The sequence below is a fragment of the Vipera ursinii genome, assembly GCF_947247035.1.
Source record: "Vipera ursinii genome assembly, chromosome: 5".
Lineage (NCBI taxonomy): Eukaryota > Metazoa > Chordata > Lepidosauria > Squamata > Viperidae > Vipera > Vipera ursinii.
In genome coordinates this window covers 59,940,018-60,011,723 of record NC_139518.1, presented here as the reverse complement: position 1 = coordinate 60,011,723, position 71,706 = coordinate 59,940,018, and the positions used below count along the sequence as shown (strand labels likewise).

Sequence of the window (71,706 nt, the reverse complement as noted above, 5' to 3'; positions counted from 1 at the left end):
CTCCTTTTTGAAGCTACACGCCATCTTTGAGACTCCTTTATTGTTAAACGACAAGGAAGAGGGTTGCTGGGGGCAGCCAAAATAAGGAAGCGTGGAGTATTTTTTGCCTTTGAAAAATAAGAATAAAAGTTGTGATTTTAATTGACTACTTTTAAAATAAGCTGTAGCCCTGTATTGTGTTGTGCTGGTGGCTGAAATTTTCCAATTTTCATGAACTCTCATTGGCTAGAAAAAGGGAAAAAAAACAAAAAAAATAAAGCAATAAATAACATTTTTGACCACTAGAGGGAACCACGAAGATGTTTACCTCTGAGCTGGAGTCTGTCATCAAAGAAATCCTTGAAACAGCCATACAGAAAATTAGTTATACCATAACCACATAAGTTTCAAAGATGCAATTTGTACAACCTATTGTAGAAAATTATCAACCCACTGTGTTAATTCTACAAATGCTGGACAACACATTATATACCTTTGGAATCTGACACCAGTATTTATTATTATGATGGTTTCAACATAACCCAGTGCAACTGAAACAAGAGTGTCAAGTAAACTCACAACTCTTAAGGGATCAAGTTTGGGATTTCCTCATGGATACCAACAAGGTCAAGAACTCTTTGGGAAAAAAAGATATGCTAGACACAGAGATGGAAACTTCATTCTACAAGGATTTGCTCCAGGTTAATCTACAATAGAGCAATCTTGGGACATTTTTTGTTTGATAAACACCCTGGAGAAGAAAAAGATTTCATTTCCAGACAAGCTGGAGGGAGTGACTTAAATTTAATGATTTAATTAGTTAGGATGGATTTTTATAAGTTTGATATATGTATTGAAAGAAAGCATTAAGATAGCTTATAACAACAACAACAACAACAACAACAATAATAATAGTAAAGTTGGGACCTTGGAGGTCATCTAGTTCAACACTTGCTCAGGCAGGAAACCCTATACCATTTCAGACAAATGGCTGTCCAGTGCCTTCTTAAAAACTTCCAGTGTTGGTGCATTCACAGCTTCTGGAGGGAGGTTGTTCCACCGATTAATTGTTCTGTCAGGAAACTAGGTCAGACATTTCAAATTTGTGACATCACATGATGTCGCGCAACATATCGGGACAGTTTTGCTATTGCCGGCAATGGGGTGGGCACGGCTTCTACGAGACACATCCAGCTCGTGAGCCGGCAGTTTGACACTCCTTTTCTAGGTTGCTTCTCTCTTTGGTTATTTTTCATCCGTTGCTTCTTGTCTTGCCTTCAGGTGCTTTGGAAAATAGCTTGTGACTCCCTCTTCTTTGTTGCAACCCCTGAGATATTGGAACACTGCTTATCATGTCACCCCTAGTCCTTCTTTTCATTAAACTAGACACACCCAATTCCAGCAACCATTGCTTATATGTTTTAGCCTCCAGTCCCCCAATCATCTTTGTTGCTCTTCTCTGTACTCTTTCTAGAGTCTCAACATCTTTTCTACATCGTGGTGACCAAAACTGGATGCAGTATTCCAAGTGTGGCCTTACCAAGGCATTGTAAAGTGGTATTAGTACTTCACGTGATCTTGATTCTATCCCTCTGTTAATGCAGCCTAGCACTGTGTTGGCTTTTTTGGCAGCTGCAGCACACTGCTGGCTCATATTTAAGTGATTGTCTACTAGGACTCCGAGATCCCTCCCACAGTTCCTACTATTGAGCAAGGTACCACCTATATGTATAAAATGAGTCCTCTTTTTTATGTAATGCTGGTGAAAGCTCTAATGTAGTTTTGTGTTTTGGGTTCTGAGTTTAAAATGAAGAAGCTTTTTCCCCCCTTCCCCTGCATATATAATAGTTGAGTATTGTTTAAAGTTAGTAAAATATTCAAATTAGAAAAAGTGCTTTCTCCCTTTAAGGTTAAAAAAACCCCTGAAATTATACAGAGGATTCCCTTAATATGAATTATGATAAAGATCAATGAGTCAATAGAGGTATATATTATTCCCCATAGCAAAGAGAAGCAGAGATGGTCAAACTGATTCTTTTATCCAAAGGAGAGAATATATCTAACCTCGTTTCTATTTTGAAATTGCTTCCAGATTTTGTGCTTGCAATAAAAAAAATGAAATCTTAATTATTATTTTTTGCTAATGGCTTTATTGTTATAGAAATGGTTTGTACATACTGTTGTGCAAAAGTAAAAAGTTGCAATTGTAATGTTATCTTCCACTGTGCTAAAGAGAGTTGGAAGTTGGTGCCGTTTTTTCCCTCTTTACACTTTTCTCTCTCTCCCCCCCTCCTAGTTTTCCATTACTTTTCTGTATTTCCCTTTGTATTTTATATTTTGATAAACCAATAAAACTATTTTAAAAAATAGTTTTTAGCTTTTTATTGATTCCAGTGAATAGTTACTGAGCATCTCATTATGCCCCTTGGAGGTACATCTAGCTGTTTAATTTATTACATAGTGGTATAATGTTTCATAGGGACGTGGTGGCTCAGTGGGTTAGGACGCTGAGCTTGTCGGTCAGAAGGTCGGCAGTTTCGCAGGTCGAAGGTTCAAGGTTTTGGTGATGGTTTTCAAGTCCTTACATGGCATGGGTCCGGAATACCTCGGGGACCACCTGCTGCCGGCGTCGACTCCCCTCCGCCCTGTGCGTTCCCACAGAGAGGGCCTCCTCAGGGTTCCTCCGGTCAGAGAATGTCGGCTGGTGGCCCCCAGGGGGAGGGCCTTCTCTGTGGGCGCCCCGGAGCTATGGAACCAACTGCCGGTGGAGCTCCGGATGGCACCAGATCTCCGCTCCTTCCGGCGCGGGTTAAAGACCCATCTGTTCAAACAAGCTGGCCTGGCCTGATGGGGGAATGTCAGGGTTTTTATGGGTTTTTATATTTGATTGTTTTAACTGGGCAATTTATTTAATCTTTTTTAACTTTTGTAATTCTATTTATATGCCCTGTTCACTGCCCTGAGTCCTTCAGGAGAAGGGCGGTATAAAAATCCAATAAATGAAATGAATCCTGAGTGCCGTGTAACAGAACGAGCGCCTGTTACTCGTCCCAGCTTCTGCCAACCTAGCAGTTCGAAAGCACGTAAAAATGCAAGTAGAAAAATAGGGACCACTACGGTGGGAAGGTAACAGCGTTCCGTGCGCCTTTGGCGTCTAGTCATGCCGGCCACATGACCACAGAGACATCCTCGGACAAGCGCTGGCTCTTCGGCTTTGAAACGGAGATGAGCACCGGCCCCTAGAGTTGGAAACGACTAGCACGCATGTGTGGGGGAACCTTTACCTTTGCCTTTATAATGTTTCATATTCTCTCTCAATTTGTATGTCTCTCTCTGTGTGTGTTTCTGTTCTACTATAAAGATAATGTGCAATGTTAGGAAAATCATACTACCACCCCACTCTTCATGTAATAAGTAGAAATAATTGATGAATGTTTTAAAGACCAAGTAAGGAAAAAAAATTTTTTAAAAAAATCATGGTTTAAAGAAAGAGCAAAATTAATTTGGACAATGTAACAGGGGAATGTTATTGCTAGTTGCTCTGACTTTGCTACATTATTTATTTGATTTCTTTTCTATTGCTATAAAACTAAAACTATTGCAGACCTTAGTCTTAACTAGGCAATGTTTCTTAAACTATATTATCATGAACAATGCTTTCCACTGGCTACATTGCATTAAAAGAGTTTTGATTTAAAAATTAGATGCTATAGAGTGAAATACAGATTTAGAGCTAGCAAAGATGCTCCTTGGCTTCTGATTTCTATGGAGAAGTCAGTTTTTCTTTGTTCCCTATTCCTGAAAAGCTTGTAGTGCCTATTTACATATGAAAAGAGAAGTTTATCAAAAGAGCTTTCCTCTTTAAATTATTAACTATTAGACCAAAATCTGCAGCCATTATCATCCTATAGATGAGCACAAGCGGCATATGGATCATTCTGGAGCTGAGGGTTCAGTTTCTATTTTAAAAGAGAATTGTTTTAGTTTTTGCAGGAAATTAATCAGGGGAATGGGCATTGTGCCTCTTGGAGCACATCTAATCTGTCCTTTGTTCAAATTTGCCTTGCTCCAATTCCTAGCAATTGTAGACAACATGGTCTTTTGTTCGGGAGCCACTTGTTACATGCATAATTAGAGACCTCAGTAGCAGTGTTTAAAGAAAAAAACTGTTTTCCAATGTAATGTGTGATCTTGATAATAGTATTTTCATCAAAGGTAGCAATTATATTCATTAAGTAAGGACTGGCACGGCAGCAAGGAAATTAAGTGGAAGGTGAATAAAAAGCTCTCCCATTTCTTTTTCTTTCTTACTTACTTTTTCTTTTCTTTTAAATCTCTCTTAATAAGTTGAAATACACCACGTTGAGCTGCTACTGCCAAATACATACTGAATATGTTTTTTTAAAAAAAAGAAATACAAAATACAAAAAAAATAAAGTCCCCTTAACCTTTCTGAATAATGATCCTACAGATATCCCAGGGACAGCCACCACTGCTGCACTTTTCAAATGAAAGGGCTTGAGTCTACATTAATTTCTTATGCAAGTTTTAAACGAGCTCAACATACGATGCAGGTCTCAAAAGCCTCCAGGGCTCACTAGGATTAATTCACTGTTCTTTTCACACATAAATTAATTGTTTTGTGTTCTCAAAAACAGCAAACAGCGCATAAATCAGCCAGTTTTAGAAGACAGGCATGGCTTTCATTATCTGTGTAGAAATTACTATGGGCGTACTTTTAACAGGTGACACAAGCCAGTTCAAAACTAGGCCTCATTCTCCCCTAATTAAAAATATCCTGAACATGTAGTTCAAAGTGTTGAGAAGTTTTACTTGTAAAGGAAATGTTCTAGATCAATTAATTTCTTTAGAGAATAAAGAAAGAAAAAGGAATTATTTGTTTAGAACTGAAGAGGTTCTAAGGTTGACTAAAGAATCTCAACTTTGTAGCTACTTGCAAAAACATAACATAACAAAGAATCGCAATAGCAATAGCACTTAGATTTATACACCATTTCATAGTGAGCTTGTCGATCGGAAGGTCGGCAGTTTGGCGGGTCGAATCCCGAGTGCCGCGTAGCAGAGTGAGCGCCTGTTACTCGTCCCAGCTTCTGCCCACCTAGCAATTCGAAAGCACGTAAAAATGCAAGTAGAAAACTAGGGACCACTACGGTGGGAAGGTAACAGCGTTCCGTGCGCCTTTGGCGTCTAGTCATGCCGGCCACATGACCACGGAGACGTCCTCGGACAAGCGCTGGCTCTTCGGCTATGAAACGGAGATGAGCACCGGCCCCTAGAGTTGGAAACGACTAGCACGCATGTGCGGGGGAACCTTTACCTTTACCTTACAGCCCTTTCTAAGTAGTCTACATCAGCATATTGCCCCCAATCTGGGTCCTCATTTTACTGACCTCAGAAGGATGAAAGGCTGAGTCAACCTTAAGCCAGTCAGGATCGAACTGCTGACAGTCAGCAGTTGGCAGAGTTAGCCTGCAATACTGCATTCTAAGTACTGCGTCTCCACATCCCAAAACTATTAAAAGGGGAAATGCAGATGATGGAGAGGAGTAGAGTTTTGAACACAAAAATGACAAAGGAATGTCTTTTCACCTTTAACTATTGTTCTACACCAAACTGCTTTGCGGGGACAGTTTTCCACTCCGTCTTTCAACATTTGCATTCTCTCATGATTTGGACTCTTGGAGGAGAAAAAGTAGGATGTCAGAGAAATAAATGCAAAACTTAAATATTACAGCAGGTGTGGAAGCCATTTGTTTCATTACATAATTGTATGGTGCTACAATTTTCTGCAATCTGAGGTAGGAAATAAATCCAAAGCGTGGTGTTATACATACCCTATAATAATTGTTGTTCAGTTAAAAAGAAAGACACTCCCAAACTTTTCCTTATCACATATCTGCTCAGTGAAGATATGACCACCTTCACTTAGCAGCCATCAGTTCTTTCATCATGTGTTAGGAGTTACCGGTGGTCATCAGGAGCAGGTCCATATCTATATTATTGGATAACATCTCCAAGGTCATTTCTGAATTCCTCTACAGCAGGGGTGTCAAACTTGCAATGTCACGTGATGTATCACGATGTATCTCGACTTTTTTTGCCATTGCCAGCAATTGGGCCTGCAGGGCAGCAGTTTGACACCCCTGCTCTACACACACACACACACACACACACACACACACACACACACACACACACTTTTTAGACGAGTTGTGTTTTCAAATGAACATGATGGTCCCCCTACAGAGCTGAGGACTTAACTTCAAAATCTAATCCATGAAGACCTTTTTTCTTAAAGAAAAGCAAATGGGAAACTATAACAAGTATGCCCTAAAGTAGAGTTAGCATACTTTATGATAAGGGGGATTGGGGGGAGAGAGAATAGTGCAGCTGTCAGCTAGCACAATTCATTACATAAAAGTAAAGATTCCCCCGCACATGCGTGCTAGTCATTTCCAACTCTAGGGCCCGATGCTCATCTCCGTTTCAAAGCCAAAGAGTCAGTGCTTGTCCGAGGACGTCTCTGTGGTCATGTGGCCGGCATGACTAGATACCAAAGGTGCACGGAATGCTGTTACCTTCCCACCGTAGTGGTCCCTATTTTTCTACTTGCATTTTTACGTGCTTTCGAACTGCTAGATTGGCAGAAGCTGGGACAAGTAACAGGCACTCACTCTGTTATGCGGCACTCGGGATTCAACCCACCAAACTGCCGACCTTCTGATCGACAAGCTCAGCATCCTAACCCACTGAGCCACCGCGTCCCTATAGGATATTATTTGTTGTTGTTGTTAGCTGCGAAGTCATGTCCGACCCATCGCGACTCTATGGACAATGTTCCTCCAGGCCTTCCTGTCCTCTACCATCTTCTGGAGTCCATTTAAGCTCACGCCTACTGCTTCAGTGACTCCAACCAGCCACCTCATTCTCTGTCATCCCCTTCTTCTATTGCCCTCAATCTTTCCCAGCATTACGCTCTTCTCCAGTGAGTCCTTCCTTCTCATTAGGTGGCCAAAGTATTTGAGTTTTAGCTTCAGGATCTGGCCTTCTAAAGAGCAGTCAGGGTTGATCTCCTCTAGGACTGACCGGTTTGATCGCCTGGCAGTCCAAGGGACTCGCAGGAGTCTTCTCCAGCACTACAGTTCAAAGGCCACAATTCTTTGGCGCTCAGCCTTTTTTATGCTCCAACTTTCACTGCCATACATTGCAACTGGGAAGACCATAGCCTTGACTATACGCACCTTTGTTGACAGGGTGATATCTCTGCTTTTTAGTGTGCTGTCTAGATTTGCCATGGCTTTCCTCCCAAGGAGCAAGCGTCTTTTAATTTCTTGGCTACAGTCCCCATCTGCAGTGATCTTGGAGCCCAGGAAAATTAAATCTGTCACTACCTCCATTTCTTCCCCATCTATTTGCCAGGAATTGAGAGGGCCGGATGCCATGATCTTGGTTTTCTTAATGTTAAGTTTCAACCCAGGTTTTGCACTCTCCTTTTTCACCCGCAACAAGAGGCTCTTTAGTTCTTCTTTACTTTCTGCCATTAGAGTGGTATCATCTGCATATCTTAGGTTGTTGATATTTCTTCTGGCAATCTTAATTCCAACTTTTGATTCATCAAGCCCTGCCTTTCTCATGATGTGCTCTGCATATAAGTTAAATAGGCAGGGCGACAGTATACAGCCTTGCCAGACTCCTTTCCCAATTTGGAACCAATCAGTGGTTCCGTGTCCAGTTCTCACTGTTGCTTCTTGGCCCACATATAGGTTTCTCAAGAGACAAATAAGATGATCTGGTACACCCATCTCTTTAAGAACTTGCCACAGTTTGTTATGATCCACACAATCAAAGGCTTTAGCATAGTCAATGAAGAAGTAGATGTTAGCAATTTGATCTCTAGTTCCTCTGCCTCTTGGAAATCCTGCCTGTACTTCTGGTAGTTCTCGATCCACATACTGCTGGAGTCTAGCTTGTAGGATTTTAAGCATAACTTTACTAGCATGAGAAATGAGTGCAATGGTGCGATAGTTTAAACATTCTTTGGCACTGCCTTTCTTTGGAATTAGAATGTAAACTGATATTTTCCAATCCTGTGGCCACTGTTGAGTTTTCCAAATTTGCTGGCAAATTGAGTGTAGCACTTTTACTGCATCGTCTTTTAAGATTTTGAATAGCTCAGCTGGAATACTGTCACCTCCACTAGCTTTGTTGTTTTTCAGATTTTCTAAGGCCCACTTCACATTCTAGGATGTCTGGCTTGAGGTCAGTGACCACCTCATTGTGATTATCAGGGACGTTAAGCTCATTCTTGTATAGTTCTTCTGTGTAATTTTGCCACCTCTTCTTAATCTCTTCTGCCTCTGTTAGGTCCCTGCCATTTTGGTCCTTTATCATGCCCATTTTTGCATTAAACGTTCCCTTCATTTCTCCAATTTTCTTGAAAAGATCTCTGGTCCTCCCTATTCTATTGTTTTCTTATATTTCTTTGCACTGTTCATTTAAGAAGGCATTCTTATCTCTTCTAGCTATTCTCTGGAATTCTGCATTCAATTGGGCGTATCTTTCTTTTTCTCCCTTGCCTTTCGCTTCCCTCCTTTCCTCAGCTATTTGCAAAGCTTCCTCAGACAGCCATTTTGCTTTCTTGCATTTCTTTTTCTTTGGGATGGTTTTGGTTGCTACCTGTTGTACAATGTTGTGAACCTCTGTCCATAGTTCTTCAGGCACTCTGTCTATCAGATCTAATTCCTTAAATCTATTTGTCACCTCTACTGTATATTCAACAGGGATATGATTTAATTCATACCTGAGTGGCCTAGTGCTTTTCCCTACTTTCTTCAGTTTAAGCCTAAATTTTGCAACGAGAAGCTCATGGTCTGAGCCACAGTCAGCTCCTGGTCTTGTTTTTATTGACTGTATAGAGCTTCTCCATCTTTGGCTGCAGAGCATATAGTCAATCTGATTTCTGTGTTGACCGTCTGGTGATGTCCATGTGTAGAGCCGTCTCTTGGGTTGTTGGAAAAGAGTGTTTGCTATGACCATCGTATTCTCTTGACAAAATTCTATCAGCCTGTGCCCTGCTTCATTTTGTACTCCAAGGCCAAACTTGCCTGTTATTCCAGTTATCTTTTGGCTTCCTACTTTAGCATTCCAATCCCCCATGATGATAAGGACATCATTTTTTGGTGTTAGTTCTATAAGGTGCTGTAGGGCTTCATAGAACCGGTCAATTTCATCCTCTTCAGCACTGGTGGTTGGGGCATAGACTTGGACTACTGTGATATTGAATGGTTTGCCTTGGATTTGAACTGAGATCATTCTGTCATTTTGAGGATTGTATCCCAGTATTGCTTTTCCTATTCTTTTATTGACTATGAAGGCTACTCCATTTCTTCTGAGGGATTCTTGCCCGCAGTAGTATACCTGATGGTCATCTGAATTAAATTCACCCATTCCTGTCCATTTTAGTTCGCTGATACCTAAGATGTTGATGTTCAGTCTTGTCATCTCTTGTTTGACCATGTCCAGCTTTCCTTGATTCATGGATCTTACATTCCAGGTTCCTATGGAAAAAAAATCTTTACAGCATCGGACTTTCCTTTCACCACCAGATACATCCACAGCTGAGCATCCTTTCGGCTTTGGCCCAGTCGCTTCATTCTTTCTGGCGCTACTAGTACTAGCCCTCTGCTCTTCCTCAGTAGCATATTGGATGCCTTCCAACCTGAGGGGCTCATCTTCCAGCGTCATATTGTTTTGCCTTTTGGTACTGTCCATAGGGTTTTCATGGCAAAGATACTGGAGTGGGTTGCCATTTCCTTCTCCAGTGGATCACGTTTTGTCAGAACTCTCTGCTATGACCTTTCCGTCTTGGGTGGCCCTGCATGGCATAGCTCATAGCTTCATTGAATTACGCAAGCCCCTTCGCCACGACAAGGCAGTAATCCATATAGGATCATATAATTGTAGTGTTCCAATCAGATTATTGAACCAAACTTTCCAGTCAGTAATGGACTCTAGAGACTGAAAGCATCTCCAGGAGTTGGCAGTCCTCTGAAAGGGATCCCACCACATATTATTATATGGACCTGTTTCTTTATATTTTTTACATATCCTAAAATTTATCCCAGAGTTTTCCATAATTTTGTCCAAAATTGATTTCAGTGGTTTTCTATGTCAGCCAGATAATCATAAAGTTAAAAAAGGCTTTTATATCTGATTCCCATAATGTTTTAATCAATTTCAAAAGTTTATCTTCTTCTCTAACAGAACATTGTACATTTTAAAAATTCTTCCTTTCTTCCAAGTAGGAAATTATTTCAGCTGAATTTTAAATTTGGCATGGCTCTAGTTGCATGTAGTTTAACTCCTGGGATTGTAGTGAAATATAGAAGCTGATTATTTAAAACTATGAATGAATAAAATTTCATAAAATTATTTGTATTTTTTTTCTTCCATTATAAGAATTTCCTTATTAAGTAACCTTTTAAATGTTCTTGTCCTTTCATTTCCCAGCCTTGATACTGTTTAATTTTATCTTTGTAATAAAAGGCATAATTAAATATAAAAGGTTGAAGTTAATGGTCTAGAGTTAATTTAGTGGGCCACGTTTTCCAAATTTTGAACATGTTCAGAAGAAATGTTTTAATACTTTGTACATATTTTTGGCAAAAGGAAGTGCCCAAATTTTTGCTAGTGATATATTTATGCATTCCATCTTTAACTAGGGTGTTAATTCTCCTGACTTTATCAAGCCAAATAGGTTACTGATAAGATTAGTATTATAATAAGATTTAATCTTAGAATTTGAAGGCCACCTTCATTGGCGGTTTTGTAGAAAATCCTTGAATATATTCTTGCTTTTTTATCACTATGTATAAATGTAGCAAGAATTTTATTTTTAATAAAAATAGAATGCGTTTGCTGTCATTTCACTGCCTACTATACAGTACATTTTAAGCAGTAATAATATTTGGACAGTTTAGAAAATAAGCAAGTGTTCAGATCAATGGAATTATATACTTTCCCACCATGTTTCCCCAAAAATAAGACATAGATTTATATTTATATTTGCTCCAAAAGACGCATTAGGGCAGGGGTGTCAAACTCAATTTCATTGAGGGCCGCATCAGCATTGCAGTTGCCCTCAGGGGGCCGGGTGGGTATGGCCTGGGTGGGCATGGCCTACTGGGTGGGCATGGCTAGAGTGTGTATGGCCTACTGGGTGGGCATGACCAGCTCTACATCGTTCACATCAAGGGTGACCATGGGGGACTGGGCAGGAGTGGGACAGATCTGAGAGTCTCTGGCAGAAGGAGGATCTCTGGGCCAGGGCCAAGGCAGTGGGGGCCATTCCCTCACTGTTTCCAGGATGGCTTCGTGGGCCACATGAAACCACTTTGCGGTCCGGATCTGGCCCCCGGGCTTTGTGTTTGACATGTCTGCATTAGGGCTTGTTTTCCGGTTAGGTCTTATTTTCAGGGAGATATGGTACTAAATGCATTCGTTTGGCTGATAATCTTCACTGGGGCTTATTTTTGGAGTGGGGCTTATATTACGAGCGTCCTGAAAAATCATGCTAGGGCTTATTTTCCAGCTGGGTCTTATTTTCAGGGAAACATGGTATATAGAGAGCCAGTTTGGTCTAGTGATTAAGGTATCATTCAAGAAACCAGGAAGCTGTGAGTTCTAGTCTCACCTTAGCCATGAAAGCCAGACCTTGGGCCAATCACTCTCTCTTAGTCCAACTCACCTCACAGGGTTGTTGTAGTAGGGAGAATAGGAGGAGGAAGATGTGTTTGATATGTTTGCCACCTTGAGTTATTTGGAAAAATAATAAAGCCAGGATATAAATAAAAATAATAAAAATAGAAACCCTTAAATCATATCAAAAGAACTGAAGTTAGATTGTAAGAGAACTTGGAATCAAGATTTGCACAGGCCTAGGTTATCTGAGTAATATATCTTCCATTTCTTCTGTTGGATTGATTGATCAAATTTATTTTAGATTTAATATTTTATATATTCTTACCACATATTTTAAATAAGATAAAAAGAATATAAATTAAAGGATAAGGCATTTTCATTTTCATTTCTTTGCAGAGCAACTCTTAAGACTTCAACCTTAACACATCCAGAGGAGAAATAGAGAACTAGAAAATGTGTAAGCTGTATGAACTTTTTTCCAACAGTTTTTTTTCACATGTTACTATTACCAAGCAGTTACCCTTCAGTCTAGACCTCATCATTTTCAAGGGAACCATCATTAACAATCATTATTGGAAGTATAAACCCTGGAGCAGAACTCTTGGCATCGCACTCAATTTCTCAAGATGATTAGGAATCTCAGCTGAGCGCTCTCTGAATAAGGGCTTCAACTCAAATGCATCCACAAATGTACCATCCAGTCCACACTTCACTAGCTTGTAAACCAGAATGCTATGGGATACTTTGTCAAGTCAAATACTTTTTGTCCCAGCTGAAATTGTCTTTTAATAGTTCCCTTTTTTGGAAACCTATACTGAACTCTTTTTCCCATTAATTTCTGCCATGGAATCCTACTTGCCTTTCCATAGGATTCTTTGAACTCTCCTTTTTTGAAGTTGCACATACACAGTACCTGATTACAGATTTAGTTATTCTTAGAATGAACAACCCCAACATTACATAGTCATCTTCTCTAACTTTCCTGCCACTTGCAAATCCTTGACTGTGTTTCTTCCTCATTAGTTAGCATCGAATCGATGGTAATTGATTCTATTATCCACTCCTCCACCCTCAGAAGGAAAAAGTTGTCAGCAAGACAAATCAAGAAGGTCTAGATTTGTCTCTCAGTTGATACTGGAGTAATTAAAAGCTGCCATTTATCATTGCTACTTTACATATTTTTATAGGTAAAGGTAAAGTTTCCCCCGCACATGTGTGCTAGTCGTTTCTGACTCTAGGGGCCGGTGCTCATCTCCGTTTCAAAGCCAAAGAGCCAGCGCTTGTCCGAGGACGTCTCCATGGTCATGTGGCCGGCATGACTAGACGCCAAAGGCGTCTTTTTTCTACTTGCATTTTTACGTGCTTTCGAACTGCTAGGTTGGCAGAAGCTGGGACGAGTAACAGCCGCTCACTCTGTTATGCAGCACTCGAGATTCGACCCGCCAAACTGCCTACCTTCTGATTGGCAAGCTCAGCGTCCTAACCCACTGAGCCACCGCGTCTCTTTACATATTTTTATAGGATCTGCTACTTGTTTTTGGAAAGCATCATCCATATTCTTTTCTTGGATGGAAAATGCCAGAAAGCAATACTGAATTCCAATAGTACAGAGCATCTTCTATAGATCTTATTTCTGGCTGCTCCCTTTTTTCTGCTTGTTTCTTTGATTCTCTGTCTTGCAAAACACTGATTACTCTATCAGTTCATGTTAGCGGGCTTCGTTTGTTGGATCTAATACAGCTTCATCCTCATATGCTTTATCCAATCTTATAGTTTTTGAAACATTGTCAGAAGTTTTCCCTTGGTGGTTTGTTTTTCCCCCCAGAAATGAACACAAACAAGCCTTTAAATGGCTAGCTATGACTGCCTGTTCATTTTTCTTTCTTAAAATGCTACAAATAGAATTATCTCAGGCTATCAGATTATCTAAATATATATTATTGTTTCAGAAGGTAACTTGTCAGAGACTCTCAAATTTCACTGATGAATTCTGGCAAATGCATCCTGTTTGCTCACTTCATGCTGATGGTTATCGTATTTTATCTAATAAACCGGCCTGTGGAACATAAATGTTAAACAAATAATCAAGCTAAAAGGAAATGCTTTATAAAGCACAGTTGGACCAAATAAAATGTTTCTATGGAACTAGAAACTCTTCTAGGGCAAGAAGAGTCACACTACTTCACAACTGATCTGAATCTGTCATACCTATCCTCAATCTGGTTCTTAAACTACAAAATCCATTGGTATCAGTCAATATGGCCGTCAGGAAATATGGGATCTATAATCCCAAGTACTTCAAATCTGTGGAATTTGAGAAAGGCTGTTCTACAACATGCTTGCAAAACCAAATATGTAAGTACTTTGTAAATATGTGAAGTTCTTTTGGATCAAATGAAGACATTGATTGGGGGAAAAGCTCTAAATGTGATTCTTGCTTCTTTAAAAGTCAGATTATTATTGAAACGTTTTCCTCTCAAAATATGTACAATCATGGAAAAAAATCTGTGAATTGCACATAGGCTAAAAGTTTAAAAGATAATTTGTGAGCAAATCTTCTGATCACCCTAGGTAATTAAATTTTTCACATGATTCCAAGAGGCAGATTCAGGCTGAAGGCTGTCACCCACTCCTCCCAATTACACTCCAATTTCTTTACCATTCTTTTGACCAACAAGCCGATGGATTTACATGAGAAAGCTTTTCAATAGAAATTATCACAACCAAGTCTTATGCAAGTGAACTGTAAGTTACAAAAAGATAGTTAAATGTCTATAGGAAACAAGCTTTTCTGAATATTTGGTACAAGAACAATTGCACCAAATGGCAAAGAGAAGAAACCAGAAGAAACCATATCAAAGTTGTTGCCAGTTAATATAGAGACCAAGAGAAAGGAAATCTTTTGTGGCTTGGAGAAAAAATAAAAAAATAAAAAAATTAGATGGCCAAGACTGATAATGGTGGCATGGTGGTAACGTGCCACTGGAAACCACAATGTTTTACTTTTCATCCCTTTTCTCCCATGTTGTTGGTTTGTAACTATGAAAAATGTGCAGCAGCACAATACTAGAGAATGGGGCCCCAGGGCCACACATACATACACACACACACACACACACACACACACACACAAAAGATGGACAAATGGCCTGACTTCCACTGTGAAAAACGGAGGAGGGAAACATACTTAATTTTCTATTCATGGGGAGAAAAAGCAGCTGCATTTTTAGAATTAATGAAAATTTGGCACCAAACAGTAAGAAGAAGAAAAACCATAATGAATGAACACTGTACTCTTTGAAAAGTCATCTCACTTCAGTGCCAAAGAGAACTTATTATCAACCTTCAAAAATGTTAACTCGGGAAACAAATACATTTAATTATTCCCAGAATGGCAGGCTTTCTTGGCACTTTTCCCCATGCTTTTCTCCCCTTCAGTGCCTTCGATGCAACACAGATTTAATAATTTTGGGATTGAATGGAAGCGCTCCTGTGCCCTCTGCTGTATAGATTCCAATATGTTCCGTTTATTTACAATACTGAGAAATGCACAGCCCTCTAGTGGCCGGCTTAAGTGCAAGAAAATGCTAAACAACACGGTTGGTTGTTTTCTGTGCAACATTTCATGCTTATGTAATAAGTTTTAGAAATTGTCCCATGAGGAAGAACACGGCCATGTTAAACTTGAATAACTTATCAGTGCATTTTTTTCCTGCTGAAATGGACTCCAGGACTGGGAGAGTCTCTTGGAAAGCTTAGGGCAACTTCTTAAATCACTCTTGACAACAACAGAAACCTTAGCAAGTCATCAAGATAAAATTAAAGCAAGAACAGTCCTAACAACCCCACTTCTAGCCAGTTTCATAGGTGATCCTGGAAAAAGGTGGCATTAGGTACAACACCAAGCAGTTTGGAAGAAACTGTATCCATCGAAGGACCTAAAAAATTCAAAATAATTTGATCCTTTGAGATTGTGAGTAAATAACTCCAGCAAAAGATACATAGTGATGAGTAATGTATTCTTATCTAATTGTACCACCTAGGATATTGGATATTAAGGCTGCTGTTTACTATTTATTAGGATTGGGTCTCTTTTCAATCAATTTACAAGGCAGGCTACAAGATCATTGAAAACACAATATAACTGAAGAAGTTTTTTTTAAAAATCCTGTAACTAGTTCACCCTATACATTTCTTTCAAACAAGGCTCACAGATGACAAATAACGTTTTGGAAATAACAGCTGTTGGTGAGCGTAAGGAAAGGCACAAAAGAATTCTGATTCATTTGTTTTCCCAGCCATGCTTCAGAGCTACAACCTTCCCGACAGAAAGTTTACATATATTATGTTATCCTACAGTAACTGCTAACCTGGTTTTTGGTCTGCAAACATCCTGATCCTGATAGACACTTTGTTCAAGACTGTATTTCACTCTCTGTATTCCTCTAAGAACTGACCCAGCTCTTCCAACCTTTAGTTATCAAGCTTAACAGGATCTTCTTTTCCTGTCTGCCCTGATCATGTGATATCCTAATATTTTACATCAAGTGTAAGTTAGAGGAACAGTAGCCCAACACCAACTGACATCAGTAGGTTGGGAAAGACATTCTTATCCTAGGGTTTGTTCAGAGAATCAGAACCTTTTTAGGGGTCCAAGTAAATAGTGTCAGTGAATCACATACATGTTGATGTGGTCAAATTTAAAAAGTTAGTAATGCAAGATTTATTTTTATTTTTTTAAGAAGCAAGTTTTCTTCAGCAAGCTTTCTCCTTCTATAGAGTTAATATTTCACAGCCCATTTCATGAAAAGGGTCAGCAATTTTATGCATCACCCCAGTTCTTTGTAAAAAAAATATTATTATAACTACATTTTAGAGTTTTGGTACAAAAGCCAATCTTAAGAACACATTATATAAATATAAACCATTTTATATTTTATCTCAATATTTTGGTTTGATTATTAATTTTAATCTATTTGCCACCTATCTTGCTACTCTAGGCTGCTCAAACCCATAAAAAATGAAGAAATAAAAAGAAAGTTGAAACAAAGCAAAATAGAACAATAAATAGATAGCACAAGAAAATAAACAAGAAAAAGAAAACAAAGAAAATGCATCAATATGACTAGTTAAAAAACATAGCAACTGGATGGATTTAACTGGTCGAAATAATTCAAAACCTAATGCTCAATATGATGATGATGATGATGATGATGCTTTGCATGTACACTGAGAGCTTCTGCACCTGAGACAAATTCCTTGTATGTCTAATCACATGTGGCCAAATAAAAATATTCAATTCCTGGGAAAATTTCAGTTGAAGAATCTAGTTTGCAATTTCAATGGGCAGTACAATGGAAGTAAGATTTGTAATTCAACCATCTCCCTGATGGTTTCCTAGTTGTGATGCATTTGAAGTTTTTCCAATTGTTTTGTTATGTACCGTACTCTTCAAAAACCTCTTTTTGGCCTCTCTTTTCTACTTGCATCTCTTTGGTGGATATGTTGCTTTTATTTTGTGAGGGGAAAAATTTCCTTCTCTAATAGCTTCCTTGGCACTATTGCCACTGCTTATTAACTGCATTGATGAGCTGGTGGACTTGTTGAGACCTTTTCTGACCTGCAATATTTATCCTAGCAGAGTTTCTATTCGTGCAGTTTGAGTAACCCCAGATGCAGTGGAGACATTTGACCTTTTTGGCTTTAATTTCATTTTTGAGAAGTTTCCTTTTCTGAAGTCAAAAGGAACTATTTTGGATTTACTTGGCAATTTTCCACATAAATATACATTACATTTGATGATGTTGTACTCATTCTTTCCAATTGATTCAACAACATTTCCATCTTACATAAGGTCAGAGGTGGGCAACCAGCAGCCCTCAAGGGCCTTTGATGTAGCCTTTGCTCTCTGTCATTTGCCAGCCCTTTCCTGCCTTACTGATACTGCAAATGCAGCTGATTTTCTGGAAAGCTGTTTTTGCAAGACCCAGTTTCCAGAGCCTTATCCATACTGATACAAACAATGCTTTACTTCTGTAATGGTCAATAGTCAGCATGTCTTGTTAAGGAAAACTGGCATTATAGCAATGGCTGCAGCGACGTTAAATCAGAAGATGACAGAGAAGTGCAAAGGAACAGAAAACCTTTAAATTTTCCTCCTAGCAATCTAAACTGTATCGAGCTCAAGAGAGGACAGACTTCAAATAACTTCAAACATACAAACATTAAAAACCTTAATATGGTATTTTTGCTTTTCTGTCAACCTCACTCAATAAACCATGAGAAAGACACACAATAACCAACTCAGATATAGCCACTCCGCTGGAATCAATCTTTTTTTCGTCCACGATACTAGTTATCACCTGCTCTTTGGAAAAGTTCCTAAAAGTTAGTTTTAAAATATTTACTGTATCTTTATTTACATTATTTTTATGGGTTTGTTTTTTTAGTATTCCATTAAAAATACATACATAAACCAGCAGAATTTGAAAAGAAAAATGCTGTCTACCTTCTTAGCTGCAACTACGTGACTGAATATATGGATGTCTGAGGCTGCCAGCATGGATTTGGGAATGGGATTGTAGCTTGAATGGCCATGTTGTGCAAAACTAGTTAGCCTGCAAACCACTTCACTCTGTGTGTGCATGTGTCTGGACATGCTTATGCTTAAGAATGAATGCAACCTTTGTCCTACCATAATAGTGTTGAAAGAAAAGTCTTCATCATGGTTCAGTCCAAGCTGGGAATAAACATGGCAACTGCTTTAGAAAGAAGGTTGCAGTTTATTGAAGAGGAGAGCCAGACAGAAAGATGGCTCTGGCAGAAAAGAGAAAAAGGGCTGAGCACATGTAGGGAATGGGTTTTTATACCCTCTAGAGCCTTTTGTTTGGAGTTGTTTCCTGTTCCTGTTTGAGGCTATTTCCTGTGTCATGTATTCTGACCTGAGTCTGAGTGTGCCTTTCTGGTATTCTGATGGTAATGGGTTAATCTCGTTATGTCCCAAAGGTCATATCCTGCTTCCCTGGGGCTGATGGGTTTGGGTGAGGTATGTAGATTTTAGGGGTCTTTGTCTTCTTAATCTTCTGGCTTCAACCTTCCTGGATTTACATTTGCATTTCTACAGAGCTGGCCTCTGCCTGGGGGAGGGAGACCTGGGACCATTAAGAAAACTGGGCATGCTTTTCTGTCTCTGATCCTTTGAGGAAATATATTTTTCTGACCTTTTAATATTTCCTTCTCTGGGATGCTAACTTCCCACAATAGCAATAGCATTTGACTTACATACCCACTTCACAGTCCTTTACAGCCCTCTCTAAATGGTTTCCAGAGTCAGCCTATTGCCCCCAACAATCTGGGTCCTCATTTTACCAACCTCAGAAGGATGGAAGGCTGAGTCAACCTTGAGCCATTCAGAATCGAACTCCTGGAGCCTGCAGTACTGCATTCTAACCACTGCACCACCACGGCTCTAAGTACCATATGTTGGTCTTAAAATAAGCAAGTTTCCCATCCTGCACTAGGATGTTATGTCCAATGTCACTTTCTCTATGGCTAGTTGTGTGTCAGCTGTTTCAGGATACAATAAACTAGATGAGACATCTGACATGTATTTGATTTCTTATGAATAGCTGGTAAGAAGAATAGAAGAGGCAAATGAGGTCTACGAGGGGTAAGCAATCTTGGCTCTTTTATGACTCTTGGACTTCAACTCCCAGAATTCATGAGCCAGCATGGCTGAGTATGGAAACCTCTCCATTTCTCCTCAGCATTGCTGACTCAGGAATTCTGGAAGTTGAATTCCACGAGTCATAAAAGAGCCAAGGTTGCCTACCCCTGCTATAGGAAGAAGGTAAAGAAGCATGAAACTCAAACACTTTGTGCTGTTTGTGATCCTTGTGTGTGAGAGACCACATGCCTTATATGATTTCATTACTCATTTACTTAACTTTTGCATTTAATTACCTTTTCAGACTCACAGCATTATTTTGCAGATTAAGCTTACAATCAGTGTGAAAATTACAAAATACATTTCGAAGAATCAAGTTTGCATCACCAATACAAGCAATACAAACATATGCCCGTATTAGATGTTCTGTTTGCAAGATGTACCTCTAAGTTGGAAAAAAATGAATACAGTTCATTACATGTAGCCCAAAGAAAACAGGATAATATTTATCCAAGCAAGGAATGCTTGATACAAAACCATTTCAAATACAAAGTTAATATGTTGGGTTTAGTTAGCTGTCTAGGCTAGAGGAGATTGCCTGTCAGCAGTACAAACTGGGTACGGCAAGAAATTTTGTTAATAACTTTTCAATTGCCAACCACCTTCAGCTACTCTCCCACACAGCCTAGAGTTGCTCAAACTTGTGTGTACTATCAGTACATGTATGTATGTATCTTTCCCAGTCAAGAGTAGGATGTTACTCATCCCCGAAGACAATTTAAAAATGAGACAAAGCGGTGTAGCACTTGACATTTAAAAGATATAACCAATAGGCCTGCATTTGTTCTGAAGACTTTGCATTCTTATCCTTAGAACTGTGGGACCTCAAGATACATGACTATACTGTCTGACCATAGTGCACCACTTCTTCCTAGCAAATCATCTCTCATTTTCACTCCCTTCTCGAAGAGGCTTGGGCCAATAAGCTTTTAGGAATGTTGGAACGGCAATAGCAATAGCACTTAGAGGTTAAATACAGCCCCATAGTGCTTTATAGCTATCTCTGGACAGTTTACAATGTCAGTATATTGCCCAATGTTCTACGGTTCCTTCTTTTCTCATGTCCTTTTTGTCTTCATTGTTCCTCTGTGCAAATGCGATGAATAATCCCCTTTTCAAGGGATCAGTCTTACTTACCATGTTTCCCCGAAAATGAGACCTGATCTTATTATTTTTTGCCTCCAAAAGAGGCACCAGATCTTATTTTTGGGGGGGGAGGGTATCTTTTCCACTCACCTCTGGCACCAACAGCCCCGCCCAGCCGGCCCACTCCTTCTGCGACCGAAGGAGCAGCTTCATTCTGCAGCTAAGAATGGAGCTCCAGCCTGCATTTTGCAGTCAAAGGCCTTTCCGGAAGGCTACTGCAGCTGAGAACCGAGCTATGGATTCAATCTTGCAGACCCCCTGCATAACCGAGCTATGGATTGAATCCATAGCTCGGTTCTCGGCTGCAGTGTCCTTCTGGAAATGCAGGCCTTGGGATGCCACAGAAGAAGTAGACCAGCCTGGCTGCAAGGTAAGTGGGTACAGGGCACATGGGGCAGCTCCACACCCCCACCCCAGCTTGATTTTTAGGTGTGTGCCTCACCCCAAAATTAGGGCTTATTTTTGGGGTAGGGCTTATATTAGGCCAACCCCCCCCCAAAAAATCAAGCTAGGGCTTATTTTCGAGGTAGGTCTTACTTTTGGGGAAACACGGGTACTAGTAAGGCTTCATACATAGGTGATTTACATATGTAAGACACATCTATATTTCAAATATGGCACTAAGTAAAGCAGGCACTTTCATCTGATAAGTCTGTTGCCACAATTCCTCCCAATGAGGTAGAATACATTCTATAATCCAATAAAGGCAAAGATTGTGATGACAGCTAAGGCAAGCTCACTGATTTAACTAGGACTTGGATCTTTTCTTATCTGCACTTTCAAGAAGCCAACGTTTCCACAGACTGTTCAACGTAAAACACAAGTTCTTGTTGTCTTTATATATCATTTATGCCTTCTAACACAGGGGTCCCCAACCCCTGGTCATGAACCGGCACTGGGCCTCAGCATGCCAGAAACCGGTCCGCGCAAACAAGCAAAGCGCCATCCACAGGATGCAGGAAGCATGCAAAACCACGCCCCCTCTGGTCCGTAGAAAAAAAACCTCTCCATGGAACCAGTCCCTGGTGCCCCAAAGGTTGGGGGCCTCTGTTCTAACACATTATTCTAGAACACATTGCAACAGTTCATATGTCAAAATAAATAGAATTCTTCAGAAACTAAAGTTCTGTTAATTGGGAATACTGGTACTTATGTTTAATTTATACAGAATGCTGAGGATCAAACACAGAGTGTTACATAGGGATAAAAGGGCTGGACTGTAGTAAAGACTGGGAATCCCGCTTTGAGATTTAAGAGAGAGTTCTGAATTGAAAGTAGTACCTCCACTCCCTGCCTTCATAGAAAGATCTCTGACATAAGGAAAGGAGAAACAGGATAAAATTGGCAGGCTTTCGTATACTGTATATAAGAACCAAAACGTTCCCTGTCCTCAACTATGACCCTGATGGAGAAAATTTAGAACTCTGAAGCTCCTAGGAAAAAAAAAACACCGCAAACCCTATAATATTGGTTCTACTGGGTGGGATTAAGAAACCTGGAACAAAGCGATAAAACTGCTGCTTCTGAATGACCTTCATCTTGTCATTAAACACTGGACACTTCAAACAATGGTAACAGGATTCCTGTTAGGAAATCTACCATACTACTAACAAATATATATGCGTGCATACATACATACATACATACAGTATCACTAACTGAACAGCAAAGGATAAAAATCTGCTTCATCTCCCCAGTTACCCAGTCACTGAGTAGCTAGCACCAGCACGTAGATTTATATACTGCTTCACAGGGCTCTAAGCGGTTTAAACAGTCAGCCTATTGTCTCCAACAATCTGGGTCCTCATTTTACCGACCTCAGAAGGATGGAAGGCTGAGTCAACCTTAAGCCGGTGAGAATCAAACCGCCAAACTGCTGGCAGCCGGCAGTCAACAGAATTAGCCTGCAATATTGCATTCTAACCATTGCACCACCATGGCTCTTTAGTATTTACTTTGTCATTTTCTAAGTAGTGAGATAATCTTTTCAAGGACTGATTTGTTACTATTAGCACTAACATGCAAGTGTTGCAGAGTAGTGGAACATTCTTGAATATGCTCAGGCTTATCACTTTGATAAACAGAATTAAAAAGACCTCCTAAATATCTGACAGGCTAATACAGTGGTTCTCAACCTGTGGTCTGCGGACCTGAGAGGCCTCGATGTCGTCAAAGGGAGTCCGCGAAGGCTTAAAGAAATGTTATGATTTAAATCTTAAGTTAAGTTTGGGGGGTGGAGGTCCATGGCCATGGTCACAAAAGATATTTAAAGGGGTATCCATGGTGAAGAAAAGGTGAGAACCACTGGACTAATACAAAGGCAGATGAGATTGTTTGTTTGTTTAAAAGGAAGTGTGGAAGTGCATAATCTCTTATTTCACAGTAATTGGAAAAACAAGTAAGAATACTTATGGTGTATTACTGATTCCAAATAGTCCCGCCATTTACATTGTACTCTTGTAAGAAAGTTGCCCAATGATTAAAAATTACTGTAATTTGGTTCCTTGTTCTAAAACCCGCAATCTGCAACCCACAAGCAAGTGAAACCATATTTAATTTTCTGAGAAGTAATCAGGTTGGCAACAAGTCATTCAATTCCTGGAATTTCAATACTCTTGGGCGATGCATTTTGCAATAGTGTTTAACTGGATATTTGAAGTTCCTTCGTATATGGTACCTGAAAAAAACCATCAGGGGAAAAAATGAATCAAGGAGTCATACAAAAACTGATTAAAGCACTTTCAGCAAACACCCTCCTGTAAAGATTCAATATGTAATCAAGGTCGAGCTAAACATTCTATAACGTATTTTAACAGGAATGTTTGCAACCTGCAGTTTGTTAGCCTTTCAGTAGATACATAAAACTTTATCACAAGGTAGACGTAAGGGAGGCGATCAACTGCTGCTAGTCCTTTGTATAGTCCAGGCACGAAGCTCAACCACGAGTAAAAGCTTTTATCTTTATTATAAGCTTACATTAACATAATTTTGCAAGACTGAAAATATTTCTCCTCTGTGTTCTTTTTACTCCCTGAAAAACTAGGGAGTAGTTTCTGATTTTCCATGTTCCCTCCTGGTTCTGAGAAATCTTCTACATGCTGTTTGTCTAGTCTGCAGCTCCTCCTCCAATCTCTCAACGTTACGCTCACAGGCTATTAGATTGATATGGATGAAATTGTTATATTTATTTCAATGACAACCTGTATAAATGACAGTTCAGTGGAGTGAGGGATATATGAATCACTAAGTCGTTTACTGATGAAACAATGATTGGATTTATATATTGTTCTACAGTGTAACATGATTTATTTTATTTTGCTTGATCATGTATCAGCTCAGCCATAAGCCATGATTTAAGGCATTATGTGTGAACAAAACCATCATGGCTTATTTAACAAGGATATGAATTAATTAATTAATTAAATGAAAGGAAGAAAAACAAATACATTGTGTGTGAAATTAAGAGAAAGGATGTAATTGTTTCATGCTAAGCTTGTAAGCTTGTAAGCCGCCCTGAGTCTTCGGAGAAGGGCGGGATATAAATGGAATTAAAATTAAAAAAAAATAAAAAATAAAAATTGAACTGAATGAAGGTGGTGTAAATTTATACACAGAACTGATGAGGATATTCAGGGAAGTGAGATGAATGAAAAGGCTAAAATGGATGTAATAAGAATATTTGGTATGTTCACCACATCGAGTTATTTATAAAGTAATAAAGGTAGGATAAAAATCTAATAACTAAACTAATGAATAATATATACACATAAACATGTCCACAAAGGAAAATTACTGTGAACTTTAACTACTCTTCCTCTAAGAAAATTAGATAGAAGAAATGTATCAGCTTTCGTTACGATATTTTCAACTCATCTAAGCCAACCATTCCATTTTAAAGGAAAATTACTAAGGAAAAAGAGAAGAAAAATTCTTCTTTTCAGATAAATGAAGAATTTGCCACTGAATATATATCAGAAAACTCTGAAAATTGATGCTTAACAGCTTTACAATAATTAAATTCTGCATTCAATATAATGCAACATAGAAATGCATCATATATAACTTACCAATCTTGCAGTCCCTGTAAAATTTTTCAACCGGATAATCTTTCGTAAAGCCAACTCCACCCATCCACTCAATACATTTACTTGTTGTTAGAGTTGCAACCTTTAAGATATACAGTAAGACTGTTGTGAGGGTTTATGAACTCTTTGGTTTCTACTATTAACCACCCCTCTAATAAATATATTACAAAAATACAAAACATTAATCAAATAATGCCATGTTCAGCTAATGATGCTAATTAAAGAGCTCTAAAGCTTATGGATTTTGGCTGGGAAACTACAATTCTTTTGATCATAGCAGTTTATTATGAAATATAATTTGCCATACAACCTGGGAAGAATCTGACAAAGAACTTTGATATTCATATGACAAAAAAAATAAATGGGGATGCTTAAACCAAACGTTTAAGCTCATGGCAACCTGCACTTGAATTTTATTTCAGAGATAACAAATCTGTATATGATTCAATTTACAGTCTTCAATAAGATAAAATTTGCAGTGATACCACACTCTAATTTGTTTGTATTTAATTTCTTACTTTAAGAGGGTCTATTAGCCATTGAAAGCCAGTTTGGTGTAATAGCTAAGTCATCAAGCTAAAAATTAGGTTTTGAGTTCTAATCTTGCCTTTTACACAAAGCTAGTGGGGTGATCTTGAGCTAGTCACTTTCTTTCAGCCCTAAGAAGGAAGCAATGCAAACCACTTCCAAAAAAACCTTGGCAGGGAGTGGTCCAAGGAAGCAAAAATATCTCCAAAAACCAAAACTCTACTCAAAAGTCATTTGGGACCAGAGCAGCATATAAGTCCTATCTAGTTTGCAAATAAACACACAGACAATTGAAATTTATAATATAATTTCTGTCTTTTAAAGTAGGAATTAATTTATTCTTTCTTTTTAAAATAATCCTATAAAATATATTTAAGGTGTCATTTTTCTCCTCTACATAGCTGGCCAAAACAAAGAGAGTTAAGACCTGAAAGAAACAACAATTCCCCTTCATTTCTGCTTAAAATTGAAACAGAAAAAAAATAGAGAGCTTACCTCTGCTGCATAATATTTAGCCATGCTTGCTTGTTTTATAAATGGTTTCCCAGTTTCTGCAAATCGGGCAGCATTATAGACCAGCAATCTTGCAGCTTCAATTTGAATGGCCACTTGAGCAATCTGATGTTGCAGTCCCTTAGAAATAAAACTTATATTGAAACATTAGCTTCAGGAAAAATTAAATCTCCTTTCATGACCATCAACTATACATGGAGTTCTCAATCTTATGGTAGCATCTTTGCAATTCTTAAGCAATCCTTTACTCAGTTATAAATCTAATTGCGCTTGAAAGTGCTTAGTTATGAGTGAGTGTGTAAAGGTCAGTGGCTAGAATGGCCAAAATTGAATTAAAAACTAGACAAAGAAGGGGAAATCACTGTTGTCACCGTCATTCATCAAAATGTGTTACATACAGTACTATATATAATATGTATTACAATTGCTATCTGTATTGACAATGCTGATGAATTCTGTAACAATTTTGTCATGATATATGAAATAATAAAAGGTAAAGAATTTTCATCTGGAACGGTAGTCACATTTTAGATATGTTGTTCAATTTAATACTTTGTGGTTATTATTTATTTAGCGTATGGCATATCGTACATGGACTAGCAATATTTTACTTTGTGGTAAATACTTAGCACTAGCTGCTGTAGAATAGTAACATTACAGTATGGTTTATAATGTTTGCCTCTACCAGTCATAATTATTTATATTTTATGTTTATATCTCTTTCACAGAACACATCAATCAATACCTGAAAATCAAAAATGCTTTTTCCAAACTGGGTTCTTTCCTTTGTGTATGGGATAGTATGATCAAAACACCCCTGTGCTAATCCCAGCATCTGTGTGCAGATAAACAAACATTAAAATTATTGCAAAGCACCTTACTTCACACATAGCGACTTAATTTCATAGAAACTATTGAAATAGGTTTATAACTAAACAGCGGTTCCAGAAGGCCTGGTAACTTTAATCCTAGATTTGTTCATTCTAAAATAGGGCTGGCATGCTGTCCTAACATAGTCAGCTAATATGACCCAGGGCCATGAAACAAAGAAACTGTAATCCAGAAACATCTGGAAGCCATAAAATGTCTTCCGTTAAAAAAGAATTACTGAGGAGTAAGAAAAGTATGGCAGCAAAGAATAGATTACAGAGTTATCTGCTTTACTCCAAAGGTTTGGATTAGTATTTTTGAAATAAAGTCCTTCTGCACAACAAAAGACCTCTAATCTGCCAACTATGGGACTTCACAAGGAACCCAAATGTAGCGCAAGAATGATAAACTGTCTTTCACAAGAATTAAATCCAGGAAAAAATTAAGAGACTTCAAATGGACTATTCAGAGCAGCTACAGATACATACTGGAATTTCTAGGATTGTCTTAGCAGAATAACTATTCTATCAATGTAATTTTGATGGATCTCTTATAATCATTTATCATCCATACAAAGAGTAACTGTAATATTTAATATTAAGATTAGACAGCAGCTGTGATTCAACAATTTATGCAGCTAATTCCATGCCCCCAAAGAAGCTAGGATTTCATTTGATTGAAAAATAGTTCCCTTCTCTTTTGATGATTATATAGTATATACGAAGAACAGAGTCACGACATAACTTTATGGAAAGAGGTAAATGTACAATTGTATTTGTGACCACCATAAAGAAGATCAGAAGTCACATCTTTATATCATTTTATTTCTTTTCTAATTTTCATATACTTTTTCTTTTCTTTTTCTACCTTGGCTTTTTCTTTTTTCCCCATTTCCCCTTCTTATTCTATTTTAGTCTGAACTCGTTTTTCTCGTTTCTAAAACTTTCAATAAAATTACATTAAAAATTAAAAGTTCCTTTTTTCATACTAAGCGATTTCTGAAACAGATGGCATTTTCAAAGGTAGATTGTAGAATGTGACAGTTGCCTGTAGTTCAAAAAGGCAAAAATCCAAAGTCAGGTTTTTGAGCATGCATAAAATTATTCTTTGTTCTATTGTGTATGGACGACACTTTTATCCCTAAGGATGCATTTCTTTTTAATCAACTGTCAGGATTGTCTCCATACTTATTGTTGTCATTCCTACTTAACTGACTCTCTCGTGCATCTAAACCAGACATGTCAAACACAAGGCCCGGGGCCCAGATCTGGCCCTCAAAGTGGTTTCATGTGGCCCGCGAAGCCATCCTGGAAACAGTGAGGGAACGGCCCCCGCTGCCTTGGCCCTGGCCCAGAGACCCTCCTTCTGCCAGAAACCCTCAGATCTGTCCCACTCCTGCCCAGGCCCCCATAGGCACCCTTGATACGAACGATGTAGAGCTGGCCGCGCCCACCCAGTAGGCCATATGCACTCTAGCCACGCCCACGCAGTAGGCCATGCCCACCCTGGCCATACTCACCCGGCCCCCTGAGGGCAACCACAATGCTGATGCGGCCCTCAATGAAATTGAGTTTGACACCCCTGATCTAAACTCTCTGCGTGTTACTACTGAGCTTCTTTTTCAGCTTACTATTGCAAGGGCAATTATTTTCAAAATCAAAGGGGAACTCAGGAGTTAAAGTTCCTCTTTTATTGTGATTTGCCCATTGAGGGCAACTATTTTCCAGTTTACTCACCTGCGCAGCTATGCCAATTCTTCCTACATTCAGCATTCCAATAGCATACTTATAGCCCTGACCAACTTGTCCCATTATATTGCTTTCAGGAACCTACAAAAACAAAATAAAAACAAAACAAAACATAATCAGTATTGACTCCTTTTTTGTTGTTTCTAAAAATCAAAAGGCCATTATTATGATACGGCATTCAAAAACTGATAAAATCTAGTTTTAAACGGCGACATCCAAATTTTAGAAATAAATAAAAAACAAAGCAGAAAATCAAGATGGTGCAATTTTTGATATTCAGAAATTGGCTTTAAGCTTGGTTAATTATAAATTATGGCCATGTACCTTCCAACTGATAATATATTTAATATTTAAGGCTATCACCCATCTATAAAAAAAATGCAAACCTGAAATACATCATTCTCTTTCCAAATTCATGGGCTCCTATAACTTTAGCCTACTGACTTACTTCATAGAATTACAAACTCAGAACACTGCTTTACAAGTTTTATTCTACCTTCACATTTTCAAATGTCACAGGACATGTAGATGTTGCTCTGATTCCCAGTTTATCTTCTTTCTTTCCTACATGCAGGCCATCTGTATTACGGTCTACTATGAAACATGTAATTCCTTTATAGCCCTGGGAAAAAAAGGTAGATACAATAATACATGAACTATGTGGCGAGTATATGCCAGATAAATATATTCCAACCCCTGCAAAATAATTCATACTCAAAGTTCTATTCAAAAAAGGGGATCATTCTTTGAGCATCTATAATTGGGGATTACTTTTTCCCACAGTGGTGATCCACCTGCAGTTCCTACCATAGCATTGTATTTTATATCAAGACTCACGTGGATTCTCTAAGCAAAAGCACTGTGGTTAATATAATAAATAGTGTTTGGGTTGGCCACACAATGCCCGTACCATTCCACACCACTTCTGGATCATCTGTACAGATATACGTACAAAGCTCAAATGAATAAAAAACTACAATATTTTGTGAGACTTCAGTGTAAATTGCTCATGGGTGATTTCAGGCAAGGAAACTACATAAGATTTTGTTTCATTAAATGAGATTCAAGGAGTTATCTCTCATCAGGTTTGGCATTTTTATGAAACTTCAGCTGCATTAAAAATGTGCGTTTGTCACTTTACAGCAGGGATGTCAAACTGCCGGCCCGCGAGCCAATGAATCATAGCAAAACAGTGCCCACCCCATTGCCGGCAATGGCAAAAAAGTCACGATTGGTCGCAACACATCACGTGACGAGTTTGATACCCCTGCTTTACAGCATAAGATCTGCAACGTTCTCCTGGATAGGTGAAGAGATTATCAGCCTCTGATTAGAAGCGAACTGTTTGAGACCAAGATAGCTTGAAAACATTGAAGCAAAGCAAAGAAAAGGAGGCTATTTATTGTTTGCATTGCAATTGGGTCAACTCTGCCTTCAAAGACAGTCCCTTCTTGAATAATCCTTTAGGCCACCTGCAAGTGGTCAAAACTTCAATCTTCAGTGTGGTCACAAAGTACCAACACCTTATTCTTCAAGCATAGTAGGCTTTCCTGTTTACCATTGGTCTGAACGAGCAGGTCTACTCAGATTAAGGTGGGGGGGAACCCTGGAAAAGAGGCAAAGACCACGATTTCTGCCCCTATGTCTGTTGAAGTTTCCAAGCAGATGAAGATAAGCTGAAGATTTATGTGAAAATGGCAACTGGAAAAAGCAAGATGAAACGTTGGCATTATCCTATATTTTTCACCTTAGTGTAGCAATACATGTACAATCACATTACAGTGATTTTAACTACTTACTGCTGAAGGGTTTGTATTTGCCATCACCAAAAACAGTCCTGCTTGTTCTGCAAAGCTAATCCACATCTTTGATCCATTGATGATGTAGTAATCCCCTTGCTTTTCAGCCCGAGTCCTCATAGAGAAAGCATCACTGCCAGCTCCTGATTCAGAAATGCAGATGGCGCCCATCTACCATTTAACGCAGAATTCAGTTGTCAGCTAATTCCATGGACACTGAAAGTCTAGGTTTGGCAAAGTAATCAGAGAAATCTTTCCTTTTATGGTATTTGCCTTGAAAGAGGTCAAGACAACTTATAAAATACAGAGGCAAAGGCTTGGTTACTATTGTATTGGCACAATTAGCCATTGATATAATGTTAAAGGCAGGTAGTCAGTCAAGAAAAACATTTGAAAAGCTCCCTCTTTACAATAGTTTTGAAGGATATGCTATTTAAATGTAATTAACCATGCCACCTTTTCTATTTCACACATATATATATTTACTGCATATTTGATCAGGTCAAAGCTATTAATTTAAATGTGTGTAAAGATGCTCCCTCCTAATATTTTTAAATATTTATTTATTAATGTTTGGTTTTTTTATGGTGTTTTTATTGTATGCCATTCAGAGTCATCTTCATGAGATGGACGGCTATATAAATGTGATAAATAAAAAAATGAAATATTTAATAATTTAATAAAATGTAAAATTTAAAAGTAACATTTCACACTTTATAGCTTCTGTCAAAAACCTCTAGACTGTCCTTGGTTTTCTAGTCAGTGAAATACACTATAATTTTGAACTCCAAAATTTGCAAGTATCCAAGACAGTGAAAGATCTAAATAAGAGATTATGTTTTAAAACACAAAGATGACCTCCAAGGTCCCTTCCAACTTATTATTATTATTAAATCAATAGCAACTCTATGTAGAGTAGGTAGTCCTCGACTTTCAACCATTCATTTACCGGCCATTCGAAGTTACAATAACACTGAAAAAAGTGATTTACAATGGACACTTACGAACATAGCACATCATATGATCAAAATTCAGACAGCTGGCAACCTGCAAGTATTTATGATGGTTGCAGTATATTTGGGGTAACCTTTCCAGCTGGCTTCCCACAAACAAAATCAATGAGGCAAACTGGATTCACTTCACTGCAGGAGTTTAACAACCATGGCAAAAAAAAGTTGTAAAACTGGCTGCGACTTACTTAACCGCCTTGCTTAGCAACAGAAATTCTGGTTCTAATTGTGGTCATAAGTCAAGGACTGCCTGTACAATTCCAATTGGGAGTATGCTAATGTTAACTTGAACATCACAGTGTTTCAGTGTAACTTGCATGTTGATTGGGATCTTAATTTCATATTAAGAGTAATATTACTCACCTACAAGTAATAGTAAATGGCACTACTGCAAACTTTATAAATTTATGTTTTAACTTACTCATGAATGTACTTTACCTACCATGTCTTTTGCCAACCTGGGCAAATAGATTCTCTTTTGTTCTTCTGTGCCATATATTGTAAACATTTTATTAGTGAAAGTATTCTGGAGTTCACACGCAAGTGATACCGATGGGTCAACTTTGGCTAACTCCTCAACAACCAGAATGGTAGAAAAGAAAGAAGATCCGGTTCCTCCATATTCTGCTTCAAGCTCAATACCCATTAACTAAGAAAAACAGGATAAGTTTTTGTTATGGAGAAGAAAAGTGTACAAGTCAAGATTTATACCCCAATATCAAAACTTCTAGTCAAAACAAGAGCCACTGACATCCAATTGAATTTCTAAATAATTCCACAATTAGTTGTATAATTATTTGTAATTAAATCTAGTAAGTCAATGGAGCCTTGGTGGAGCAGTGGGCTAATGCCTCCTTAAGTAACACCAGCTGCCTGCAATTAGTGCAGGTTCGCATCCCACCAGGCTCAAGGTTGACTCATCCTTCCATCCTTCCGAGGTAGGTAAAATGAGGACCCAGATTGTTGGGGGCAATAAGCTGACTTTGTAATAATGCCGCTTGGGGGGGGGCAAAAGCCCTAATAAGCAGGCATGTACATAGAATGAAGGCTATTGCTAAGCACATTGGTTTGTGCTTAAATTGTAAGCCGCCCTGAGTCTTCGGAGAAGGGCGGGATATAAATGGGATTAAAATAAAATAAAAAATAAAATAAATATTAGGCAGCAGGCCTTGAAATCAGTGATACATAAACCACTCTTGTTGATTGCTGTGAGATCTTTATTCTTATTAAATAATAATCAAAATGCTTGTTGCATACAACACATGTATCTTCCCCAATCTATTTCCACTGAAGCAATTTGGTAAATTGTCTCTCCTTTAAGTAGAAGATAAAGACTAACACCTACAGAAAAAATGAAAAACAGCATTCTGTCCCAATGTTCACTCAGCAATGATCATAATTCATTTTTAGATTATAATATTCTAACATACCATATTATTATAGCTAACAACCAATATACTGCACATACAGTTTATACTGTATAAAACCTAGCATGTTCACATTGTAGTTAAAGTTGAAAAAGAAGCTTAAGTCATTTTTAAGGATAAAAAATAATGTACAAACCCCTTTTTCAAATAGTCCTTGAAATAAAAAATCATCCATTTTTGCATCGGCATCCATTTTTTTTACTAATGGAACAACTTGATCTTGAGCAAATTTTTTTACTAAAGAAAAGAAAAAAGGATATGAAGGAATCAAGCTTTAGTGAATATATATATATATAAACAGCAGACTGACTGACTGCCAATACATTGCACAAATCTCCAAGCTGAGGGATACAAACAACAATATATTGGCATTTAAGGTAGTCTCCAGATCAGGGGTGTCAAACTGCCAGCCCATGGGCCAGTTACATCATACAGAGGACGCACCCACCCCAGCTCCAGCAATGCAAAAAAAGTTACAATACATTGCAACACTTCAGGTGATGCGGTGAGTTCGACACCCATGCTTGTGAAGGACAGTGCTGGAAGAACTGAATTTGTTGCACTCATATTATTAGCATATCTTTAGCATAAACAGTCAGTGTTCTGTCCTTCAGATTTGCACAGACTACTATTTGCACAATACCCAGGTAGGAGAAAACATTTCACAAATTAACCCATTTACAAACTATTATAAATACTGGCTTTGGGGTATTTCTTTATTAGGTACTTATATCATCTTTTAAAATCAATCTTCTATCACTGAGGTTTTGCAAAATCTGATCTTGTTACTGTTGTATCAGCACAAAAAAAGTTGAGCAATTATAGAAGTAGTAAACCACTAGTGGAAATCCTGCCAAATTTATAGAGGATTTTGCTGAAAGAATTTGAATCTGTTCAATTACACTGGACACATTACCTGATTCTTTAATCATTAACTCTTCTTCTGTAAATGTCTGAAGTGGAGCACAAGTTAATCCTTCTTTGACTATATGTGGCAAAGCTTCCGATTTGAAAGATTTAGAGAGACAAGAATGAGTCATCCAATGATTTATGCAGAGCGGCATATTCCATCCGGGCTATGGGCAAAAATATTTTAAGATTTAAAAAAAAGAAAATACTTAGTTAATATTAGATTCAGCAAATAATCACATTTCATATAAAATCTGAACTTCTAATTTGTTCCACATGTCTGTGTTACAGATTATATATGTAAACCTTAAAAATATGGGCAGTAAACAGGTAGTCCTCAAGTTACAAGTATAATAGAGCCTGCCCATTCCACTCAAAAACTCGTAGAGTGAATCTCGAGATCACTCCCTTGCTCACTAAAACGCAAGTAGCTCATTAAGCGAACATGAGGTATCTCAGGGTGGGGAAGGCTCTGCAGGGCCTAGTGCTGGAACAGGCCCCCAAGGCCTTCCTGACCCACTAAGATATCCAATAACCAGATTGGGCCTGGAAAAAGCCACCGGAGCCCAGATTGGACCACTGGGGGGGGCGCGGAAGCATTCTCCGGCATCAAATCCGGGCAGCAGCGGCCTGGAAAAGGCCTCCGGAGCCCCGATCCAGCCTCCCCAGCTTAAGTTCCGTTCTCTGTTGCAGACAACAGAGGCCTAAAGTACCATGAGATCACACAAGATCAGTAGTGTGAGATCTTGCCCCACTGATCTTGTGTAATCTTGCGTTTCTTTAGGCCTCCATTCTCTGCAAACGCAAGAAAACAAAGGATATCGATTTTTGCAGGGTGAGTATTGAAGGCCTGGTGCCTAGGGAGGCCCAGAGCAGAGGTGGGGAGGGAGGGAATAACCAGGGTGAATGTTGCAGAACCACTGAGGTCGCTCGTAAGGGCGAAGGACTGCCGTGGTGCTGCAATATTTGTAACTTCGGGAATTGTTCGTAAGCATTAGGAGTGCTAAAAGTATCTTAACTTACAATGACTAAATATTTTCTCTTAAGCCTTTTACCTCATTCTCAATTCGCTTATCTTGCTTAGGTCTATGAAAATATATTAGAATTCCTCAGTGAACTGGATAAACACAAGGTATATTTAATGTGCATGCTATAAAATGTAAACACAACTTTATTTTTAAAGTGAGATTTATTACAAAAACTTGAGCCTCTTTACTCAGAAATAGGTCTGCATGCAATAGGGCTCATTCTTAAGTGCAATACTGTAAGGGTTCACTTTTGCAATTAATGAAAAATGAAAAAGAATATAATATACTGCATGCATTTGACAATGTAGCATATGCTTAAAGCTTGCCTATGACAGATTCCTTCCTCACTGTGAAAAGAGCATTGGAGAGAATTTACTCTAATTTCAGGGCCGCATCAACCAAATTAAAAATACTTCTGAATCTTTAATAGGTGCACAAGGAGAAATTTCAGCAACTGGATCTCTATGAAAATTAGCACAGCCGTACAAAAATTCTGTTATTCCTTTCACCTTATTATTATCCTTGTAGTTTCTCGTTGAACAACCCTAACCGTATCCGTACCCCTTCATTACATACAACATCAATACTTTCTTAATTTTAAAAGGTGACAATGCTTTAATGCTGTATCCCCTGAACACTGCAATCTGGGAACATAAAGCTGTGGACAGCAACCAAACGCGGCCATGTCTTGGAGCAAACACAGAGTAAGGGAACTATATTCTAAACATGCCCCGTTTGGATTCTCATCAGTTTACGTACTCGGTCCAATAAATAATAGTTTTTGTTCCTTATTAAGGTTCATGGATTGCTAGTCTAGTGCCTAGGGCCAGGGGTAGGCAACCTCGGCTCTTTTATGACTCAGACTTCAACTCCCAGAATTCCTGAGTCAGCATAGCTGGCTCAGGAATTCTGGGAGTTGAAGTCCATGAGTCATAAAAGAGCCGAGGTTGCCTACCCCTGCTCTAGGCAATTAATTCTGTGTTGCAAACCACAACGTTTGCTTCACACAACACCCCAAGCCAAAAATATCTGGCTTAGAGAATACATCTCAGAATTTGTCTCCGCAAAGGCAAAACAGGCTTTCAAAACCTGGACCAGCAACTTTTTTCTCCCCAATCCCCTAGTTCAGGGGTAGGCAACCTCGGCTCTTTTATGACTCGTGGACTTCAACTCCCAGAATTCCTGAGCCAGCCACGAAGTCTACTAGTCATAAAAAGAGTCGAGGTTGCCTACCCCTGCCCGTCATTAGAACATCTGGCTGTGCCAGGCACCGACCGCGACCCTTCGGCGTGTTAAGCTCGCGCTCTGCCACGGAGCCATCAAGGGCGGCAGCTCTTTGCATCTCGCCCCAAGTTTTACAGCCCCTTACTTTCCTGCACCGTCTCAGCAAAGCCGAAGCACACGCAGGTGCCATCGCTGATAACTCTATGCACTCTTGCTACCGCTTTATCCCAATTCGCCTTCAAGCTTCTTTCCGCCTCTCAGCCGCGCGAGGTTAGATAATCGCAGATTTCAACTGAGGACCTCAAAGAGACAGGGAATGGTGCTATTTTTTTACTTCGGGTTCCCGTTGGAATCCAGCATCTGCGGGGCAAGAATGGTGGCGGCTCCACTCACGTCATCCTTTCCCGAGGAAACCTTTGCCCTCCGCCCAAGCGACAAACCTTTGCTTAAAATCATGCTCGGGTTAGAGACAGCGTTTACGCCAAAACCCAAAATGACTGGTAGTGGCGTTGTTCTCTCCCGCACGTTCCGGAGCCAATCTGCGTCCGAGAGCCGGAAACTTTTGTAAAAACCACGAATCGAGCGAACTCTTTGGGAAATCCTCCTTAAAGCCCCCCCCCCCCAGTTTTTTTTTTCCTTCCCCCTGCCTTGGCCGAGCGGGACAGACTGTACCGAACTCTCGCGGGACTTCGTTAAGGCGAAGCGAGGAGTTACGTTTAGCTCCGGGAGACACAACAAACATGGAGGCGGTAGCGACGAGAGTTGGGGGCCCAGGCGACTGCAAAGTGCAGCGGCGGTGAGTCGGGGAAGGCAGCGTCGTCCTCCTTCTTCCGAGTCTCTTCTTTCCTTCCTCCTCCTCCTCCTCCTCCTCCTCTGTCACGGTTATTTGGGAAGGTGGCAGGCTCTACCTTCTTGCGGCTGGCGGGAGATAGCGAGTCAAGGGCAAAAGGCTGGTGTGTCCGGGGAGAGGCGCCTTGCAAGAGTCTCCTACGTCCGCGGAGGTGGTGGTGGTGGGGGAGAGGGAAAGACGCGGGAGCTCCGGGATGAGTTCGGAGCGGGACTTTTGAGCGCTTCCGGGAGGGAAACGGCCAGCTGCGGGCAGCCTCCATCGCCCCGCTGTGCAAAAAAAAAAAAAAAAAAGGATCTGGGCAGTCCGTCGAGCCCTGGAAGCGAGGAAAGCCGAAAGGTCTTTTTCCCCCTCCCCGCCCTCCGCTTCGGTTGCAAGGCAGGCCCTCCCCTCTCTCTTGAAACCCGCCCCTCCCCGGTCACCCTGCTGACCATCCCGGGACTGCATTCTTGGGAGCGGGTTCGTGTGTGCGTGTGTACGTGTCGAGAGAGAGAGAGAGAGAGGGAGGAAATGTCCAACTTTGGAAGGCGAAAACTGCCGCTGCCAGAATTTAAATCCCGGAGAGCTGCAAACGTTGAGAAGGTGTTAGGAAGGTTTTGTTTTGTTTTTCCCCCCCTGCTTCTGGTGTTTCTGTGTCTCTGTTAGGGGGTCTACAACAGCGTCGCTTGTTTTGTGTTCATAGGGGAGTGTGGTCGTTCTTAGTCGTTGTTGTTGTTAGCTGCGAAGTCGTGTCCGACCCATCGCGACCCCATGGACAACGTTCCTCCAGGCCTTCCTGTCCTCTACCATCTTCTGGAGTCCATTTAAGCTCACGCCTACTGCTTCAGGGACTCTTATTCGTATGCCTTTTCATTTCCTTAACAGCCATTGTTACACAGCCTTTTTCTTTAATCTTTAATCACTAGACCAGGGGTCGGCAACCTTGGCTCTTTTATGACTCGCGGAGTTCAACTCCCAGAATTCCCGAGCCAGCTATGCTGGCTCGGGAATTCTGGGAGTTGAAGTCCACGAGTCATAAAAGAGCCAAGGTTGCCGACCCCTGCACTAGACCTTCACTTTCTCACACCTTTAAACCACCTCAGACAACCGCACACTCCTTTCTGCGAACGCAAACTGGAGACACACAGCAATGCTCCAGATGACCTACTCGGCCTTTGTGGTTCTGTGGGTTTTGTGTCCACAGATGGGTGTGTGGTCAAACATGCGGTCTTCTTGGCTGGCACAGCTGTAGCCAAAAGGGAAGGGAAGTACCCGGTGATCATAGTGATGAGAATAGAAGCAAATAGGAATTGCTTTCAATGTTTATAAGAATAGAGCTTTTGGTCAGGTGGCAAAGCAGTATAGTAAGCAAGCCAGGTTTTGTGTGGGTCTGAAGAAAGGAAGGCCAGAGGCTAAGTAAGTCATAGAGAAGAAGGCCTTTGGAGTTCTGGTGAATGAAAAATCTGAGTTCTATTCCAACTGCCTACGGATCGGCTGTACGGTCTCCCCAGCTTTTATGTATAGCAATTATATGAAAGCGACTGTAACCATAACTGCACAGGATTGCACAGGCAAAGTAACTAAATAGCTGCTAGCAAATGAGGTGTTCTTTTCTAACAGGATTGTGCATAATTCATTCAGCAGAACTCTCAAGGTACTGGTGAAGGTACAGTAGGTTCCTCTGCTATCCTATCTTTTCAAGTTTTTATTGACTATGTTCTGTAAGGAAGGGAAATAGGCTGAGAGGTACCAAGAAGGTACCAAGAGTGGCAGCTATTAGGGCTGTACAAAGGGCACTGCAGTGTTCCTGGAGGCATTAAGACATTTTCATGCCCCTCAGCTTATCTGAACGTGCATTAAAAGTATTTCCAGAAGATTGCCACTGAAGTGAAATAATCATCCAAATGAAACCTTAATCAATACAGTATTCTGTTGAATAAACATTGTAAGGAAGAATAGAATGGTTACCATAATCGTAATGTAATTTTCTGCCTCTGCTTTAAAGTGCCACTTTAACCTATAAATAAGAAATTAAACTGTACCATGGAATCAGAGATGTAGAAACATTTCCTAACTGGATCTCTGTGGATTTTGATTTGAAGCAAGAGATGATGTGGCTTGCTTATTCCTTTTCTCTGGAAATAAAAGTCAGCCACTGTGAATAAAGTAAAATGTATTTTATAATGAAGGAAAAAATAATGGTCTTCCTTCCCAAAACACTTTAACGGTGTATCTTTTTGCATGTTGTGTTTCTTTTATTATCTCCATTTTAGTTTTGATAAATTATTTTAGCCAAAAAAATTAGCAATAAGGAGTCATAAACATAGATATGGACAAGCTTAGACAAATTTCAAATTAAAGAGACATGAGCATTAAACTACTATATCTGCCCTATGCAGTACAAAGTAAATTCTTCAGTTACAGAAACCTCACAGTTAAAAAAAAAATCATGTTCAGTCTACAACCTAGATTGTTTTTGTATACACTATTTTTGAATTAAAAAGACCCCCCCACACACCTTGGGATATTCGTGCACGGATAGTTTATATTGATATTATATATTATATGCATTATACTGAGACTGTTAATACTGGAGAATACTAGATTTATACTACTACAGACATGATATGTAACTTAATACCCACTCTATTGAAATGTGTTGCTCTGCCATATTATTTAAAGGCAAATTACATACATATACATCACATATTTTAGAACACAGAGATGCACAGAAAAGTAGTAAGATACTGTAACTATAAGCCAAAGAAATTAAAGACATGAGCTTGGAAAAAGAAAATTAAAATTAGTTTATCTCAATATCATTTACTTCTCCCAACACTTCTATCCTTGCTTCTATCATCTCCATAATCATTCCATATATTGCCTTTTATTCTTTAAAGTCACTATTCTGTCTTGCAATCTCATCAGTTCCATCAGCCATGATTTTCTTGATCTTCCCCTTTCTCACAGCTGTTTAGTTTTCTTTCGTACATTTGATATGCAATTTATTTGTTCAATGAATATGAGTAGGCCACCTCTATATTTTTCTCTCGGTAGCTTACAACATTAGGTTTTCTGGTGGTCTCCCATCTGTAAGATGGGTGTTCGTTTGTTTTTTTATCAGCCAAAATTGTTAGGTGTGGCCAACCAGCTAGAGTGGTGGTTTTAAAAGTTGTTGTTAGTGAATATTGTGACATAGAAGAAGGGGACGACAGAGAATGAGGTGGCTGGATGGAGTCACTGAAGCAGTAGGCGTGAGCTTAAATGGACTCCAGAAGATGGTAGAGGACAGGAAGGCCTGGAGGAACATTGTCCATAGGGTCGCGATGGGTCGGACACGACTTCGCAGCTAACAACAACAACATTGTGACACAACCATCCTAGATCTTGTAGGTAATTTCATGTAAATAGTAATATTCAGTTCTTAGGGTTTTCTGCATAACTTCTTTTTGTTAGAGCACAACATTTATGATTTACTCCATTTGGATTTTAATTTTATAATACTATAGAAGTATTTTTTGTGGGGGTGTGGATAAAACATGATAGTCTGGAATTACTTGTTCCAGGTTAGAGACCGGACTTCCAATCCCTGCGGAAATCCCTTCAATTTATGGCTTGCTAATATTAGGAAACGCAGATCTATTAGGGACATTTTATGCACAGCTTGTGGAAGAATCTGGATTGGAAGAAATATCCCAACGTGGAAAGTAGAATACCATCGCTATAGAGCTGAAGAAGCTTCTTGGATGAGAAGTGAAACATCTTCAAAAAAAAAAAGTCCAGTTACCTCTTGAAAATGCACCTTTTGGAAAACTATGACCTGGATGACTGAGAATCTCCATAGGCAAGACATGTCAAACTCATGATGTCACGTGACATATCGGTGCTTTTCCACCATTGCCGGCAATGGGGTGGGCACGGTTTCCTGGTGACTCATCCGGCCCGGAGGCCGGCAGTTTGACATCCCTGCCGTAGACCATCTCTATAGATGGCACAGATCATCCTCGTTTCCTCCTGCACCAACTTCTCAGGTTGATTGTAGAGGAAAAGAAAATAGTTTTAAGAAATAGAAGCTCAAGGAAGACAGGAAAGTACCTGTCCTTCCTTCTGTCCTGCTTGTACACAGCCAGGATGAAGTTGTAGCTGTGTTTTGTGAGCTTAAAAAGTATAATACTTTTCTTCCATTTACACACGTGTTTACACATAACATTTTCACTTGTTTTTGTTTTGGCATTATTAGGGGCTTTAGATTAAAATCAGGAATGCAACATACTTTTATCAGTTCTTGGTGTTTGTAGGTTACATTCTGGTATAAGGATCACAAACAAGGTGTTCCTTGCCTTTGATAAGAAATATATGTAATTGTATGACGTTATTGAAGCTTAAATACCATAATTATTGGGGGGGACAGTCACATGATTCTCCATGTGTGAATTCAGATAATTCCTCTTATCAGATGAGCTCTTTCAATTATTTCAGGAAAGGTACTATAAAGATGGCAGTTTGTCTTTGCTGGGAACAATTCAAGGATCATAATTAAGCTGACTTTGTAATAATGCCGCTTGGGAGGTGTGTGAAAGCCCTAATAAGCAGGCATATACATAGAATGAAGGCTACTGCTAAGCTTGTAAGCCACCCTGAGTCTTCGGAGAAGGGCGGGATATAAATGGAATTATTTTCTACTCGCTATCTGCTACAACTATGAATTTCTAACAGAAAAAAAAATTGTAAGACAGTATCATGACTGAACAAGGATAGTGTCAAAGGATAATCAGGAAGATCCAAAATCTAATCTTACTCAGCTGTGAATCTCATTTAATGACATTGAGCTGTCAGTCACTTAGCCTAATCTATTTCATGCTAAAATAAAATCGAGTGCAAGGGGAACTGTTAGTAATATGAAATCCCTTGGAGAATGAATAAAAATATAATAAAATTTAACTGAGATGTGTTTGAACATTAGTAGCTCAGGTTGGTAGTTGAGCTGTTGGTTTAATCTCCAAGCTGCTTGGTTTGGCTGCAAACCTTTCGTCTCCATTCGGGAGGGGGGAAATCTTCAGTGCACTTTGGATTGTGCTGGTCTGTCGGGCATTGGCCTTTAAATACCTTTTTGTGTGATGTAAATTGGTCTGGGTGTTATTTGTCCGGATGCTTCTGAGACATAGTCTGGTTTCGGGCTGTTTGGTTGGTTGGTTTTTGTTGCTGGGCCATAGTCTTTGGTGTTTAAGTATCGTCTGTGTGATACAAATGGTGTTTTGTTCGTTTGATTGCCTCTGAGTCATGGTCTGGTTTCAGGTTGGCTGGCTGGCTGGCTGGCTGTTGTTGTTGAGATTAACTGTTGTGGAAAAGAATGGCTTTTCTAATGTCTTTTTGCAATTGGTATTAGACCTGATGACAATCATCTGAAATTTAAATGTTTGAAAAATATTATTTAACAATATTATATCACTCAAATGCCTACCCTTAATTTGAAAATCAGACTATTGCTGGTTTGCTGCTTTCTTCTTTAGCTAGGGCCAATCTCTTAATATTGCTAAGTTTTGACATGATTGTCTAATGGGATTGAGGAAGGAATCTTTCTAGGGAAACATTGCTCTTTTCTCAACAGTCTCACTATTGAGATTGAACTTTCAAACCAGAAAGTATGAGAGACATGAGATATATAGCATTGGAATGAATGAATGTTTCTTCCAGAGTAATGGAAATTTTCCTTTTTCTGAGACCATACTAACATTCCTAAGTTATATTAAAAGCTTGATTAGTAAAAATACAAGTTATCCTTCTGTTAAAAGTACATAAAGCAAATGTCACTTTTAATTAATATATATATCCTGGTTTCATTTTCTTGCAGGCTGATTGTAGAGGCATTAATGAGAAAAATGTATTCCCAAGTATGATGGAGCATAAATCTCACGAGTGGATTTTTGCCTCTGTAAGTGCTTTGAAGCTGATTTGGACTAAAGTAATTAAGGTAATTTATATAATTTTGAATAGTTTTTAAAATTTTTATTTGTTTTATTGTTATAAGTCAAATAATATATATTATTACTATTTTAATGTTTAGATAACTTAGGCCAGGGGTCCCCAACCGGTCCGCGGCATGCCAGAAACCGGTCTGCACAAACAAGCAAAGCCCCATCCATGGGATACAGGCAGTACATGAAACCACCCCTCTGGTCTGCCGGAAAACCTCTATTGGCTTTTTTAATCTTTTTAAGTTAAAAATGAAACTTCAAAAAAGAAAAGTAACCAAAAATACACCAACAGCATAAAGACTAGAGATACAGATACACACAATCTTTTTTTGAGTTTCAAGCAGTATTTCTCAGCTTTAGCAACTGTTTAAGACAGACATGTCAAACACAAGGCCCGGGGGCCGAATTCGGCCCGCAAAGTGGTTTCATGTGGCCCGCGAAGCCATCCTGGAAACAGTGAGGGAACGGCCCCCACAGCCTTGGCCCTGGCCGAGAGACCCTCCTTCTGCCAGAGACCCCCAGATCTGTCCCACTCCTGCCCAGGCCCCCATAGGCACCCTTGATGCGAACGATGTAGAGCTGGCCACGCCCACCTAGTAGGCCACACGCACTCTAGCCACGCCCACCTAGTAGGCCACGCCCACCCTGACCACACCCACCCGGCCCCCTGAGGGCAACCGCAATGCTGATGCGGCCCTCAATGAAATTGAGTTTGACACCCCTGGTTTAAGATGTTTAAGAATTCTGGTAGTTGAAGTCCACACATTTAAAAATTTCCAAGAGTAGGAAACACTGGTGTAAAGTGGTGTAAAGTGTTCCTGGTTTGAGATAGAATAGAATGACACAGTTGGAAGGGACCTCGGAGGTCTTCTAGTCCAACCCCCTGCTAGGCAGGAAACCCTATATACCATTTCTTTTCCCAGTGTTCCAGGATCTTTGAAACGTATAGTTCAGTGGTTCTGAGTTCACATCTGCCAGTTCCTTCAGAACCTTGCAGTGTGATCCATCTGGCCCTGGTGATTTGAACTCGTCTAGGGTGGAGAGGTGCTCTCTTACCATTTTCTTGCCTGTATTCCTATGAAACTCTTGTTTTGAATCACATTCAAGTGATATATTTTAAATGTGAAATAATCCAGATTTAAAAAGTTTAGCGCTACCGTAGTAATGACTGTTTCATATTTGTTTTCATCTGGTATCTGTAATCAGTTCCTGTTTTGTGCAGTATTTCTGTCGTTGGTTAAGAAGTCTGATCATAAACCGAATGTTTGTATACGTGTGTTCCTATTGAGTCCAGCAATGTAGTTGATAAATCTTTATAATCCATATAATGTTCACTACAGAACACTCTAAATTAGTTTTAGCTCTCTAGATAGGCCAATTGTACTAAAACTGGAGCATGTCAACAAGTGATATTTTATAAATATTTAAGTTTGCAAATTTTTAACTGATGTAAATGCTTTGTGGATTCAATCGTTATATAATATTAACATTTAATAATTAAAAAAAAGAACTTTAGCAGTATTTGAGCATACCTCTGATGAAAGCTTTACAGAATTAAGTAAAACATTTTAAGGAGTGTGAAGAAAAATATTATCAGTGTCCTGAAATTTTAGCTGAAGAAAGGAGCATAATGCTGAGGAGAAATGGCCAGTTTTTTTTTTTTTCAATGACCATTGGGTGCCTGTTTTGCAAGAAAGAAAGATCCTGAATAATAGAAAGGCAGAGATCTTTATACATTTTGGGGTTGATAAGCAGAAAATTTCGAGCTGATTCATGGAGACATTTTGAGCAAGAAAGATAGATATTTAAATAAAGGAAAATGTATTTGTAAAGCAAAGCTGCTAAGAATTCCATTGTTAAGAGGATGGGATATCTGTGGGGTCTCTTCTTATTTTAGGTGATAGGACTGTTTTGTGAAAGGATTAAAAGGCAATTTTGGTGAAAACAGCCATGTTTTAAGTTACGCATTAGCCTTGGGCTGGGAGGGTGAGCAGAGATAGCAGAGGAAATGGATAATTTGCAACTGGAGATGCAGGGAGAGGGGAATGAAAAAGAAAGACAAGAAAAAAGGGGAAGTAGTTTGGAGAAGAGTTTGTAGCTTTATTATTTTCCTTCATAATCACTATCTTCTTTGTAATGTTTAGTTTTGTTTCTTTATATTGGGATTAAATCAGTTGTAGCTGTTCTAGGCATGATTTTGTGAAAAGGCAACTTAAAGATTAGACTGGGACTTGCAGGTAATCATGGGTTGACTGTTGAAACAGAGCCAGGTTTGTCTGTTGAAAAGCTGAGGAAAAAGTAAATCCCAAGGAATTTGCTTATAAAGAGAACAACTTAAGAAGAAACAGAGAGAGCATAATTTGAGATGATATGAAGTTTTAAGAAGCTAGCAAAATATAGGATCAAAGTGAAGTCCAACAAGACAAAATTGCTGATGGTAACATATATTGCAATGGAACAAATAGATATAGATCAGTCCTGGCATGTTGAATTTTTGCAGTTTCCAAGGTTGGTTTTGGGTTGTAGGTGTTTCATTGCCCTACTAGGTAACATTAGCAGTGGAATTTTGGATAGACAAGGTTCATTGACTGAATGAGGTTATATATCTTTCTGTCTAGAATATGGTGGGTGGATGTTGTTTTGCAAGTGATGACTTGTTGTTAGTAAATTGTTTAACTGGTATTCTATCTTATTTGTAAGTTGATTGTTTCCTATGTTATATCTGTATGAAGGGATAGCCTGTTGGGAGGATAGCATTCTTTTTTGTGTGTGGTTTTTGAACTGTAATTATAATTGTGATAAGGAGATTAGTCTAGTTTGTAGGTGCTGACTGATTGCTGTGTGATGGAAGGAATGTTGTTGGGTGTTGAGTTGGCCAACTGGACCTTGATTATATTTTTTGACAGGTCCATAGCTAAGAGTTTCATCCTCTTATGTCAGGGGTCCCCAACCTTGGCAACTTTAAGACCTGTGGACTTCAACTCCCAGAATTCCCCGCCCTGCTCTATGTCTGTTGCTGGGTTGGAGTGACATATTTCTAAAAAAAACTTGCATTTTTCAATCTGTCTTCTTGTAATACTGTAGTTCTACTGTTTCTAAGAAGTTATCCTCCAGGAGCATGATTAATAAAGTCGAGTCATACCTTTTGACAGCAAGTTGGCATTTGCGGATATGTTTAGCTATCTTTTGCTATTTCATCCAATATAGTGTTGTTGCATACATTTTATTTTGTAGATAACTTCTGTTTTATTTTCCTTTGTTGCAGGTTTTTTCGATTTGCTTAGTATGGTTTGTGGAACCTTCATTGCTTTGTAAATTATGATTACTCCAAATGATTGTACTGATCTAGTAATGATCTATGAGATTCCTTATGTATAAGGGAAGGTTACTTTTCTGTGGATTGTGATCTTTCTATTGTTGCTGGTTGAATTGATTTGTACATTTTGATGAACTTTCACAAATATCCACTAAGTTGAAAATTATGGTGTAGTTTATTTCTACTTTCTATAATTTTGATGTGATATAGGGCATTATGGCTGTTGAACTACAAAGAATAGATGTGCTAATTTAGCTAATGTGTTCTGATTTTTTTTCTGTTAGGAAAAGTGGGACACATCTGCTTTATATCTCATAAGAAATCTTGTAAGATTTGAAGAATTCACAATGTTTTCAACATAATAAATTCAGGTATGATATTTCAAATAGGAAAATTGTCATTTTAGAGATCTTGCCTTTTAAAAGCACATACAACCATTTTAATCGTTACTCAAATCATGGGTCTCTTTTTTCATAGCACAGAGGTGGGCAATATTCAGCCCTTCTAGTTCAGCACCAGCTGGAGAGCCAGTCTTGTTTTAAGGATCCATTTTAATGAAATGAAATGCATATTGGGGAATTGCGATGAACTTTTAAGTGCTCAAGGAATGTTTAATAATTTTATAGTAACTCTTATGTAATCATAAAACACATATGCGAGACTTCAGTCATTGCCAAAATGTTTTGTGTTGACGAAATAAAAGTCAATATTTTTATAAAGATCTAATGTATACATGTAGTGATAAATCACTGGTTTCATTTACTACACTAAGCCATGATGGAATTGCTTTTTATTGTGACTTCGCTTGTAGTTAAACAATTGTAGTTTCCAGTAAATCACTATTACAAAACTGGCTTATGCTCTGCAAATCCAGCCAGTTTCTGTTGGGTGGACAGTTTATTTGGGCTTGTTTAGAATGTTGAGAGTAAGATGTGTTCTCACCAAGTAGCAACCAGTGGAACTTGCTTATTCATAAAATGACTGTCATTATGACTGGTCCAGTTAGAAGCAGCCTATTTACCATAAGGCAAACTAGTATGGTGGCACTGCAGCTTTAGTCCTGTAAGCATCTTTACTAGCCCAGTTTACCCATCTCTTTTTAATTGGTTAGATGGACATACCGTATTTATCGGCGTATAACACGCACCGGCGTATAACACGCACCTCATTTTAAAAAGGAAATTTCAGGGGGAAAAACTTAAATTTCAAATAAATAACTATGGGTCATTAACATTATATCGGCGTATAACACGCACACATCATTTGCCCCCTATTTTCAGGAAGAAAAAGTGTGTGTTATACGCCGATAAATACGGTATATACAAATGAATTAACAGAGTAACAGAGTTGGGTGGGAGTTGTAGGTTTTCTAGTCTAGTGCTCCAGTAGGAAACCCTATACCATTTCAGACAAAGGGTTGTCCAATCTCTTCTTAAAAACCTCCAGTGCTGGAGCACCCACAAGGCAGGTCATTCCACTGATTAATTATTCTCACTGTCAGGAAATTTCTCCTTAGTTCTAAGTTGCTTCTCTCCGTGATTAGTTTCCATCCATTGCTTCTTGTCTTGCCTTCAGGTGCTTTGGAGAATAGGTTGACCCATCCACCCCTTCTTTGTGGCAGCCCCTTAGATATTGGAACATTGCTATCATGTCACCCCTAGTCCTTTCCATTAAACTAATTAATGGGGTGCCCCCATTTGTTTAATTTTCTAAGAATGTCGCTATATAAACCAGAAGGATTACGGAGAATAAAAATGGTGCTAGATATTGGCATGTTGCCTTTCAAAATGTTAGCTCTTCATTTTGTTGTTTTTCTTTTTCAGTGTTTTAGAAAAAGCAACAAGGAAGTATATGCACACATGACACTTATTTATCTTACCACCCCCTTTTTTATTGTGTAAGTTAGAATGGTACTTTTGCAACAAATTACTGTACTAAATCCTGAAACAGTTTTGGCATAAATTTTAACTCGATGTCATGTTTTAGGTTTGCAACATTGTGAATTTGTAGTGTGACTATGGGTGAAAAGAAACCAGAACCTTTGGATTTTGTAAAAGATTTTCAGGAATACCTAACTCAACAGACTCACCATGTGAACATGATTTCAGGCTCTGTTAGTGGGGACAAAGATGCAGAGACACTTCAAGGAGGTAGGTTAACATGGTGCAGCTGAGCTTTCATACATCTGTATAAATGAAAAGAGGCTCAGTGTTTAAGAAATACACCTTTTTCCTCTTTCCCTGTAACCTGTACAATGTTTCCCAATAAGAAGCTTGATGTGCCATTCTGTTGTTAATTACAGCAGGGACAGAAGGCGATCAGAATGGATTAGATCATCCTTCAGTAGAAGTTCCACTGGATGAAAACTCAGGAGTGTTAGTAGATGGTTTTGAAAGAACTTTTGATGGGAAATTAAAATGCCGATATTGTAACTATGCCAGCAAAGGAACAGCACGACTCATAGAACATATCAGAATTCACACAGGTATCATTGTATCTGTATATTTTATATTTTTGTAGTGGTGTTGTACACTTCAATACATTGCATGTGAGCTATGTGTTTTCCTGTGATATATTCCAACAAATGCTTAAAATTTAAATATAAGTTAAGCCAAGAAAAACAAGCCACATTATATTTGTCATGTGGCAGACTTATTTTAGTTTTGTTACTCTAGAAGTAAGACTGCAATTTAGATTTTGGATCTAATTGGTTCTTGTAATTGCTAAGTGTCTTAACTGCTTAGAACTTGCTAAAAGTAGAAGTCCTGACCTTAGAACTAATCTCAGTTCAATGCCTTATTTCACACTGATGTAGTTTCTTACTTCCTTTGCTTTATTAGGGTGCTTTGCCATAAAAAAGTGATCAAAATAAAGCTTTCTTCTTGCTTCTCCAGGTGAAAAGCCACATAGATGCCATCTATGTCCCTTTGCATCCGCCTATGAACGTCACCTGGAAGCTCATATGCGGTCTCATACTGGTGAAAAACCTTACAAATGTGAACTGTGTTCCTTCCGCTGTAGTGACAGAAGCAACTTGTCTCACCACCGGAGACGCAAACATAAAATGGTGCCAATAAAGGGTACAAGGCCTTCCCTTAGTAGCAAGAAAATGTGGGGTGTTTTGCAAAAAAAGACCAGTAACTTGGGGTATAGCCGAAGAGCACTAATTAACTTAAGTCCACCTTCCATGGTGGTTCAGAAGCCAGACTATCTTAATGATTTCACTCATGAAATTCCAAATATTCAGGCTGAAGCCTATGAAAGTATAACAAAGCCAACAGAGACTAGTGGATTGCCGAGAGATTCACAAGACCTTATGATAGATAACCCTCTAAACCAGCTATCTACTTTAGCAGGACAGTTGTCCAGTCTCCCCCCTGAAAACCAGAACCCACCATCTCCTGATGTTGTACCATGTCAAGATGAAAAGCCTTTTATGATGCAGCAACCTGCTGCAGCAACTTCTGTTCCAGGTGTAACAACCAGTATTCCCCAGAACTCATCCCCCACAAGTCCAGATCCTCGTCCTGTACATTCGCAAAGAAATTACAGTCCGGTGGCTGGTCCAAGTAGTGACCACAGTGCCCAGGCCAGCACGCCAAGTATCAGTAACAGTCAACCAAGTACGCCAGCACCAACTCTTCCGGCTCAAGATCCTCAGCTTCTGCATCACTGCCAGCACTGTGATATGTATTTTGCTGACAATATCCTGTACACTATTCATATGGGATGCCATGGATTTGAGAACCCTTTCCAATGCAACATTTGTGGTTGCAAGTGTAAAAACAAGTATGACTTTGCTTGCCATTTTGCCAGAGGCCAACATAGCCAGCATTGACTGAATTTTTAACGTACACCGTGCTTTCTTTTATTTATTTGTTTAAACACATTTCTGTTTCTTACATAATTGGAAAGTTGTCTTTGGGGGAATCCAGATAACTAATGTTGGATGCAGACAATATATCGTCATAATTTGCCGATGATATGTTTGCTAGTCATGGTATTCTTTATACTGAGCTCCTAAAACAAAAGTGAGGCTTACAGTGCAATCATACCTTCTAAACAGATTTGTTAGAACAACAAAACGTGGATTTACTTTAGATAATTCGAAATAGTGGATCAGTTCTAGCACAGCTACAATTCCTTAGGTTAGCCTATGCCACAACATAGCCTATAATTCTGCTTTTCTTAAATTAGCCTAATACAATCAGTATGGAGGCTGTAAGATTGTATGTGTGGGACCACATGCTAAACTGCTAGAAAATTCTCTTAAGCATTACCAGGAAATTACCAGAAAAAATTAACAGAAAATCTAGAATTTCCTACACCCAAGATCCCGTAATTGCAGTCAGGTGTTTAATGATATTCCTTTTGTAATAGTACATTGTGGAAGTAATAATGTGAAATAAGAGTACAAAAATACCCACCTTCCAGTACTACTATTCTGTTCTTGAGGGTGGGGGGCAGAATACAACCAAACAATGCCTGGTCTTAAAACTTTTGCAACTTTTCAAAAATCTGGAAAAAGAAAACTTTAGAACAAAATGGATAATGTGTTAAAAGAATGTACCATAATCTTTTTGACTAGCTTTGCAGCACATTACAAATATTTTCATTGCCTTTGAGTGCAGATGTCTGTGCTATTTTGCCTTTGCCTTCTAAGCAGTAACGTCTTTTAATGGAAATGAAACAGCAAGAAAGTTACATGATTTCGATGACCCATTCAGGTTTTGTGTGGTCATTTTAACCATAAACCATTTCTTTTTTTGGAAACAGCATTCTAGTCATAGAGGTAACAATGGACAAAGAATAGTCTAGACTTTGGTTTTCTTGAAAGATTCTGGACATGTTAAGGCAAGATGCAAATATGCAGAATCACATTAATGAACTGCAGTGGATATAAGATGTACAATACTTCTGTCTTAAAAATACTTAGGAAAAAATAGGCACTTTAAACAAATTATTCTAGTAGAGTACAAAATACTAGTTTATAGCACATAATTCTTTAATAGCATACAGAAGAAAAACACTGAAATGCACTTTTATTGTATATTTTTTTATTTCACAGGAAACAAAAATACACTTTATATTGCTATCCCTTGCATAACAAGTAAATATGCACATACCCATTTCAAATATGATAGAGTGCATTTATTGAACTGTTTAAAAATCCTGCTTCTTTTCCCGTTTGGGAATGTGATTACAATCATCTTCAGAATTTTTGGTCCCTCTGAAAAATGGACCTTTCCAGACCTTGAGGAAAGGCTTTGGAAGAAGGGAGTAAAGGGGGTAAGAAAAGAAGATATCATTCACTTAGAGATATTCTTACATGCAGTCACTGGTCAGAGCATTTTTAGAATTTCCTGGGTTATTTAATTAAAAGTTTTGCTGGTTAACACAGGTACCATCAGTGGTATTTAAAATCCCTTGCAAAAGGATGTCACAGACAGCCTGGCACTGAAATTCCCATCACTGCTGGACATATCTGCTGATAGAAGTTGGGTTTAGGTGTTGCCCATCTGCAGTAAACCGTGAAAGGTAGAAGCATCTGGTAAGTAGCTATGATTTGGGCAGGATAACTGTTGATGACACCATTTGCCTAAAGCAAATCAGTGGACTCATATATTTCTTCAGAGTGGGAGATATTTCTTTTCGGGGGGGGGGGAATCTCCCAAGAATATTTCAAATCTTAATTTGCATTGCTCATCTATGATGGTAAAGATTTGAGTGATTGATACTTTTATTTGCAAAAATGCTGTAAATGTTTTTATGAGAATATTCAATAGCTTAACAGTTGAGTATTAAATATTTGCAGGTTTTTTTAAAAAAACAGCACATCATTATCTACTTACCTGACATTCCTTTCTAGCAGATTCCAGTGATACATATGTTCAGAAATCAGCTGTAATGTAGTCAATGATTTTGGTCTTTGTATAGCCACACTGATTTCCATGCAGAAATCTTAGGAAGTTTCAAAATACGTAGTGCTGATACGGGGATCCAAGACTTCTGCAGGTCTTGCATTTGAAAGAGGTAATGTTCTGGTTTACCTCCAACTTAAAATACAAATGGTATATTCTACCATTTTAATGATTAAAAGTACATATGGGTTTGTGCATAGGAATTTATGAGAAAGTCTTTATCAGTGATCTCTTTAGGGAAAGCTGATCTGCAGATGTTTTGAATCCCTATAACAGCACTACATAGTTTTGCAGCTTCCAAAGATTTCTACGTGGACCAATCTGGCCAAAATTACTGACTAGGTTACACTGGACTCCCTAATCAGACAGTGCAAGTCTAAGGTACCAATTCTTGTGATCTGTTGATTATCTGTACAACTTTCAAATAGGGTCATTACATGAAATACCTTCATTAATAGGTCCTTAGGAAATGTAGAAATTTAAAAATTGGATTCTACATCAATAAAATTGCAGCAAAAGCTCAATAAATGCTAATACTTTTAATGTTCTGTTATCATTTTTTGTTTTATTCAAATGAGTTTAGATTTTGGCATTAAGGTGGCAGTGCTGCCCAAGGGGTAATTCCACTTATTTTAGAGTTTCCCTGATCCCTTTTGCAGAACCATTGATTGCGAACTGCTGCCTGTAACACAAAGATTGATAAGTAGGATAAGATCTCTGGTGGCGCATGGTTAGAATGCAATATTGCAGGCAAACTCGCAGCTCACAGCTTGGAATTTGATCCTGACGAGCCTCAAGGTTGACTTAGCCTTCCATCCTTCTAAGCTTGAGGTCGGTAAATGAGGACCCAGATTGTTGGAGGCAAAATGCAAAAAAATGTAAACTGCCAGAGAGTGCTATAAAGCACCATGGGGTGGTATATAAGCTTAAATTCTATTGCTGGGAGGGGGGAATCATGAAATCCATCATAAAGATCTAATTTAAAGCTGAGTGGGGTGCAACTGCTTAAGGTAGTTGAGAAATCAATAAATTTATTTAAAATCCATGATTTCAGTAACAAAAGCCATATTTGCATGAGATGTCAAAGCACTCAGCTTCGATGGAACTGTCAGTATGTTTGTGCTTTTGTGATAGGAACCCAAATGCTGTGCTGTTTTAACCCAATTATAGTTTTGGACAGGAAGCACATAGCCTTATTTTGTTTTGTTACAGTCTGTTAAGTTTTTGAATATGACTTTAAAAAATGCTAGCCAGGTTTTCTATCTGCATAAATACAAAACCTCAGCAAATTCCCTGTTGGAAGCTCTTTCAGTCTCAAAGTATTTTTTCTCACAATGACATTCTGCCATAGGTTCTAAAAAGAAATATTTAGTTTCTATTCTAAAGAAAGAAGCCTATTTCTATAACCATACAAAAAACCTGGATTTTGGAAAATATTTTTACATAATCTTACAACAGATCATTATTTTGAATAATTTGTACTATTGAATATCCACATAGCTTCCATCTATCTCACATAACATCTTTTATTTATATAATTACCAGTGGTCACTTGCAATAATGGGTAAATAAATAATACAACTTGTCAATTAGATTATTGTAGTCTACTAACATAACCAGTTCATTCGTCCTGTTTTGCTAGATGGTAAGGAGAGCAAATTTAACAGAAAAATGCCAGTAGCAAGTTGGTGCCAATTATACTAGGGAAGCAAGTAACAGGATCATTGATAGTACTGTCCCATTCTAACACTTCACTCATGAACAATTTCTGCCTTACTGCGCTTAGGAACTTTGTATTTTAAAATATCGAAGCCCAAGAAATCAAAATGGGATGTTACCTATTTTTTTTCTCTTTAATTCATTTACTTATGAACTGAAATAACTCAGAAGCACGAATGGGTAGGCACAATGAAATAACTGAATCAGATATGCTAACTGGCAAAAAAAAAAGTCAAGAGCGCAACAATTATAAGTTTCAACAACAAATGGCCATGTAGCAATGAAGAAACGGTACTGAGCAAATGATGGCTTTTTTTTAAAAAAAAGTTTATTTTTGGAGGAAATTAAAAGACTTGACAGATTGTTTGCTTTTAAGTCTTGCCAGTACTTTTGTAGCAAACAGAAGCATGGACAATGACCAAGTTATGACCAAGAGTACAGAAGCCGTTAAAAATAAAGGGTTGAACATAGATAAGCAAGACAATGCAGAGAGAGATGGACGTTGTATTTAGGACAGATAATATATGATGAAAAATGTCAATAACAAGGAATATTGCAGATCATGCACGCTCAGGCTCAAGGAATATGTGGTTGAAAAAAATACATCCTTATTATGTACAGGTAGTCCTCAACTTATGACCACAATTGAGCCCAAAGTTTCTGTTGCTAAGTGAGACAGTTTTGCTCCATTATACAATCTTTCTTGCCACAGTTATTAGGTGAATCACTGCAGTTAAGTTAGTAACACAGTTGCTAAATGAATCTGGCTTCCCCATTGACTTTGCTTGTCAGAATGTTGCAAAAGATGATTCCATGACCTCGGGACATTGCAACTGTCATAAATACGAGTCAGTTGCCAAGTGTCTGAATTTTGATCATGTGACGATGGGGATACTGCAATGTCATAAGTGTGAAAAACAACTCAATTTTTTCATTCTTTTTTTTAAAATCCCATTTATATCCCGCCCTTCTCCGAAGACTCAGGGCGGTTTACAATCTAAAGCACAATGCGCTTAGCAATGTTTTTAACTTTAAACAGTTGCTAAATGAACCATTGTAATTCGAGGACTAACTGTACAGTAATTTCAAAAGAATAAATAGCATTAATGATCACCAACCTTGGCTAGACATTGTACTGAAAGCAGGAAAATGGGGCAGGAAGGACACCACTGGGAATAGTGAGTTGCCTGAAATCAGAAAGTATGTATTTTTTGATAGATGGAAAAATATAAAGGTGATGCAAGAATACATTCTAACCTGGATGTCCTATTTTTGCCACCAACAAAAGGAAGCCATTTTGGATGAAAAATAGAATCACAATACTTTAAACATTATTTTGATTAGGATGCTAATAAAGTACATTTGTTCATATTAAGCTCCTCTTGTAACATGTAGATATCCTGGCAATAATATGGAAGTGGTTGATCACTGCCTTTTTAAAAATTCCTGGGATTTCTTAGTGAATTTGCCTGCAGGTATTAAGCATGTCTAATATTGTTTAGGGTTTTTTTCTGATCAGCCAAAATCCATTAGGCATTATGAACAAATTGATGTAAAAGACATCTGTTAAAAGTTATCCTAACACTTTTATTGCTTTTATTTACCAAGGTATGAGGATCTTCCAGCCAGTTTGCCTGGTTTTTATGAGGAACTTAGAATTAAACTTGCCTATCTTTACAAGAGCCATAATTATAGGCCACCAATATAGACAGCTGGCAGAAAAATATAGTGCCCCTTAAACATCTTCAAGCAGGAAATAACATTTCTTCAAATTGAACAATACATTCTACATTCTAACCGCTTTTAAAATTACACAGGGAAAGTATTATAGTTTTATTGTTGTTAAATTTCCATCACACAGTTGATACCACTTTATGAAGCAAGATAAAATGCTACTGTTTATTTAAATACTTTTTAACAATATCATCTGTCTCTTGGGAAAATACAGAAGTTATATTAAATGTGCTATTTTCTACACAGAACTGCTTTTCTTTATTAGTCTTTTGTTTTAAATTTTCTAAGAATTTTATTTTCTGCTTGTTGAGCTCCTCTGACAAAATCTTCATCTCACTTGGAGTAAGGCCTTTGGCTGGAAAACAAAACAAACGATGAAATGCTGTAGTTGAAACTTTATGTTATCTTAACGTTTGAGAAGGAAAAGCTATTACCTAAAAAGAAACATGGCTACAACTATAAAATAGATCAACTATAAAGTCTAGGTCATAATGTGGTTCGTTTCCGTTGGCTTAGGAGGTTCTACAATCAGCCACTGTAGTATAAAAATATGTTACATGTGTTGTATAAACCCAGCCAGTTGTGGCTTAGTCTATAAATCAGCTTATCTACACCATAGGGTACACCACCAATATATACTAAGCTTTTGAGGGTTAATTTTATTTCTATGATACCCAACCTCCCAATAAAAAAACAACCAACTTTTCAACTGTGAGATTACTATCCTTCTCAGTATATTACAGCCACCCCAGCACTCTGATGTCTTGGCTAGAAAAGTCTAGTGTAATATATGAACCAGATCTGCCACTGCAGAACAGTGATGTGCCAAGTACTTTTCTACTGCCAATAATATATATGATCTCTTCTGTGTATGAAAACACTCAGTGCGAAAGCTGGCTGGCTGGCTGACTTTGGGACAGTCGCCCTCCCTCAGGCCATGACATTAGGCTCAAGAGACAAACCAGTAAGTCAATTCCTATTGCAACCAATGGATCAACACTCGAGTTATCTGAAAAAAGCAGACCCCGCCCTTGCAGTCAAATGCTCAGAAGGAAAAAAAAAGTTACATTGCCTCTAGTGAAGTCATCCCTTGCTCAACATACCTTTAGCGTTTTGCATTGTTTCAGAGACCGTTCGCCTGAGAGCTTGATCAGCTTGATGTAGAACATTGCCTGCACATATAGCCCGGTTCATCTCCTAGCCAAGATCAACCAAGGTTGTTTTAATAAGAGTTACTGATTCTTGGTCCATTGTAGGTATCCAGAATTCTGGACAGTAAGATGGACAGTGTCTAAATTTGATAAATTACAGGTTAGTTTGTATTCCCACAATACTGGAACAATTCCAGGTTACTTTCTGAAAGTTTTTCGCCTTCCCTGCCAAGTTTTGGGCTGGCCCCAAAGGGTCTGCTTTTTCTTCCAATTCTGCAGCAAGTTCCCTTCACAATCTTTATACGCAAGGGTTGAATGAACAGTATTGCCTTCTCCTCTGTAACTTTAGCTTGAATTGGGATATTGTAATGAAAATGGGAAATAATTCTTGAAATGAGCCATTTTGTTACCTGTATTCCTTCTCCACATAATCACTACATATTTTTGCCAATGATGAACAAGCTTCTTAAAGCCTTAGCAATTCTGTCAATCCTTTCCACCTCATTTGATGTCCAGAAATGTGTTTATTCAATTTTGAGAAAAAGAAGTTTCATGGCACCAAAGACTATAGGGTAACAGGGGGAAAAATACCAATATCCAACTTTTGGGTGGTTTTCTCTGTCCAGAACTAGGGAGATGCAGTTCTGAGACATTTTTACCAATCTTCCTGCTTCAGATTAAAATTCTGTTTTATCAGATCATTGTCTAGGTTGCAGCTCTTCCTCCCCCCCCCAAGGTTATTCCCACATACAATTACATAATGCAACCTTTTCTCATGGCAACTTTCCATCAATTGAATTGAAAGAACAGATACTAAAGAACACATCTGAACCACTAGTGCAGGGGTGTCAAACTGCTAGCTTGCGGCCCAGTTGCATCATGCGGAAGCTGCGCCCACCCCACCTCCAGCAATACAAAGTAAGTCGTGACACGTTGCGACATGTCACATGACACAGCGAGTTTGACACCCATGCTCTAGTGCATCATTACTGCCATCTGTTTGCAGCTTATAAAATTGGTGGTATTATTTCATTTAACCCTCTCACCAACATTAATAGTACTAAGTAGGATTTGCTTTTATATTTTCAGAATACAGTGTCTTTAGGCCAAAGATCAACATTTAAGAAACTGGTGATGGATTGTATAAAAAGCCCAGGAGACAGTTTGGAAAATTTAAATTTTGTCTTAGGAACTTTAAAAATAGAAAACAATCTTAAGCAATAAGGTAAAGTGTATTAAGAGGCTTCTGAGTTGTAATCATTTTTTTATTCTACTCAGCTTTTGGGAAGCAAAAATTAAACAGTAAATGAGATTTATATTTTTATATAAATAATGTTTGGCTTCCATAGTGTGTGCAATCTGTGGCCTTCAAAGCGTGTGGCCTCTAAAGCCTCTCTATTAGTTGAACAAACATGTGACACAAATACCAAACATTGATTAGATACAATATAATTAAAATGAATCTGGGTTTTGCATCTATCCCATTTCACCCGCTTCTGAAGTGTCAACGACCAATGTTGTATTGGTCCCTTTTATCCAGTCTTTTGATCATTTTAATATCTTAATTTTAATGCCAAATGTTTTTAATGTTCTCATTGTTTTACATTATCCTTTTATGATGTTACAAGATGCTCAGGGTCACTTTATAGTGAGATGGGTAGCGTATAAATTTAAAAAAATCAATCAAAAATGCAATCCTCCATTTTAGAAAAAAACTGGACACTCCTGGTGTAAAACAATGAATAACTTTTCAGCTCTCTTGTTTATTTCTATCCATAATGTCAGGGGTTAAATATGTTATCCCCATAAATGGCTTCCAAATGTATAGAAAATTTCCTGAACTTGTTACCCACTGAATCCAAGGTACCTTTTCTTCTGTATTCTCTTCCATGGGTTTGACTGGGTTTTCCAAAGCAGAAGATAACAAATTAAACACCTGAAGACTGAAAAGAAATATAAAATTAAATTGCAAATGGACGCATAAGAATGACTAGCATCAAGGATAATGTCTGATAATGTCAATAACATCCATCTAAAAGGCTAAACCCTGAAAAAGCTCAATGTACAAACTGCAACTCAGTACGGAGGAATATGAATTTTTCTACAAGTAGAAGCCCTCCCCCTCCCCCATAGCTTCCAAAAGTGACTTTTACTAGGCTACGTGAGAAGTTTTCCTTTCCTCTGAAGCAAGAATTCTACAGAGAATGCCCAGAGACCATTATAAAAATAATATAAATAATTGTTCCAATGAGATCACATACTTATCTTCTAATGAAAATTCAGCATTTTTCAGAATAAGGCTATTTTGCTCCCATGTGTATTTCTTCGGATTTGGACATTCCAACTTTTGTGCCATTGCAAATATGGTTTCTTCAGGTAATGGCTGCTTTCTCTGAGCGTTTCTCTCTAAACAAATTTCAACCTGGCAGTCTAGGAACAATTGACAGAAGCCCATGGAATCTAGAAAGTAATATATATATATATATATAATTATCAAAAACAGTCATTTAAAACTCATTGCACATAGACTGTGTAAGATGCAAAAATCTTTACTGAAATTAAAAATTAAACAATGGGTTAAGGGACAGTTAAATATTTATTAAATGTAATCACACAAAAAATCTGCTTAGCTATTTAAACAAGTTTTTCAGGTTAATTCTTTTGTCAATATGCAAGCAAGAGAATTTTAAAATGCGTATCTGCATTACATGAAAAATACTTTTGGAATACTGAAGGTATTGAACAGGACCATGGGGTGATCAGTTTTCCCCTCCTGTGCTTATTAAGTGAGTGGATTACATTCTCCTTCAAATGAGAAAGGCTTCCCCCTTTGGTGTCGGTCTCTTAAGGCCAAATTTCTTTCAATACCAGAGGAAAAACCATGCTAGTTAGTTGCTGGCCAGGGAATTTGCTCAGCAGTTATAAAACCATCGAAACTCTAAAAAAAACCACCCCTTTTAACTATAATAGCTTAACATATGGTTTGCATTGCTGGGTTGTAAGGTTGAATTGCTGGTGTAAAATATAAAATCAAACTTACACTGGCGAGCTAACTGGTACACTTCATATCTCATGCTCCGATAATAAAAGTTGTCATCTAAAATAAAATATATTGGCCTGAGTGGAATGAAATCTATTAAATATTGACAAGATGCATAGTCTTTTGTTCCTGCAGATATTAATCCTTGTTCCATCAAACAGGAGACAAAACTTTTCCACGTTGTTTCAGTTCTGTTTGAAGGAGGAAAGTAATGGCATCCTATAATAAGAGCCTGAAGGAAGTGTTCAAGGTACAATAATAATTCATGCCGGTATGATCTCCAATGAGAAATCTATAATGTAAGAAGACAATTATTCACGTTAGATTACAGATTGGCTGCAATTTGGAGCTATCAACAGCAACAAACGCACTGTTATTTACCTCAGTGTAAAATGGAGATCGGTGTTCATCATATTTTGGTCACTGGCAATTTTTTCTGTCTAGCCACCTCATTCTATTTAACTTAAACCTTCCTCCACATACATATTTTGACAGAAAACTCAATTTCACCATAAGGGTACTGTTAGAGTCTTTCCAGAGAAACCACCAAAGTCTTGTTCCTGTTGGAATTGATTAGCAGCTAACCCTCTGAAAATTCACAGGCACGACTGGACAAAGGATTCAATGCAAAGCATTTAAAGGAGCATTTTGCAAAGTGCACGCGCATGAAGAAAGTGCCCTCCCTCAAAGCACAGAAGCATCTTTCTGAAGATTCGGCTCAATTGCTTTGAAGGCCTTTTCAGATTATCTCCATGTGCATGTGTGTTCAGAGAAAACACTTCTTGCTGGAACAGTCTGCGAAGCAAACTGTGTATGCATAGACTTGCAAAAAGCAGTGCAGCTAAGCTTTCTGGAATATGTGGCTGCTTTAATTCTTTGAGGAAGGATGGTTTTGCTTATGTTCACATTTGGGAAATACCTCTTCATACATTTTGTACAGCTCTTGTAACAACCTCTACAGAAGGACAACCATCACTGCAGCCCTCCATTGATCTGGTCTTTATGGCAGAGTGACTAGACGGAAGCCTCTCCTTGGTTCAAAACACATGAAAACCAGCTTGGACTTTGCAAAAACGCACCTGAAGGACTCCCAGACTTTGAGGAATAAGATTCTCTGGTCTGAGGAAACCACAATTGAACTGTTTAGCCTCAATTCTAAATGTTATGTCTGGAGGAAACCAGGCACCGCTCATCACCTGCCCAATACCATCCCAACAGTGGAGCATGATCATGGCAGCATCATGCTGAAGGGGTGTTTTTCAGCAGTAGGGACTGGGAGACTGGTTAGGGTTGAGGGAAAGCTGAATGGAGCAAAGTACAGAGATATCCTCAATGAAAACCTGCTCCACAGTGCTCAGGACCTCAGACTGGGCCAAAGGTTCACTTTCCAATATGACAACAATCCTAAACACATAGCCAAGACAACATAGGAGTGGCTTAGGGAGAACTCTATGTATGTCCTAGAGTGGCCCACCCAGAGCCCTGACTTGATCCCTACTGAACATCTCTGGAGGGACCTGAAAATGGCTGTCCAGAAACAGTCGCCATCCAACCTGACTGAGCATGAGAGGATTTGCAAGGAAGAATGGCAGAAAATCCCTCGATCCAGGTGTGCAAAGCCTGTCACATCATACCCAAAAAGACCCGAGGCTGTAATTGCTGCCAAAGACACTTTAACAAAGTAGTGAGTGAATGGTTTGAATACTTATGCCAATATGATATTTCAGTTTTCTTCTTTTTAAAAAAAAAATTCAGACATTTCTAAAATTCTGTTTTCACTTTGTCATTATGGGGTACTGAGTATAGATTAATGAGAAAAAAAATGAATTTCAACAACCGTAGAATCAAGCTGCAACATAACAAAATGGGCAAAAGTGAAGTAGGTCTGAATACTTTCTGAAAGCACTGTACACACACATGTATGTACAGTATGTAGTTCTTGACTTATGACAAGTCACTTAACAACCATTTTAAGTTACAACAGACCTTCCAGAGCTACTTAATACCCATTTTTGAAGTTATGATGGCTACACTCCCCCCATTAATATGTATACAATACATACTAATTTCAATAATGGAAAAGGGGCATAAGAAGATGTTCTGTAAAAGCTTACACAGCAATGTTTTAAGGTACTGTAAAACTCTTTTACTTCTCTCAGTATATTAATATAACTCTCCTAACAGTATCAGTTAGGTTAATATTAATCTGCTAAACATTATGCATTTATTCAAACATTACTTTTTATTCCCTCAAAGTAATCATATATAAAAATACTATCAAAATTTAACATCATGATGGTGATTAATATAAATATTACAATTAAAGAACAAAACAGTAAAATTCAGATACAAAACTATTTCCAATAGCATATTTCTGTATGCTTTAAAAATGCAGGCTAGTATTGATGTTCATGTTATTAAATATACAGAAGCATTTTAAAAGATTGATGTGTTCTTAATTATGACATTTTATTAATGTTAAGGATTTACTGAATTAGTGATAAATTCATATGCTACTTTTATACCCAGCTTATACATGTAGTAGCAAATTTAGGACAACATATACTCAAGATAAACTGTTCTGAACCAGCCCTCTTCTCGCACCCCTAATCAAAAGAAGAGACTGGAAAGCGTCCAAGACCAAAAGGCTTCTGCCAAGTTTTAATTACACTGTTACAAAAATACAAGAGCTTGACTTCTCAAACGGAAAAGAGTTGCTTTCAGCAACCAGCCCCTCCCCAAACACTCCTTTTATAGAGAGCTCAGGGCGTGGTCTCCCTGTGCCTCCTCCCGAGGAGTCCCATAGCCTTTCTTTGTTTGTCCCTGCTCGTCTGCCTCCTGCGTCGGGCGTCCTTGAACAGGGCCAGCTGTGGGTCATCATCCTCCGCACTCTCGGGCTCACACAGCTGAGCAGAGGTTCCCGGCTGAGGACTCTGCAAAGTCTCCAAATCATCATCAGCCGGTTCGTTTCCCTCCTCCCCCACATCTGAGTCCTCCGATACATCGGACCCGGCTGTCGGACCCACAGGCTGGCCCTGAGTCACAACATAAACTTCACTGTTAATTTTAAAAATAAAATATTGAATTAACTGAAGGGCAATGAATAACTCCAAAACGTAACAGAGCAATGACAACAACCAATGTGTGTACACACACACACACATGTACACACACCCTTAATGCCTTCATTACACCAAACGGATTTAATTCTGGTTTATTCTCATAATTTGCTATTCATCGTTGATTAACTTACTGAATTTGCATTAAAAAAACATGCAGTGAGAAAATCTTCTAACTGCCCAGAGTCTTCTGAAGTAAATGATAATAAAGGTAAAGGTTCCCCCGCACGTGCGTGCTAGTCGTTTCCGACTCTAGGGGCTGGTGCTCATCTCCGTTTCAAAGCCGAAGAGCCAGCGCTTGTCCGAGGACGTCTCCGTGGTCATGTGGCCGGCATGACTAGATGCCAAAGGCGCACGGAACGCTGTTACCTTCCCACCAGAGTGGTCACTATTTTTCTACTTGCATTTTTACATGCTTTCGAACTGCTAGGTTGGCAGAAGCTGGGACGAGTAACAGGTGCTCACTCTGCTACGCGGCACTTGGGATTCGACCCGCCAAACTGCCGACCTTCTGATCGACAAGCTCAGCGTCCTAACCCACTGAGCCACCGCATCCCTCAAGGTGATAATACATTTGATTAAATAAACTCTGCTATATCTCTTGCCCTGATCTTACCTCTGTTTGACTGAATGCTTCCAAAGGAATGAGATTGTCATAACTGAGAAGAATGCAAGACCATCCTTTGCGCTTCCTCAAGAAGGAACTCAGTTCTTGTGCTGTGCTAGTTTTACCTGCTGCTGGTAAACCACAAAGCACACACAATCCCAGCTGATGGCCACCAACTCTCTCTTGTTCCATGGTTTTCCCTGGATGAAACTTCTGTGAGACCAAGGAATTGACTGTTCGATGTTCTGCATTAACTTAACCTTGCACGTGTTTGCTATTTCACATGAAGAATGATCAGAAATGCCAGAACTGAAGGGACAATTGCTTTGTCTGAATACATTGTTTTGTGACAGCTTTTGTTGCCGCACTTTTCCTAGTTAAAAGAACAAAGACAATTAATTGCTCATAATAAATAACAGAGAAACTTGAGTTGTTACTGTTGCAGATAATTGACAGAACATAAAAAAACACATGCAAACACCGGAAAAGAGGGTGATCTATTTTTAAAAATAATAACATTTTGATGTTTATTTATTAGAATTTTATTCTGCCTTTATTACTTTATAAGTAATTCAAGGTGGTGAACATAGACACCTTCCTCCTATTTCCCCCACGTTTTCATTTTTCATAGGTATTGAAAAAAATCAATAACTATGATTTATGGTTATCATATTGTTTGTGCAATAACCAACAGTAATTTTTTAAAGTAACTTAAAGAAATTAAAGGAAGTTAAAATAAGATGAGCATTACTGCCACCTACTGATGTTAACTATAAATAAAAAACCCCAAATTTTCAGTAACGCCAATTATTGCGATTTAAAAACAGCGCTAAATGAAAAAATAGAAATTTGGAAACAAAATTATTTCACAACCTTATAACCCTCACTACTGAGCATTTCATTTTGTTTTAAATTGGTACTAAAGATGAATCTTGATAGGTTTATGAACTAATGGGACGGACACTTGCTTTGTGCTCTTATCAGGGAATTGAGGTGTTGTTGTTGTTAGTTGCGAAGTCGTGTCCGACCCATCGCGACCCTATGGACAATGTTCCTCCAGGCCTTCCTGTCCTCTACCATCTTCTGGAGTCCATTTAAGCTCACGCCTACTGCTTCAGTGACTCCATCCAGCCACCTCATTCTCTGTCGTCCCCTTCTTCTATTGCCCTCAATCTTTCCCAGCATTAGGCTCTTCTCCATTGAGTCCTTCCTTCTCATTAGGTGGCCAAAGTATTTGAGTTTTAGCTTCAGGATCTGGCCTTCTAAAGAGCAGTCAGGGTTGATCTCCTCTAGGACTGACCGGTTTCATCGCCTTGCAGTCCAAGGGACTCGCAGGAGTCTTCTCCAGCACCATAGTTCAAAGGCATCAATTCTTTGGCGCTCAGCCTTTCGTATGGTCCAGCTTTCACTGCCATACATTGCAACTGGGAAGACCATAGCCTTGACTATATGCACTTTTGTTGACAGGGTGATGTCTCTGCTTTTTAGTGTGCTGTCTAGATTTGCCATGGCTTTCCTCCTGAGGAGCAAGCGTCTTTTAATTTCTTGGCTACAGTCCCCATCTGCAGTGATCTTGGAGCCCAGGAAAATAAAATCTGTCACTACCTCCATTTCTTCCCCATCTATTTGCCAGGAATTGAGAGGGCCGGATGCCATGATCTTGGTTTTCTTAATGTTTAGTTTCAACCCAAGTTTTGCACTCTCCTTCTTCACTCGCAACAAGAGGCTCTTTAGTTCCTCTTCACTTTCTGCCATTAGAGTGGTATCATCTGCATATCTTAGGTTGTTGATGTTTCTTCCGGCAATCTTAATTCCAACTTTTGATTCATCTAGCCCTGCCTTTCTCATGATGTGCTCTGCATATAAGTTAAATAGGCAAGGCGACAGTATACAGCCTTGCCGGACTCCTTTCCCAATTTGGAACCAATCAGTGGTTCCGTGTCCAGTTCTCACTGTTGCTTCTTGGCCCGCATATAGGTTTCTCAAGAGACAAATAAGATGGTCTGGTATGCCCATCTCTTTAAGGACTTGCCACAGTTTGTTATGATCCACACAATCAAAGGCTTTAGCATAGTCAATGAAGCAGAAGTAGATGTTTTTCTGGAACTCCCTAGCTTTCTCCATGATCCAGCGTATGTTAGCAATTTGATCTCTAGTTCCTCTGCCTCTTCGAAATCCTGCCTGTACTTCTGGTAGTTCTCGATCCACATACTGCTGGAGTCTAGCTTGTAGAATTTTAAGCATAACTTTACTAGCATGAGAAATGAGTGCAATGGTGCGATAGTTTGAACATTCTTTGGCACTGCCTTTCTTTGGAATTGGAATGTAAACTGATCTTTTCCAGTCCTGTGGCCACTGTTGAGTTTTCCAAATTTGCTGGCAAATTGAGTGTAGCACTTTTACTGCATCGTCTTTTAAGATTTTGAATAGCTCAGCTGGAATACTGTCACCTCCACTAGCTTTGTTGTTGCTCAGATTTTCTAAGGCCCACTTCACTTCACATTCTAGGATGTCTGGCTCGAGGTCAGTGACCACCTCATTGTGATTATCAGGGACGTTAAGCTCATTCTTGTATAGTTCTTCTGTGTAATTTTGCCACCTCTTCTTAATCTCTTCTGCCTCTGTTAGGTCCCTGCCATTTTGGTCCTTTATCATGCCCATTTTTGCATGAAACGTTCCATTTATCTCTCCAATTTTCTTGAAAAGATCTCTGGTCCTCCCTATTCTATTGTTTTCTTCTATTTCTTTCAATTGTTCATTTAAGAAGGCATTCTTATCTCTTCTAGCTATTCTTTGGAATTCTGCATTCAATTGGGCGTATCTTTCTTTTTCTCCCTTGCCTTTCGCTTCCCTCCTTTCCTCAGCTATTTGCAAAGCTTCCCCAGACAGCCATTTTGCTTTCTTGCATTTCTTTTTCTTTGGGATGGTTTTGGTTGCTACCTGTTGTACAATGTTGCGAACCTCTGTCCATAGTTCTTCAGGCACTCTGTCTATCAGATCTAATTCTTTAAATCTATTTGTCACCTCTACTGTATATTCAACAGGGATATGATTTAATTCGTACCTGACTGGCCTAGCGCTTTTCCCTAGCAATTTCAAAATTTTTCAGTAAAACGGTGAATTTATACCAAGGGATGTGTACCATCTTAATCTATCTTGTTCGCATGTACAACTGAATAGCCATTATCTTTTTTTTTTTAAAGAAATACTCTAGGCATCTCTCTTGAGTTTTGGTAGCAGCGTCTTCTTCATTCCCCCCCCCCGCCCGGATTTTCAGAGTCCCCAGTTCAAACCACTCGCTGAACTAAGCCACTGAGAAATGAGGCAGTGGCTGTGACAACCAGGCCATGTCTGTTAAATGTTAAGCCTGGTTCCAGGGGCAGGCGGGCGTGATTTAGCCTATTTGGTTATTTAATGCATTAGGCCAGGGGTAGGCAACCTCGGCTCTTTTATGACTCATGGACTTCAACTCCCAGAATTCCTGAGTCAGCGTAGCTGACTCAGGAATTCTGGGAGTTGAAGTCCATGAGTCATAAAAGAGCCGAGGTTGCCTACCCCTGCATTAGGCAAACACAAGAAAACGGGTCAATTCAGTATTCAGATTAAATAGATCGCCCAGCCAGTGTTTAAAATATTCTCTTTGCCACTTACCTTCTCTCCCAGACTTGTTTACGCAGCCGCCGATGGTGCTTTTTAGCGTTCACCTTCCTTTGCCAGCAATTTCCCTTTTTGCCAGCCAAGAGAAAAAAACAGCTGTTCCTCCCACCATCTCTACCTTGAGAGCTCGCGCCGGCGACACTCTGTCTTCAGAAAGGGGGGGGAAACTCTATCATCCGCTTGTGAAAGTCCGGACGAGTTTACGCGTTGAATTCTGGGAGTTGAAGTCTCCCCTGCAACACCCTGCTCTAGAATTTGAAGTCATAGTCAGAAGTGGTTTCCACCTCCTTCCACAAGCCACGCGGGCTGAATTCACCCAGCGCACAAACGAGCAAATCACTATTTAGTTTTAATGGGCGACAAAGACAGTTGAATATAAAAGGGGAACTGCACGTAAGTGCTTATATACACGTGAGGTTAACTCGAACCTAAATCACTCAAACAGCTGCAGTGGGAATAAGAACAAGAATATTATAAAATTTTCAGCTCCATATATATAGTCAATGTAACCCAGCCGGTCTTCCACTTCGAGCTTTATAGCCTGCTTTGCTTCTCCCTGGCAAAAGAGAGCGAAGGCGTGGAAACAAGCAGCTATCCCAAAGGCTGCCTGCCTCCAACGTTCACACAACCTGACCTACGATCGGCAGAGCACGCCGCTGGAACGGCATTAAGGTGCGGAAACCAAAGCAGAACTTTTGCTCATTTCCAGGAATGAGGCAAAAGGGTCGCCGAAGAGCCAATGGGAAGAGAAGTTTGTTGGCCCACAGCTATCGTGCCCCCCGGCGCCCAGCTTGCTTCTGGTTGGGTGAAAAGCAATAGATTGAAGATTTGGGCTGACCTGAGAGGTAATACCCTTCCGCCACCCAACCGTTTTCGAAGGAAGATCTTAGGACTTGCGGAATTGTCATTAGTTGCAGCTCTGATATACATACACTAAAGCAGCGTTTTTCAAACTTGGCAACTTGAAAATAGAGGGGACTTCAACTCGCAGGATTCCTGAGATTGAAGTCCACACATTTCATAAGTTAGCAATTTTGGAAAACACTGCATAAAGCTTTAGGTGGTTTGCTCTGGGCAACTCTGATGCTTTGGAATGATTTTCGAGGCTCAGAATGGGATCTGTAGTTCCTGCAGCCTGGATTGCCTTTCTGTGGACCACTTTCCTGTGATGAGAACTGGTGGTATAATGCTCAGCAGATGTTTAGAATGTTGTTTTCTCACCCTGTTGTGTAGCTCATTGCAGAATGGAGGCTCCATTCTGAAGAGATGTACAGGAAGTCACTATGAATTGACAATAAGAATCGCATTTAGATCTATGGTGGAAACAACTTGGGGAACTTTAGATAGACAATTTCTAGCACTTCTTATTTAAAAATGAGGAACAAGAGAAAATCTACAAGATAAGGAAAAACAGCAACCTCAGAATGAAAAGTAAAGTAAAAAAAGGAATTGTACACAAATCTACATAAATATACACGTAACTGTGCATGATGTTAAATGAATAAGTGAAACCTGCCAGTGCAGGAATAACACTAGGAAGAAGATATTAAATAGGATCATTAAAAGGAAACATTTAAAAATCTATTTTTAAATATTTTATGCGGAATTTGTACTCATGAATTAGGAAAAGTATTATTAATACAATGACTGAATTTGCATAAATTTATTTTGCAGTCTAGAGCATTTCAAAACTTTTTCAAACTTATTGTACAGGATTAATTTTTAGCCAGAGCAATATCCCTCTCATTTAAATAATCGAGACACACCGGAAAATATTGCAACTATAAACCTGGCAGGTAATAAAAGGAACTGTCAATATTATAGCGAGTTAAAGCAATGTATGTGCTAATACAAATTTGATTAATAAATGGTTAGAATTCATTGCAAAAGATTATCCTTTAATTTACAGTAGATTAGCTCAACTCGAGGGAGGCTTCTTAATGTCATGTACAGATCTTTTCTATAATTAGAAATAATTCTAGTAACTAATTCCATAATTCTGTGCACAGTGTTCCAGGGAGGTTTTTAAAAAATGAGGTGTACACTTCACATGTTGTTAAGGATCTTAATTGATGAAAGCTATTTTAAAAATTGAATGAATGGACTTGAATGGTTTGAAACCAGACTGGAATTTGTGACTAATCCTTCTGTAAACTATATTCAGTAGGAGTTACGAGGTTTTAACAAATATGCCTTTAATTTCTTAATCTTTGAATTTTTTCTATTGAAGACATTTGAACACCTGCCTACTTGCATTTTGTAGCACTCACCAATCTGCTGGCCTGTTTGTAAGCCTCCTAAGACAGAGGTCCCCAACCTTTTGGTCACCAGGGACCGGTTCCATGGAGAGAAGTTTTTCTGTGGACCAGAGGATGCACGGTTATGTGTGCTGCCTGCATCTCGCGGATGGGGCTTTGCTTGTTTGCGCAGAGTGGTTGCTGGCATGCTGCGGTCCGACCACGGACCAGGGGTTGGGGACCCCTGTCCTAAGGAATGGTTTATTGTGATCCTGTTGGTTTATTTATTCTTAACTTGTTCTAAGCCAGCAGGAAGTTGCAGGTCAGTCCTCTCTTAATGGCCTGCAATCCTCATTTAAAGATAGTAGCTGGGATTTTCAAGATTGCCATTACTAAGTGACACTGTGACATCATGCTTTGTAACCACATCACTTAGTGACAGAAATTACAGCCCCGATTACTATAGATAAATGAAGATTACCAGTAGTTCATTTACAGATAGCCAGTAGATGGCACTAAACATTACAATATTGCATATTTTTCTCTTGGAATATTTTAATGATTATACTGAAGGGTTCTGTAATTGGAAGAGAGGGAAATTGTTTAGTCTAACTCAGAGGTAGGCAATCTCGGCTTTTATGACTCATGGACTTCAACTCCAAGAATTCCTGAGTCAGCTGACTCAGGAATTCTTGGAGTTGAAGTCCATGAGTCATAAAAGAGCTGAGGTTGCCTACCCCTGGTCTAACTGTTGCTTTCTTGCTTTCTGTAAACAGTGTTTGCGTCAGGGACAAATCTCATGCAAGCGTGGGAAACATGTACATGGATGGGATGTACTGGAGGAGGGAATAAGGGAGTGTACAGGAATGATTGATGTCTCCCTTACGATGTAAAGACTCTGTTGTCTGATTTTCATTGGCTAACAAAGTTTATAAAGCAATGCTACTAACTTTCCAAGGTGTGGCACTTCTGGATGTAACTCTGCCAGCGTTCCCAGATTGTTTGCCACCCAGCCATCTTATCTGATCAAATAAAGAGCTGTCTAAGAAGCCTCCGCTTGAGTTATCTGATTAGATTGATATGGTATCTCAAGTTCAAGCAAGGGACTGCGATCTTACATTTCTATAATATGTATTATTAGAAATATTGTTCCTTTTTCATTGCAAAAAATAGTAAAGTGGTTTATAGACGCAGTAATAATCAGAATCAAAATACCTGGTTGGCAAAGAGGTTAATGATGATACGCCAAATTAAAAAGAGAAAATTATTTTTAAAAAACTTCGACTGTGGGTAGTTCTCGGTTAATGACACCAACTGGTGCTGGAATTACTGTCACTAAGCAACACAATTGTAAAGCCTGAGATGTTATGCCACTTACCAATGGAGGTTTTGGCACTTCTAGTTACCGTTCTTAAGTGAATCACCCTGAGTCATTAAGCAAGGATGTTGGGTAGTCATCATTTGCAACGCCCTGCTAGCTTCCCCATTGACTTCATTTGTAGGAAGCTAGCAAAAAGGTTGCAAATGGGGACCACATGACTCTTAGGACATTGCGAAAACAGCTCCAAATTCAAGGTACAATGATCAGTGCCACTTGGCTCAGAAAGTTTGAAAGATTCTCAGAAAGTGAGAATCACATATACACCGTACATTATCTGCAATCATGCTGAAAGTAATATTGTAAAAGAATTAAACCTGCAACCGATTCTTCAGGTCATTGAATATCAGGTTATTTTTTTAAAAGATATGCCATTTATAGGTTCAAGTTATTTTATTTTATTTTACAAAATGGTTCACAACTTTTGCCATTTTAACAGAAATTGTGCAACTGATTTTTCTACCACTAAATTACAAAAGTGATTTGTGCAAAACTGCAAATAACTTTATATATGTAAAAAGCTTAGAGCTTGATTGATTACAAGAAATTTCAATTTTTTCAATAGCCTCTAAAATACATATTAATATAAATTTTCAGACAATGTAAACATTAAAAATCATTTTATATCTAAATTTTGGCATTTGTATCCAGCATAATATTATTGGTTTGTTCATCAACACAATTACATTACTAAAAGGAAGATATTGAAAACTTCTCAAAAACATTTTGTAAATCAACTCTGAATAGAATTTCATATATGCCTGGTAGTGGAACGAGGTTGTCATATAACAGCATATATTAAATCTAGTGGACCATATATGCTAGTTTTGATTTACAAATTTGAATTGGTTATTAAACAAAGGCAGTAACACTGTCAGAATACAAATTGGTTTTTTGCTCACCAGAAAACAGTACTGTTTAATTAAATCTTTGGCTTAATGAATCTGTGCAGAAATGTCATTCTGTTTCCAGCAAAATTACCATCAGGGTTGGTATGTCAGAAATGCGGAATTGTTGCACTTTAATGCAGTTGAAAAATGATGCAAATTACTATTATGAACCTGAAATGATCTGACATGCTTAATGAGCCCAGTCAATTGTGGTTTATTCATTAAATTATAGTTAAGAAAACATGTCTATCATGTTTCAGCATGTAGTTGACCTTTTCTCTCATGTTAATACAAAAGCTCAACTGCATGCTGAAACATGATAGTAAGACATGTTTCCTTAACTATGATTTAATGAATAAACCACAATTGACTGGGCTCATTATCAAAATGGACTATCAAAATGGCCAGATAAAGCTATTAATA

The 71,706-nt window shown here is 38.7% G+C and overlaps 3 protein-coding genes across 6 annotated transcripts; 1 reads left to right on the top strand and 2 right to left on the bottom strand.

Moving 5' to 3' along the window:
- Positions 1 to 19,636: 19,636 nt before the first annotated feature.
- On the bottom strand, positions 19,637 to 36,041 carry ACADSB (acyl-CoA dehydrogenase short/branched chain). Its single transcript, XM_083364610.1, has 11 exons — positions 35,859 to 36,041; positions 33,469 to 33,628; positions 32,689 to 32,789; positions 31,568 to 31,774; positions 30,116 to 30,286; positions 28,813 to 28,938; positions 28,305 to 28,397; positions 26,444 to 26,533; positions 25,681 to 25,818; positions 24,640 to 24,739; positions 19,637 to 23,249 (listed from the first exon to the last, which is right to left on the bottom strand). Exons 1-11 carry the CDS (start codon positions 35,901 to 35,903, stop codon positions 23,179 to 23,181), a joined length of 1,302 nt encoding a protein of 433 aa, XP_083220736.1. The 5' UTR covers positions 35,904 to 36,041; the 3' UTR covers positions 19,637 to 23,178.
- Positions 36,042 to 36,409: 368 nt separating this feature from the next.
- On the top strand, positions 36,410 to 49,815 carry IKZF5 (IKAROS family zinc finger 5). 2 transcript variants are annotated; one of them, XM_083364525.1, is made up of 7 exons: positions 36,410 to 36,509; positions 42,391 to 42,510; positions 46,115 to 46,201; positions 47,654 to 47,727; positions 47,817 to 47,980; positions 48,133 to 48,315; positions 48,725 to 49,815. In XM_083364525.1, exons 5-7 carry the CDS (start codon positions 47,848 to 47,850, stop codon positions 49,666 to 49,668), a joined length of 1,260 nt encoding a protein of 419 aa, XP_083220651.1. In that variant the 5' UTR covers positions 36,410 to 36,509; positions 42,391 to 42,510; positions 46,115 to 46,201; positions 47,654 to 47,727; positions 47,817 to 47,847; the 3' UTR covers positions 49,669 to 49,815. The 2 variants fall into 2 exon arrangements, with proteins under 2 accessions (XP_083220651.1, XP_083220650.1); XM_083364524.1 differs by lacking the exon at positions 47,654 to 47,727.
- A 1,111-nt stretch (positions 49,816 to 50,926) lies between these two features.
- On the bottom strand, positions 50,927 to 66,915 carry PSTK (phosphoseryl-tRNA kinase). 3 transcript variants are annotated; one of them, XM_083364531.1, is made up of 8 exons: positions 66,773 to 66,915; positions 63,131 to 63,494; positions 59,396 to 59,687; positions 58,617 to 58,815; positions 58,223 to 58,298; positions 56,308 to 56,401; positions 54,589 to 54,657; positions 50,927 to 51,095 (listed from the first exon to the last, which is right to left on the bottom strand). In XM_083364531.1, the coding sequence occupies exons 2-8, from the start codon at positions 63,311 to 63,313 to the stop codon at positions 51,043 to 51,045; spliced, it is 966 nt and encodes a 321-aa protein (XP_083220657.1). In that variant the 5' UTR covers positions 63,314 to 63,494; positions 66,773 to 66,915; the 3' UTR covers positions 50,927 to 51,042. The 3 variants fall into 3 exon arrangements, with proteins under 3 accessions (XP_083220657.1, XP_083220655.1, XP_083220656.1); XM_083364529.1 differs by lacking the exon at positions 50,927 to 51,095 and having other exon boundaries at positions 52,508 to 55,559; positions 58,205 to 58,298; XM_083364530.1 differs by lacking the exon at positions 50,927 to 51,095 and having other exon boundaries at positions 52,508 to 55,559.
- Positions 66,916 to 71,706: the final 4,791 nt, after the last annotated feature.

Bases quoted from the DNA above. Each gene is read 5' to 3' on its own strand.
- ACADSB (XM_083364610.1), bottom strand. From the start codon at position 35,903: ATGGCACCTGCGTGTGCTTCGGCTTTGCTGAGACGGTGCAGGAAA. The intron at 25,819-26,443 runs GTATTGATTGAT...TTTATTTCTAAG, and splicing joins AAAGCATTTTTGATTTTCAG to GGACTGCAACATCAGATTGC. The intron at 24,740-25,680 runs GTAAGCTCTCTA...TATATCTTAAAG, and splicing joins CTAAATATTATGCAGCAGAG to GTTGCAACTCTAACAACAAG.
- IKZF5 (XM_083364524.1), top strand. From the start codon at position 47,848: ATGGGTGAAAAGAAACCAGAACCTTTGGATTTTGTAAAAGATTTTCAG. The intron at 47,981-48,132 runs GTAGGTTAACAT...TGTTAATTACAG, and splicing joins TGCAGAGACACTTCAAGGAG to CAGGGACAGAAGGCGATCAG. The intron at 48,316-48,724 runs GTATCATTGTAT...TTGCTTCTCCAG, and splicing joins ACATATCAGAATTCACACAG to GTGAAAAGCCACATAGATGC.
- PSTK (XM_083364529.1), bottom strand. From the start codon at position 63,313: ATGGAACAAGAGAGAGTTGGTGGCCATCAGCTGGGATTGTGTGTGCTT. The intron at 59,688-63,130 runs GTAAGATCAGGG...CTTACATTATAG, and splicing joins AAGCATTCAGTCAAACAGAG to ATTTCTCATTGGAGATCATA. The intron at 58,299-58,616 runs GTATGTGATCTC...ATTTCTTTTCAG, and splicing joins GAATTTTCATTAGAAGATAA to TCTTCAGGTGTTTAATTTGT.